The 72,089-nt window shown below is 43.8% G+C and overlaps 1 long non-coding RNA gene across 1 annotated transcript; it reads right to left on the bottom strand.

Moving 5' to 3' along the window:
• Window positions 1-22,163: 22,163 nt before the first annotated feature.
• LOC123380374 lies at window positions 22,164-32,277 on the bottom strand. The gene is made up of 2 exons (XR_006586058.1): window positions 31,337-32,277; window positions 22,164-22,985 (listed from the first exon to the last, which is right to left on the bottom strand). It is a non-coding gene; the product is annotated as an uncharacterized LOC123380374 (long non-coding RNA).
• Between the last annotated feature and the right edge of the window lie 39,812 nt (window positions 32,278-72,089).

A 72,089-nucleotide genomic window follows, 5' to 3' on the forward strand; every position in this document is an offset into this window, starting at 1 on the left:
AAGCAGGTGGCATAATGTGATGGCAATATGTCACACACAGAGCAGAGGCAGCTGGCCACCATTACCTTGAGGCAGGCACCCTGATATGCAGAAGAGTATCCTCACCTAGCCTCCACTTACCTAAGGGACAAGCCCAGGCAACACCAATCAATCAGCATCACTCAAAGACATTGCTCTCCTACTATGAGACAGAGACCATTGACATCTTTTACCTTTAAAGGACCCATTTCACTCTTCTCTCCAAAATCTCATCCCCCCGAGAGTCTAAACCCTGTATTAGATTGAGTACCCTGCTTGATAAAATCACTGTTCCTACTAAGCACTCAATCTTTGGTCTCCTGGCATTTTTTTCTTTAACATTACCCCATACGATACCACTCACATCCATGTGGACGTGAATCACAGTCTGGCTGAATAGAAGCAAACACTAAGAAGACACTCGGCGGATTCCATCAGAGTAGACAACTATCTCAAAATACCTACCTTTCCGTAGCATCAGGAACATCGCAATTTTCCTAAAGGAAAAAAAATAAATAAATTATTTTTAAAAAATGACCCCTAATTTTACTGTAAATTTCTCATGCAGATACATAGCTAATATAATCTTAGTCATAATAGGTGTTCAGGAATGCGAGCACAGAGTTCTTGACTGATGTTCTAAAGAGATTAAAACAAAAACAAAACAAACGAATCCATACCATCTGAACCTCGTCTTCTTCATTCTCCACTGGTTTGACTGATGTCTTTCTGCGGCCAGTTGGCCAGCACAGTAAGCCTCACCAGTGCAAACATTTGAGTAATTCTGGAGTTTTCAGCTACACTTCTCAGAACAAGCCAAACATCCACCCACCATACCCAGACATGACTTCAGAAAATATTTCTTCGTTTCCAGCCTTTGAATAGGGGGAGTGCTGGTTACAGGAACTTCTGCCCACCATTTAAATAACTGGGTAATGATATAAATTTATTGAATCAGCAGCTGATTTAGCAACGGAAGCCTTGAGTTGCTAAAGAAACGTAAAGGCTGATGTATTTGCGTGCAGATCATGTTTATGAACGGGAAATAGAAAAAGAAGTTGGTAGCCACAAGGAAGCTTGAACTCGGGTTTAACTGAACAGAATGAACCACAGCCTCTGACCTTACAATGTTACGATGCAGTATAACAACATATTTAAGCAGGTAGGCTCTGAAATTGGACCACTGGAGTTCAAGTTCCGGCTCCACCCCTTACCACTTATGGGACCTTGGACAAATTCAGCCTCTCTTGTACCTCATAGGGAAGAGAGGAGGATTAAAATGAGTTAATAATAGTGTCTGGCTCAGAGTCAATACAACTGTTAGCTATTCGTGATTTTCGTCAGAGGCTTGTTGTATCACAGAGTGGTTTTAAGAATTCAAATGGCATTATTGTGTAAACAATAGTACAGGATAGAAAGCGTACCCAGTAAATGTTACTTCTTATCATTCTTAAATCATGGACATTTAGAACTGAAAGGACTTGTAAAGATTAACCAGACCGAAAGTCTCACTTCAGGTATGAGGAAGCTCGAAGCCAGAGACAGAACACAAATTGTCCACAGTCACTCAACCAGTACATCACAGAACTAGGATTCCATTCATTCATTCATTCATTCATCCATTTACATGTTCCACAAGTACCAGTGATATATACTTTATTACAGTTTCAGGTATAGGTTTCCAGTTTCTGGTAAGGATACAGTGGGGAACAAAATGGACAAAGCCTGTAGGATTTGATTCTTTGCTCTCAGTCCAGTGCCCTTTCCACTATAGGGCTCGTAGTGTGGAGTTGAACTAGATCAAGAGTAGACCCGATAGGGGCACCCGGGTGGCTCAGTCGGTTAAGCGTCCGACTTCAACTCAGGTCACGATCTCGCGGTCTGTGAGTTCGAGCCCCGCGTCGGGCTCTGGGCTGATGGCTCAGAGCCTGGAGCCTGCTTCGGATTCTGTCTCCCTCTCTCTCTGACCCTCCCCCGTTCATGCTCTGTCTCTCTCTGTCTCAAAAATAAATAAACGTTAAAAAAAAAAAAAAAAGAGTAGACCCGATACCAATCTGAAAATATCCCCTTAAGAGCTAGTTAGGTAAATCTTCTCAGGTAAACAACTCAGCTCTCCGTGCCTCGATTTCTTCAAAGGCAAAATGGAAAGGTTGTTTTAAAGGCCATTCCAGATGTAGCCAATAATTGTTCCTTCTATGACTCAGTCTCTTAAATGTTTATCTAATTCTTGATCCATCGGAAAACACTTCGTACTCACCAAAGATTTCCATTTCCAAGAGAATGAATGAATACCTGTTGACAATCTACTAGATATGGTCAAACCAAATTTCTGGTTCTACAGTTAGACAAGTTCGGATGGAAAAAAAAAAAAAAAAAGCAACACTCCCTCCTGTTTCTGAAGCAAACACCACAATTACCCATGTTCCGAGATGCTTCACTAAGTGTAAAACCTTTGACTTATTCAGCGGCGCTGCTCGAAGGAGAGGCCTGCAAACCCAGGTAATTAACTGGAATAAGGCTGATGACAACACAGGCCTTGTAGTTTCCAAGAGAAACAGTAAACACTCACAAAGCACCATGACTTTGCAGACACTCCTCATTCAAAACCATCTGGCGCTTCATCTGGGAAAAGGGCAATAATATGTTCACAGGTCGGGAACCTTAAAAACCAACGTGTGCATTAAGTGTTTAGCCTCTTACAGAACTTCAAGATAAAATATCTTGAGAGTTCCCATTTACTTGTGATATTTCACACTTCACTTTACCCCAAAGAAAAACAACTTCACTCTAATGGTCGAGCTTCTGAGGTCAAGGGGATGTATTGTTTAATTTAGTTATGAGTATCACCTGTGGGAAGCAGTTTTCATAGGTAGCAGTCAAATGATCTCCACTGGTATTCATACCCTTGCGTAATCCCATCCCTTCGCATGTGGGACAGACCCAGTGACTTGATTCTAATCCACAGAGTACATCAACAGTGGTACACTGTAGCCTTCATGATCAGGTTACAAAAGACGAATTTCTGTCTTGCTAGATTCTACTGACTTCTCAGTCTGCATTCTTTGATGAATGTGGGAGTGACTCATGCGGCGAGGAACTGAGGGTTGCCTGCAAACAACATCCCATGGGAAACTGAGGCCTTCAGTCCAACACACACACACACACACACACACACGAAGAACTGAGTCCTATCAAGAGCTGCCTGAACTTGAAAGCAGAACTTCTCAAGTTGAGCCCAACCAACACCTTGATGGCAGCCTGTGACAGATCCTGTGAGATGAGCTAAGACGAGTCCAGGTCCTTCCCCCACAAACCTGTAACATAACAAATGTGTGTGGTTTCAAGCCAGTAGGTTTGGGGGTAATTTTTTTCATACAGCAATAGATACCTAATACATCATTCCAGATCACACACACACGCGCGTAATTTTATAAAAATCAATCCTAGTCATCTAAGGTATTGTATCTCTTAATGTATAGGCTTGGCACTATTCTTTTTAATGTTTATTTATTCATTCTGAGAGAGAGAGAGAGAGAGAGAGAGAGAGCGAGCAAGCAGAGAGAGGGGGGTAGAGAATCCCAAGCAGGCTCTGCACTGTCGGCACAGAGCCAGATACAGGGCTTGATCCCATGAACCTGTGAGATCATGACCTGAGCCAAAACCAAGAGAGGGACTCTTAACTGACTGAGCCCCCCAGGTGCCCCTTGGCACTATTTTTTGACTCAAACCAGATCAAGACCATAAGTAGATTAATAGTTTTATATCCTTCTTTCCCAACAGCATTGGTCTAAAACTGATTCCTGATTCCTCTATAAGCCTGGCCTCTTATATCCAGAGTGAGCTTCAGACATTAACTTTTCTGGGCTTTTGCCTTACCCCCTGACATGTCTGTGTAATTCCTGAGACAAGAAATCTTTATTCCTTATTTGGCCACCAAAATAGCTGAAGACATATTAAACATGGGGCCTTTGGCCACACCTGATCTTCTTCTGTCCCCTCTCCTGGAGAGCAGGAACTCAGCTCTCCACCTCTGGCCACCCTGTAAAGACCTGCTTCGATCACATATCTACCTGTAATTGGAAAGGTGCTACCTATCTAAATAAACATAGCTGTGCTAGATCCATTAATTTTGGGGGTGGTCTTTTGGGAGTGTCAGCATGATCAGTAAAATCCCTTCCAGGGATTTAAAAATGTACCTATTTTGGATGCAGCTTTCCAAAGTACCCCTTCCGGGGGCGCCTGGGTGGCGCAGTCGGTTAAGTGTCCGACTTCAGCCAGGTCACGATCTCGCGGTCCGGGAGTTCGAGCCCCGCGTCGGGCTCTGGGCTGACGGCTCAGAGCCTGGAGCCTGTTTCCGATTCTGTGTCTCCCTCTCTCTCTGCCCCTCCCCCGTTCATGCTCTGTCTCTCTCTGTCCCAAAAATAAATAAACGTTGAAAAAAAAAAATTCAAAGTACCCCTTCGGGTGCTAAAGCCTTTGAACGCTAAATGAGACCTCGTTTTTCTCCTTAAATTATCTGAAGATCTCTTTTTCTGAGAAAAAAAAAAAATCTATGGCCCAAGATAAATCCTGGATGGTATCAGAGACTGTCTTGAATTCAAGCAAAAGTTGATCAAAATGACAGATGTACGTCCCATCTGTGGGTAGCGGTCAACAGACTTTTATACGGCCAAGGTAGTAGCAGGGATTAGGGGCCATCCAATGATCTCTTTTCAGGAAAAAATACTCTAGTGGGGTTATCAAATAGTCTGAGACAGTGTTGGACCATTCAGCACCAGGAGTTGATATCTGCAGTTCAGAGATCATTAGGTATGATTCAATCAAAAGAACTTGGGGTTCAGTGTAGGAAACGAACTTTCCTTACAAGGTCCAGGAAAAAATGGAAGTGTCCAAAAACACACCACTGTTCCCTAAATCATTCCCAAGCGCTATTTCTAAGAAAGCATGACGACAGAGGCAAATTCATACGAAAACATCCTAATTTTCTATTGAAGGAGCTCATCTCTGGGCTGCTTAATGGCCATACCGGGAAATCCAAACATAGATTTTGTTTAAAAGGTACCTTAACAGCGTGACTCTTCTAATTTGGGAATTGTACCTTGGAAAGCTAAAAATCAAGAAGACGTATCAGAGGAAAAAGAATGGGAAGATAAACCATCATATCTAAAGGCAAAAAAACAGTTACAAGTAATATTTTTATTTTTTATTTTTTTAATGTTTTATTCATTTTTTGAGAGAGAAAGAGAGAAAGACAGAATGTGAGCAGAAGTGGGGCAGAGACAGTGGGAGACGCAGAATCCAAAGCAGGCTCCAGGCTCTGAGCTGTCAGCACAGAGTCCGACACGGGGCTCGAACTCACAAACCGCGAGATCATGACCTAAGCCGAAGTCGGACACTCAATCGACTGAGCCACCCAGGCACCCCTAAACTTTTTAACTTAATCTTAATATGCTTTTATTTGTATTTATTTAGACATATACAATTATATAAACATGACAATAGACTATTTTCATTAAACCTTTTAACTTCATCAGCATATAAAATAAAACTATGCATATGTATGTTTGTGTATGTATAATTGAATTTATCATCCTAATAAACTATAACTATCTCCTTAAAAGACAAACAAACCATATTTATTATTTTGCAATACATTTATGTGTCTCTAAAATTATTGTACCTCGTATTACCTCAACAATTTATATTAATTACTTCCTTACTAAAGTAAGCATCTTTTGTTTTTCAGACCTAAGAGAAAACTGGAAGGCAGGAACCAAAAACAGTCTCGCTAATTTTTTCACACACATTTTATATCACTGATGAATTTTAAGATCAAAAAATAAGTATAGAGGCACCTGGGTGGCTCAGTGGGTTGAGCGTCTGACTTCGCCTCAGGTCATGATCTTATGGATCCTGGGTTCGAGCCCCGTGTCAGGCTCTGTGCTGATGACTCAGGGCCTGGAGCCTGCCTCAGATTCTGTGTCTCCCTCTCCCTCTGCCCCTCCCCTGCTTATGTTCTGTCTCACTCTCTCTCGCTCTCTCTCAAAAATAAACATTAAAAAAAATGTAATACTTATCAAAATTGTCATAAAAAAAGAAAAAGAAGCGTATACATTACATCACTTAAAGACATTTGCATTTCCTGTTAAGGTACTGTCATTTACATATAAAGTGAAGAACAAAGGGAATTAAAACTATATTTAGTAACTAATATCTGCATCTTCTTCTTACTTAAAAATTGCCACATCTCCACAGTTTATGTATTAACTGAATTAATATTAGTCTAAGGCTGACTAAAGATCTAGAAATTACAATTTAAGCTAATACATTATGTCCATATGATTTGTAGCATTACAAGAATTCGCAAGATCAACTCTTCTCACCTGTACAAGTTCACATAATTAAATATGATCCTATATTCTTGCAATCTTATTTTATTTTTTTAAGATTTTAAGTAAAATCTCTACACCCAACATGGGGCTCGAACTTACAACCCGGAGATCAAGAGTCACACATTCTAGCAACTCAACCAGTCAGGCGCCCCAATATGTTCTTGTAATTTTTTTTTTCAACGTTTTTTATTTATTTTTGGGACAGAGAGAGACAGAGCATGAATGGGGGAGGGGCAGAGAGAGAGGGAGACACAGAATCGGAAACAGGCTCCAGGCTCTGAGCCATCAGCCCAGAGCCCGACACGGGGCTCGAACTCCCGGACCGCGAGATCGTGACCTGGCTGAAGTCGGACGCTCAACCGACTGCGCCACCCAGGCGCCCCTATGTTCTTGTAATTTTGATAACTTCCTGAACTCGTGGAATTTAGGCAGGAGTGTTTGAACCTTCAGAAAACCTTAAATCGTGAGAAATGGAATCCAAACTTCGTCTTAAGTAAAATACTGGGCTAAGGGGCGCCTGGGTGGCGCAGTCGGTTAAGCGTCCGGCTTCAGCCAGGTCACGATCTCGCGGTCCGGGAGTTCGAGCCCCGCGTCGGGCTCTGGGCAGATGGCTCAGAGCCTGGAGCCTGTTTCCGAATCTGTGTCTCCCTCTCTCTCTGCCCCTTGCCCGTTCATGCTCTGTCTCTCTCTGTCCCAAAAATAAATAAACGTTGAAAAAAAAAAAAAGTTTAATACTGGGCTAATATTACATTTACATGTTGCTAAAACCAGGGAGATGAAACAGAATGGTGCTGAAGCTGAAGGTCAATCTCCAAAATCTAAGAGGTATCAGTTTATCAGGAATATTACATACATTCCTTTTAGTAGGAATTAATCTCTAGAATCATATATGCGAAAAGTACACCTGTAAACTCTCTCGGGACAGAAGAGATCCCTGTCCCTCAGTTCAGAACCCCATGCTGAGTGGAGAGCTCTTTCCATACAACAAACAGTCTGCACGGGTTCCCCCCTCCTAGGCCACCTCTCTCGTGTTTTTCTCCACCAGCAAGGCTTACCCTCAGTGAGTACAAAGATAACCCCCAGCCCCTGTGTGTGTGCTTGTTTCACTCTCTCTCCGTGTCTCTCCGTCTCTCTCATTCCCTCTTTCTCTCACCCACGCATGCATGCACATACCCACATCCCTAATCAGTGACTTAGATCCTGACTGTGTAACCAGGCTCTCTCAAACAGCCTTGCTTCTCCTTTCAAAGAGCCTGATTCACGTGGGAACGAGGCAGAGATGGCTCCCCTGCCTGAAGACGCCGTTCCAGAAATGGCCCTGACGCCTTGACTGTTCTCTCAGAAACCAGTGGCATCTCGAGCTAAGTCCTACCCTGCTGATAACAGCCACGTCTGCAAGCTTGGGTTTCACTCATTTCAAATGATCTATTTTTGTTTTCTTTGCCAAGAATGTCCCAAATCTGCCTTCTCACCAGCCCCTGTATCGACACTTAAAAAAAAAAGTCAGAAGACCTCTTATTTATTTTTTTGAAAAAGAGAGAGAGAGAGAGAGAGAGAGAAAGCGGGTGAGGGGACATAGGATGGGGGAGGGGAGAGAGAGAGACAGAGAGAGAATCCTAAGCAGGCTCCATGCTCAGTGTGGAGCTTGATGGGAGGCTCGATCCCACACCCTGGGATCGTGACCTGGGCCAAAATCAAGAGTCAGGAGCTGAAATCGAGAGTCAGATGCGCGACTGACTGGGTCATCCAGGTGCCCCACAGAAGACCTCTTTTTAAATACCAGTATACCATGGGGCGCCTGGGTGGCGCAGTCGGTTAAGCGTCCGACTTCAGCCGGGTCACGATCTCGCGGTCCGTGAGTTCGAGCCCCGCGTCGGGCTCTGGGCTGATGGCTCGGAGCCTGGAGCCTGTTTCCGATTCTGTGTCTCCCTCTCTCTCTGCCCCTCCCCCATTCATGTTCTGTCTCTCTCTGTCTCAAAGATGAATAAACGTTAAAAAAAAAAATTAAAAAAAATAAATAAATACCAGTATACCATCGAGTACTACTCCTCTTAGATTTCACATCACAACAGCCAAGGTTGACTCCTTCTGCCCCCAGGATGACTGACAGAAGAAAACATGAACTGAGTGCCTGCTAATACGCTGTTCAAACATTTATGGAATATCGACCACGTTCCAGTCCGCATCGTCCTGTTATATACTTTCACAGGGAGCACCTAACTTAGTCTCATAAGAACTCTTTAGAATAGGCATCATCATTTCCACTTTTACGGAAGGTGGAAAGGAAAAATGAAGTTCAAAGACTAAAGAGATTCGCCCAAATCAGAATACTACTAAGGGTAGTTGAAGCCAAATTTGGTTGAAGCCAAATGTGACACGATGGCAAACGCCCTTTTACGGCCTCTTCCCGGATGCTTTGACATTTTCCTGTATATGAACACCTTGAGCTGGCCAAGCTGTGCCCCTCACCGTGCCCGCCATCTTTCCCATAGAGAACCAAGGGTGGTAAGCTGCCATTATGTGGGTACCCCATGCAAGTCATTGCCCCTCCAAGATGTGTTTTCTGTACATTATTCTAGAACTTGAAAAAAAAAGAAAGAAAGAAAATGCCAATATTCCTAACAGGACCACGGTGACGGAAACTCACGTTAGTTAAAGTATGAGTTGGGGACGGCAAACCATGGGCCCACTGCCTAGTTTTACGGGGCTCAGGAGTTATAGCTGGTTTTCACAGTTCTGAATGGTTGAAAAAAAGTAAAAGAATAATAATATTTCATGACACGTGAAATCCAAATTTCACTGTTCATCGATAAAGTTTTATCGGAACACCTGCACGCGTTCATTCACCTATTATCTGTGGCTGCTTTTCCACTACAACAATAGAGTTGAACAGCCACAACAGACATCATATAGCCTGCAAAGTCGAAAACACTTACTATCTGGCTCTTTCCAGGGGGGGAAAAAAATGCTGATCCCTGGTGTAAATGATTTATAAGAGAGCTATTTTAGAAGCAAGAGTTTTTGTTTTGTTCGAGAGGGCTAAGGATGGAAGAAGGGAGGAGTGCGGGGATAAATGGATGTTTAAAACCACGAGAAGTGGTGTCATGGTGAGGGGGGGAACAAAGAATTCAGAAAGAAAAAGATTTATCAGCCTCATAATGTGGCTTAAGTCCACCGTAGGCATGGGAAAAAAAAATGCCAACTATCCACTTGAATCAATCAATTCTAATACAAATAAAAGTGATGATGATAATTAACATAATAATAGCTAGTGTAATAAATAGCACTTCATGTGGGTCTGGCACTGTGCTAACTGCTTTGTATGCTCAATCTCAGGGTGACCCTCACCATGATCCTATGCGACAAATACTATTACTTCACTTTTTAGATGAAATTAAGCAACAGAGGGCTTGAGTAACTTGCCCAAGGTTACATAACCTGAGAACCTACTGCATGAAGAAGAAAGTTCATAGAAAAACACCTGCAAATCACCATTACCCCTTTAAAAGTGTTCCCTTTTGCCACACGTGCCTGTATCGATGACAAGTTATCTAGCTCTTTTTCCGGAATGGCCCTAGAGCTAGAGGGTTAGTCATTGATTTTGATGACAAAGTCTCCAGCCTTTGAGGGGTATTCAATTTGACAAGCCATGTGAGGTCAGGTCTCCTGAGTGATCAGGCTACGGGGTAATGGTCTGAGTTAAAAACAAGGTGTTCCTGTCGCTTTGAGTGGTGTCTTTCTGGGCGAGATCCTCGGCCTAAACTTGAAAGACAATTCCAAGAGAGATCTTGTTAGAGAAAGGCAAGACTCAATTTTGGTCTTTGTAGAGCTTCCAATCAAGCCAATGCTGTAAGTCAGTTACGACTTTAAGTCACTGAAAATTTTAACTTTAACATTCCATTCTTTTTTCTTGTTAATAGGCACGTGCTGGGTTGTAGCCAATTCTTTTTCATGGTGCAAACTACTCAAGCCATCTTGAAAGATGGTAAATTAGGGAGTCAAAAAGGAAAGATTCTCATCCCTAATTCCATCACTGTTGGCTGTGTGGTCTTGAGCAACTTCCCTGAGCCTCAGTCTCTTCGTCTATCCAATGAGGATACCTCGTAATTTTCACAAGGGAAGGTCTGGGAGAGAATTAAGCCTAATGTCTTCAAGCATCCATTGTATACAATGAATCAATTTCTCTCCATGCATCTAGAATGGTACTAGTTACGGAGCGCCTGGGTGGTTCAGTTGGTTGAGCGTCCAACTTCCGCTTGGGTCATGATCTTGCAGTTGTTGAGTTTGAGCCCCACGTCGGGCCCTGTGCTGACAGCTCAGAGCCTGGAGCCTGCTTTCGATTCTGTGTTTCCTTCTCTGTCTCTCTCTCTCTGCCCCTCCCCTGCTTGCACTCTGTCTCTCTCAAAAATAAATAAACATTAAACAATTAATAAAATTGGGGTGCCTGGGTGGCTCAGTCAGTTGAGCGTCTGACTTCGGCTCAGGTCATGATCTCACGGTCCGTGAGTTCGAGCCCCGTGTCGGGGTCTGTGCTGACGGCTCAGAGCCTGGAACCTGCTTCAGATTCTGTGTCTTCTGCTTCACTCTCTATGACCCTCCCCTGTTCATGCTCTGTCTCTCTCTGTCTCAAAAATTAATAAACGTTAAAAAATTTTTTTTAATTAATAAGATTATAGAATGTTACTAGTTACTTATCATCCATTGGGACCATTAAGAACACAGTCAAACTCAAATTATTTTCTATATTCTGTGGTTCAGATACAACCAGGTACCAGGTGAGAAAGACTGCACGAGGACTCCATAGAATGTTGATGCAATAAATAAATAATCAGCATAATGTACGGCCCATGGAAGGTGCTGGTTTCTTTGCCTCTCTCCAGCAGGTTAGAAAGAAAGTGAGCTGAGGTTCTCATCAGAGACAACGGCAGTGCTCGTCCACACTGTGATCCTTGAGGTCAGCTTCTAGGCACTCATGTGTTCCAGAATGGCAATTCTTTTCCTCTAAGAAGGCACTTTTGAAGAAGGATAGAAGAGGGATATTGATTGGCAGAGAGGAGAGGGGAAAGCATTCCATCAGGCATTTCACAGGCTGTATGTCCTTTAGTTAAAGAACTAATGGGAATCACACCGGCAGCTGTAATGGATCCGGCCGCATCACATAGTTACTCCTTCCCTGAAATGGCAGCACCCTACAAGCCCTTCATCGCCCCTGAATCTAACTATCCATTTACTTGTTTCTTTCCACTTCTCGATGGTAAGCTTCTGGAGGGCAAGGGCGAAGAACACTCTTTTATTTTTCCAACCTATGTCTATCGTGCCTACGAGCAAATATTCAAGATGTCCGTGATGAATAAATGAATGGTTGCCAAGGAAAACCAGAAGGGGTGAAACTAGAAAATGGAATGTGAAGCAAACCCCTTGCCTTGCATGTTACTTTCAGCCAATGGGGTCCTTCAGGAAGAGGAATCTTCCCAGACCCAAGAGGAGGAGTTTCACCTGCCTGAGCTCAGAGCACCTCCAGCCCCTCTCCTTTGGCAAGAGAGAGGAGGGGGTGTTGCGTGAGCTGCAGAATCACCCCAGTCGGCTTATGTATGAAAGCTGTCCACCACCTCAAGAGGGGCCAGGACACCTTTATGGTGTGTTCTAGGCATTTCACAAGCCTTTAGACAAGAAGTTGCCTGATCTCAGGTCCCCAGTGACTTCCGGAGCCCAATGTTTCTCGTCTGACATCTCATCTAGTCAAGCTTGGCTAAAAATATCCCGCGAACCACCAAGAAAACCCTTGCCTTTGTCTCTTCCAATGGTGTCGATGATATGTCAATGGACACACACACCCCCCCAAGCGAGAGAGTATCGCTAGCGTGTCTCTTTAAAGAGGAGGTCTTTTGGAAGGCGGACCAGGCTACAATAAGAGCCTTCGGCAGTGCAAGGTTCAGGGCTGTTGCTGTGGCAACTTCTGCACCCTCAGCTGAGTATCCAAATAAATAGTTTGTTCTTTTTCTTCCCTCCCTAAGTAAGAGACAGAGACAGGATCGATGAGACTTGCCATGGGCATCTATTTGGAGTTCTGGAGTTAGTGAAAAATTAGTTTCCTAAAACAACAAAGAAAGCAAGCCTCCGGAAAAAAACCCACGCCCCTCCGAGGCAGACGCTGTAAAATGGAAGGGAACCGAGTGCTGGAACCTCAGCGGGAGCCGTTGCTTTGGAGAGAGGCTCCCAGCAGCAAACACTCGGACAGAAAGAAAGAAAGCTGCAGGGCGGCCGACCCCACATTCCGGCAGAGGGCTTGGCCTGCCCGCTGGGGGCGGGGTGCCAGCCCACCCCCCACCCCCCCACCCCTGCTTCCCCTCTTCCCCTCCCCGACCTCCCCTCCTCCCCAGCAACACCTACCCCCCCCACCCCGTTCTCTGCGGCCAACACCAGCCCCCCTCCAGCCTCCCCTACCCCCCACCTCCTTGACCCTCCACTCCAGCCTCCCCTCCTTCCCCAGCCTCCCCGCCCGCCCCCCTTTCCCAGCCTCCGCCAAACCCGAGAGGATCTCCGTTTAAACAAAGAGAGTGGTATGCCTTCAAAAAAAAAAAAAAAAATCTTTTCCCTTCGTGTAATAGGTGATATGTGGAAAATTAATTACAGGAAATGGCACAGCAAAAAAGCGGCGGCATTTGTCTTTAAATTGATGCGGTTCCCCCCCCCCTCCTCCTCTGGGCGCCCCTCCCGGCTGCAGCCCTGCGCAGACAGCCGCAGAGCCTCCCACCCCCCTCCCCCAGCTCTTTTATTATCAGTTGAATCACGTCTCGTGCCAAGCAAAAGGTCACTTCAGGTCATCTTGGAGATGAAAGGACGGGGTAATGTATGTGAAGGTGCTGGAACTGGCAAGCCAAAAAGAGGGGGGAGAGCGAGCGAGCGAGGGAGCCGGGGAGAGGAAGCGGGAAGACGAGAAGCTCCCGCATCCTAACGCGAACGTCGCCCTGCCAGAAAGACACAGGAAATGTCTCAACGCATGACAAATGCTGCCCAATCTGTAGCTAATCCCTTAGAAAAATAAGAATGCGGCTTATATTGTGAGATGTCCGGAGAGTCATTACAGTTTCTAATTGTTTCCCCCACCCCCTGCCCCCCCAACCTCATTTTTGACCATTCATCGGTGGTGGGAGAAATGCTGCGCGCGTTATTGAGAAAGTCCGTGTTCTGGAAACAAGCCCGAGTGAACGGGGGGCTTCGGGACCAGGCAGAGGGACAGGACTCCGGGCCAGGAATGGAGGGGACGTGGTGTTGGGCGTGGGGTGACAGCCCTGTCGCCGTACTGAGAGAGTCTCAGAACCGCCAGGGTATGTGGGCAGTATGTTTGCCTCGTTTCGGTAGCAAGCACGGATCTCTTTGTTTGGAGATAACAAAAAAAAAAAAAAAGAAAGAAAGAAAGAAGAAGAACGAAGAAAGAAAAGAAACCTTGCATACATTTTTTTGTCTACAGTGTTTACTGAGTAGAGTTGGCCTGGTGGTTGTTTTTTTCTTTTAAATCTCTCTCCTAAAGAAGATGCCACTAACTCCTTTGAGTTTTTAATTCAATGCCATTTCAATAAAGACAATTGGCTGCCTCCGAATTCTTGCCAAGTGCATTTTTCCCTTCTTTTCCTTCCCACTGCTGCATTTGAATGTCCTGTATTTGCCTCGCTAATTTTTTCTAAGAAACAAGGACTTTTTTTTTTTTTTTTTTTTAACAACGCCAATGCCAAGAGCAATCTATCAAGGGGAATGGTAGGTTTGGGGTAATAAATTGTTTGCTTCCAGATTCCAAAAGTCTCCCACATGGAAATTCCCATCCCCGTGGCCTCTGCTCTGCTCCGTCTTCTTACTAGTCAAACTCCCTCTACCGGCTTCCCCTCCTGCCACACCCACAGAAATTCAAACCAAGAGGCTTTTAAGTTAGTTAAGTAGGCTGGTGGGTGACAGGATTTGTCCCAGTAAAGGCAGAGATTTGGTGACAGTCATCCATTTATCAACCCATCCTGGAAAACAGTTCTTTGTAATCTTTACGTCAGTGTGTGGCACCTGCTAGAAAAACCTTGCCTCCGTGTGCCCTCCGCAGACCCAACTCACACCATTACACAAACATACCCACTCAAGTGCTATCTGTTCCCTCATCACTACCGTTACATGTTTCTAGAGAAATACAAATAGTTGTTGTGCTGTTACTACTTTCGTTGGAGTTGTGAGCTGCAAGAAGAGAATTTTCTGGGTCTTTGAAGAGAATGGACCACCATCAGTTTATGTAGGGCGGAGAGTGAAGAGGGGTGCATTTTGCAGAACCGAGGAGGAAGAAATAGACAGTAGTCCAGATGGTTGGGAAATATACCTTGCTGTAGCTGAAGGCATTAACTGCCTAATTAATAACTGAACTGGATAAGGAGAAGGATTGGCTGATGCTTAGGCCAATCAGCCAATGTAGGTACCCACACGTAATCTGTGAGAGCTCTCAGGGCATTAGTCACTTTCTTTGCTTAAATGTACCAGGAGGAAAGACCCCGCCACGGCAAATCTGGTAAGGTAGGCTGGGGCATGCTGCTGTCACAGAGAAGACGGCAGTTTTCCTCTCATAACCCCTGCTGTTGAGCAGCGCCGAATCAAATAAATGAGCAAAGCAGTAATGCTCCTCCGTGTTGCTATCTTCCTGGGTCTCCTAGTATAACAAGAGCCTGAAGGTTGACTCGAGGTTCTGACAGACTCGAAATAACACTCAGCCATTTCCCACGTGTCTTACAAGGAGGGAAGAAAGGAAGGCATCGAATATTTCTTAAATAATCATGCACTCCACATGAACATAACTAATTTAGTCCTCACAACAATCCTGTTGGTAAGTATCGTTTTATTCACTGATGAGGAAACAGACACGCAATCAACATATGTAACTGAGAGAACACCACTCCTCTAACAGAAGAATGGAAGGAAGCCCAGGCCTATTGAGACTCCCCTGTTTTAGAGACTGTGCTTAGCTTGTTACACATAACTTTCAGATAACCCCACGCTGTGCCTAATAGTGTCTCCATTTTACAGATGATGAGACTGAGATTCGAGGAAATTAAGTAGCTTGTCCAAAGTCACAAAGCTATTAGTAAATGAAGGAGCCAGAATTCAAACTCCTATCAGTCTGACCCCCAAAGCCCCTCCTCTTCCATTTCATTCGATGCCTCTAATATTAACCGAAGAAGGAAGAGTGAAAACTTAGTGCTGAGCCCTGTTCCCAATGTGCTACTAACAGAAAATATCCCCAATCTCTAGGAGACGGAAAAACTTAACTTGGGACTTGTCTAGAGAAGTCCATGTCCAGCCATGAGAGGACATCAAGACAAAGTCCCACGGGCCTAGAGGAAAACATTCCAGACAGTTTCATGCAGGATGATGAGTAATTAACCTCCAGGTCTGATTTTAAACTAAGACCTCATGAGTGACATTGGCTTGTTTGATGTTCTAAGACACCAAAAGTGAAATGTGGAAAAGCCCGCTCCCATTCTAGCTTTTTACTGTTGAGTCTGAGACCATTTCTCAACGTAACCACCAGATTTATCATTTTTAATTGACTTGGCCATCTTAGTGAATGGCATTTATTTATTCAGCAAATACTGAGTGGCCACCAGGACCGAGCAATGTGCTACGCACTGGGGACACATCAGGTTTCTTTAGTTGACTACACAGTGTTGCCATTCACTGTTTAAAGCATCAGAGGAAGAGGAGGAAAAGAAGGAAGAGAAGGAAGGTGGGATGGAGTAGGTGGAGAAGTTAATGAATAAAGATTCAGCAGACTAAACTGAGTCTGAAGTGGCTTCAGAAACACCCACTGGAAGAGCCTACTAAGTTAGCTGAAATTATGAGTTGGGCTCTAAGGAAACAGATCGAGACTAAAAATACAGACTCTAGAGGGACTGACATATGGCAGGTGGCAACTGACATCCTGGAGGTAACCAAGATCATGCAGAGAAACAGGGTAAAGTGGGAAGAGAAAGGATGAACAGAGCCCTTCTGAAGAACACAATGGCCAAGGGATACGTGTGATCACCAGGCTGTTTCTCCAATCTCATACAGAGCAAACTAGATAGCCTTGCATTCATTCACTCATGCATTCAACACCTACCTGCTGATGACCACTATAGCTTAAGTGCTCATAATGCAAAGTACTGGTGAGGCAGATGAGTAAGATATGATCCCTTGCCTTGAGGGGATATAATAGATTCATATACAAAGAGCTACCTATATTCTTTCTGGAGCAGAAGGAAAGAAAATGGTGACACAGGGGCTCAGAGTAGAAATGAGATCAAAACTGGAGCTTGCAAAGTGAACAGGGTAGACAATATCAGAAGAAATCTGATTTCTTTACTTTCTATGCAATACAGACACTTAAAAAATGCTATAATTTGCGATAGACCAAAAATGTGGTGAGAAGAAACAGAATATACTGGAAGAATCACCCTTGGGAAAAATGTCAGTGTCAGGAACGGCAATGAAGCATGCAAAAGAAAGAAGGGGAAGAGAGCGAAAAGCAGAAAGGGAGTCTCCATATTACTTGAAGGAAGGATTTCATTAAGCAGCAACAGAATTGGAAAGAACAGTTTGGGAAGTTTCCTTAGGGAACCAAGGGGGATAAAGCATCTAATTTGGGAAACTGGAAAAAGCATATTAGCCAACGTTCTCCAACCACAAATAATGGAAACAAGTTGGAGGGAGCTTAAGAAAAAAGTAGGGTCAGGGTATTTGTTATATAAATGACATGGTGGTAATAGAATTCAGAAACCAGGATAGGGCTGGGTCTAAAAAAGGAACTGGAAACGTGAACCTGGAAAGATCTTAGACAGCCAAGCCTGCCTCTACCTCCCTGTCTCAGCGCTGCCTATCTACTTGAAACAGTTTTCTCTGCTGGGGCGCCTGGGTGGCTCAGTGGGTTAAGTAAGCATCTAGCTCTTGATTTTGGCTCAGGTCCTGATCTCACAGTTCATGAGATCAAGTCCTGCGTCAGGCTCTGCCCTGACAGTGTGGAGCCGGCTTGGGGTTCTCTCTCTCCCTCTCTCCCCCTCCCTCACTCACATGTGCACACAGATGCGCATACACGTGCAAAATTCATATACTGTATTCATACACCGAAAACTACAACACACTGCTAAAACGTCTTAAAGAGGATTGAAGTCAATGGAGAGACATTCTGGGTACATAAATCAGAAGGCCCAGTATTGTTAAAATGGCAATTCCCTATAAACTGATCTACAGATTTAACACAATCCCCTGCAAAACCCCCAGCAAGCTTTTAGAAATATACAGGCTGACTCTAAAAGTTACATGGAAATACAAAGGACCTAGGATAGACTAGACAATTTTGAAAAAGAAAAACACTTTGGAAGAATTACACTAATCTCAAAAGTTACTACAAATTTACAGTAATTGATTGGCATAGGATTGGCATAAAGATAGTCATATAGAACAGGAAATAGGCCTAATGCATATGTGATCGATTGAAATCGGTCCCTTTTCACTGAAGGGACCAAAAAATTTTAATGGAGATAAGCTTTATAAATAGGGATAGCCTTTTAAAGTCAAAGTGTGCTAAAACATGGCCACCTGGGTGGCTCAGTTGGCTAAGCGTCTGACTTTAGCTCAGGTCATGATCTCGTGATCTGTGAGTTCAAGCCCCACATCAGGCTCTGTGCCAACAGCTCAGAGCCTGAAGCCTGCTTCGGACTCTGTCTCTTTCTCTCTCTCTCTCTCTCTCTCTCTCTCTCTCTGCCCCTCCCCTGCCTCACACCTCTCTCTCTCTCTAAAGTAAATAAACATAAAAAAATTTTTTTTAAGAAACGAAGTATGCTAGAGCAAAATAAAACAAAGGACAAAATCTTTGCAATCTTGAGTCAGGCAAAGATTCTGTATATTAAGGACAAAAAAGCACGAACCATAAAAGAGAAAAATTGCTAACTTGAAATTCATCCAGATTTAAAACTTATGCTTTTATTTTTTTTAATTTAAATTCTAGTTAGTTAACATACAGTGCAATATTGGTTTCAGAAGTAGAATTCAGGGATTCATCACTTACGTACAACACCCAGTGCTCATCACAACAAGTACCCTTCTTAATAAACATCACCCACCCAGCCCATCCCCACCCACCACCCTCCATCAACCCTCAGATTGTTCTCTATCATTAAGAGTCTCTTATGGTTTGTATTCTTCACAGAGCGAAAATAAACAGTCCTAAAATTTGTATGGAACCAGAAAAGACGTCAAATAGCCAAAGCAATCCTGAAAAAGAAAACCAAAGCTGGAGGCATCACAATCCCAGACTTTAAGATGTATTACAAAGCCGTAATCATCAAGACAGTATGGTACCGGCACAAAAACAGACACTCAGATCCATGGAACAGAATAGAGAACCCAGAAATGGACCCACCAACGTATGGCCAACTAATCTTTGACAAAGCAGGAGAGGATATCCAATGGAATCAAGACAGTCTCTTCAGCAAGTGGTCCTGGGAAAACTGGACAGCGACATGCAGAAGAATGAACCCAGACCACTTTCTTACACCAGACACAAAAAGAAACTGAAAATGGAGGAAAGACCTAAATATAAGACGGGAAGCCATCAAAATACTTAATGGGAAAGCAGGCAAAAACCTCTTTGACCTTGGCCACAGTAACTTCTTACTCAACACATCTCTGGAGGCCAGGGAAACAAAAGCAAAAATGAACTCCTGGGACCTCATCAAGATAAAAAGCTTCTGCACAGCAAAGGAAACAATCGGCAAAACTAAAAGGCAACCGACAGAATGGGAGATGTTTGCAAACGACATATCAGATAAAGGGTCAGTATCCAAAATCTATAAAGAACTTACCAAACTCAACACCCAAAGAACAAATAATCTAGTGAAGAAATGGGCAAAAGACATGCATAGACACTTCTCCAAAGAAGACATCTACGTGGCCAACCGGCACATGAAAAAATGCTCCACATCACTCATCACCAGGGAAATACAAATCGAAACCACAATGAGATACCACCTCACACCTGTCAGAACGGCTAACATGAACAACCCAGGCAACAACAGATGTTGGCGAGGATGCGGAGAAATGAGTATCCCTTTCACACTGCTGGTGGGAATGCAAGCTGGTGCAGCCACTCTGGAAAACAGCATGGAGGTTCCTCAAAAAATTAAAAATAGAACTACCCTATGACCCAGCAGTTGCACTACTAGGTATTTATCCAAGGGATACAAGTGTGCTGTTTCAAGGGGGCACATGAACCCCAATGTTTATAGAAGCGCTATCAACAATAGCCAAAGTATGGAAAGAGCCCAAATGTCCATCAACAGATAAATGGATAAAGAAGATGTGGTATACGTACAATGGAATATTACTTGGCAATCCAAAAGAATAAAATCTGGCCTGATGCAACTATGTGGATGGAACTAGAGGGTATTATGCTAAGCAAAATTAGTCAAAGAAAGACAAATATCATATGACTTCACTCGTATGAGGAATTTAAGACACAGAACAGATGAACACAAGGGAAGGGAAGCAAAAATAATATAAAAACAGAGAGGGGGACAAAAATATAAGAGACTCTTAAATATGGAGAACAAAGAGAGGGTTACTGGAGGGACTATGGAAGGGGGGATGGGCTAAATGGGTAAGGGGCATTAAGGTATCTACTCCTGAAATCACTGTTGCACTATATGCTAACTAACTTGGATATAAATTTAAAAAATAAATTAAATTTAAAAAAGGAAGCAGATGGGGCGCCTGGGTGGCGCAGTCGGTTAAGCATCCGACTTCAGCCAGGTCACGATCTCGCGGTCCGTGAGTTCGAGCCCTGCGTCAGGCTCTGGGCTGATGGCTCAGAGCCTGGAGCCTGTTTCCGATTCTCTGTCTGCCTCTCTCTCTGCCCCTCGCCCGTTCATGCTCTGTCTCTCTCTGTCCCAAAAATAAACGTTGAAAAAAAAAATTTTTTTAAATAAAAAATAAATAAAAAATAAAAAAAAAAGGAAGCAGAAAAAAAAGACGAGAGGAATCGTAGGCTATATATCTGTGCAAACCCATACACATATATTATTTCCACTAAATAAAGCAAAAATGAGAGAAAAAAAGAGTCTCTTATGGTTTATAAAACTTCTACTTTTCAAAAAACAACCCTTAGAAATTAATGGATAAGATACATAGTGAGGAAATATTTGCAAAACTTCTATCTGATAAAGAACTTATATTTAGAATATATAAAGAAGTCTCAAAATCCAATAAGACAAACAAGCCATTAATAAAAAGGAAAAAATATCAGAAGTCATATTTCACCAAAGAAAATATATGCCAATAAGCATATGAAAAGAGGCTCGATATTTTTAATCACTAGGGAAATTCAAATAAAAACCATAGTACGATTCCACTAAACAACCACTAAATGGCTAAAACTTAAAAGTTGACAATATCAAGTAATGGCAAGGATACAGAGCAATTCGAATTTTTACACTTTGCTGATGGAAGTGCAAAATGGTATAACCACCTTGGAAAATAGTTTAGCACTTTGTTATAAAGCTAAACATACACTTCCCATATGATCCATCCAACCCATGCCTGGGTATTTACCCTAGAGAATAAAACTATGCATCTATATAAAGACCTGCATGCAAATGTTTACAGCAACTTTATTCTTAATTAGCAAAACTTGGAAACAACCCACATGTTCATCAACTAGTGAATTGATAAACACACACACACACACACACACACACACACAAAAACACAAAAAAACAAAAAACAAAAAAATAAAACTACAGCTGACCCTTGAACAACACAAGTTTGAACTGCACAGGTCCACTTACATGCAGATTTTTTTTACTGTAAATGTACTTTCTCTTCCTTATGATTTTCTCTTTTTTTAATATTTATTTTTTGAGAGAGCGAGCGCACGAGCAGGGGAGAGATGAAGAGAGAGAATCCTAACCAGGCTCAATGCTGTCAGCACTGAGCCCAACGCAGGGCTCCATCTCACCAACTGTGAGATCATGACCTGAGCCAAAATCAAGAGTCAGACGCTTAACCGGCTGAGCCACCCAAGTGCCTCTCGTTGTGATTTTTTTAACAGTACATTTTCCCGATCTTATTGTAAGAATACAATATATAATACATATAGCATACAAAATATGCGTCAATTAACTCTTTCTGTTCTCAGTAAGGCTTCCAGTCAATGGTAGGCTATTAGTAGTTAAGGTTTGGGGAGTCAAAACTTATACCCAGATTCTTGACTTTGCAGGAGTTGGTCCCCCTGACCCCTAGGTTGTTCAAGGGTCAACTGTATTGTATTTTCATACAATGAAAATACCACCCAGCAATAAAAAGAAGCAAATTACCAAGACATGAAACAATACGGATAAATCTCGAAAGCATAGGTTATGGGAAAGAAGCCAGATTTGATTTATATAACATTTTGGAAAATACAAAACTAAAGTGATAGCACTGAGGTCATGGACTGGGGACAGGAATGGAAGCAGGAGATTTACTGCAAAGGAGAATAAGGAAACTTTTAGGGGATTTGGAAATGTTCTATATCTTAGCTGTGATGATGGTTACATAACCGTAAACGTGTCAAAACTCATTTAACTGTATACTTAAAAAGAGCGAGTTTTATTTTATGTAAATTGTACTTCAATAAAATTGACTTAAAAACAGACGGCCTGAAATAACCAAGCAATAAGCTGGAAATGTATTTGAGCCAGATACAAACTTAAATACTGTTAAAGATCTATTCATTTCTCCTCTCTGGTCACAAAATAAAAGCAAGTTATCAGAGCAACCTCACACATTTTTCAGAAGTTAATTTGTTGCAAAACTTTCCATTTTACATAGCCCTGCATGCTGGGCATATCTGTGCATTAATTAAAATCCTTCCCTTCCCTCCTAAGCGAGCTGACCTCCTCCTGCTCCCGAAGCTAAGAGATCCAAGAACACAGATGCTTACTCACAGCTAACCTATTCGGAGCTATATTCATTCTCCTCTTTCCAGACGTGGGCATCATCCCAGAAAAGTACACAAAGAGGGAAATATAATGAGGGCTTGACTTCACTTCCACCCGATCCACTATCTGCTTTCTTCTACAGAGCCGCTGACTGACTCTTACTGGTACAGTTTCTCAATCCTGTCTACAAAACCTTGGCATATCTCACGGCAGTCGGTCATATAGTTCAGAGTAGGGAACCATTTTTCTTTAATGGATCATTGACCCAAATTAAAAATCAGTTATAGACCAGACACCAAATAGGTCTCCTGATGGAGGTGAACCTTGAGCCAAATTCTGAAGGAAGATTGGAACATGAGTTGGCAGGGAGAAAATGGAAAGCAATCATCTAAAGCAAGGGACCCAGAAGAGAACAGTGAACAGGTCTGTCTGACTGGCTGAATGGGAATCTTCTCTTGGAAAATGTAGCCGTGTCCCGCAGAGGCCATTCGTCCATGAAAAGCACAGATTTTCAATGCCTCCAATCTCCCCTCTTTTCAAGCTTTTCAACATGGCCAAGCTGCTTTATCCCCAAACACTTATGCATTTTCCTTCCCTATAAAAAAAAAAAAAAAAAAAAATCACTTCCCTGCACGATAAGGTTGAATGGTTCATCCTGACATGCAGTAATGTTTCAATCTGCTCCCAACCTGCCTCTCCACCCAAATCTTTCAATAACAACTACTTTTCATAAACACGCCGCTCTAGCCAAAATCGACAATGTTTCATTTAGGAAGGTGTCAAATGAATTGCCATTTCCACGCCTTTGCTAAAACATACACTCCTTAGGCAGAATGCTTCCTTTCTTGTCTATAGTTTTTGTGTGCTGACCTTCCTTAAAGAACTCAGCAAGTCCCCCAAGAAAAGTCACTATTTTGGGTGCTTGACCTGTGCTATCTCATCCAGTCTCCACACCTATAATATGTGTAAGAATCTCACTATTCTCTAGTTATGAAAATTAAGGCAAGGAGTTGAGTCACTTGCTTAAGGACAAGCAGTTAAAAAGATCCAGAAAAGGGTTCACAAGCAAATCATTTTTTTTAATAAATTTTTCCTTTCTGTTTATTTTTCAGAGAGAGAGAGAGAGAGAGAGAGAGAGTGGGGGAAGGGCAGAGAGAGACGGAGACGCAGAATCCGAAGCAGGCTCCAAGCTCTGAGCTGCCAGCACAGAGCCCGACACGGGGCTCAAACTCATGAACCCTGAGATCATGACCTGAGCCAAAGTCAGACGCTTAACCGACTGAGCCACCCAGGCACCCCAACAAATCTTAACTATATCAAAGTCCTGCTATTCTATATAGTAGTCTGTGCCTCTGAATGGATTCTGAACATGCGCACATTCCTTTGCGGTGATGAGCGTGTGTTCGTGTAATCTTCCAAATACGATGGGCAGATACACAGATATCCTAGTACAACATACAGAAATATATTTGATGAATGGTCTTCCTTCATTCCTACCAACCATTTAGAAAGTCATTATTTCTGCAGAAGGTTCTTCACTGGTAAAAACACATACGTATTAAGGACTGACGGAACACAGTCTTCCAAAGGATTCCAGAAATAATTACTTTTCAAAAACAGATCTTGTGTTTGTGTCCACCAAAGACATGTATAAGAATGTTTATAACAGGTTTGTTTGTAGTAGTCAAAACCTGGAAACAATGCCAACAACCATCAACAGTGGAAAAAATAAGGAAATTAAAAGTGTGGGGTATTTATACAATGAAATATCACGCAACAAAAGACACTCCTGATGTGTGCAACAATAAAAATGAATCTCACGGCCAACAGACACATGAAAAGACGCTCAACATCATTAATCGTCAGGGAAATACAAATCGAAACCACAATGAAGTATCACCATACACCAGTTAGAAGGGCGAAAATCAAAATGACAAGAAATTAACAAGTGTTGGCGAGGATGCTGGAGAAAAAGGAACCCTCACGCACTGTTGGTGAGGACGTAAATTGGTACCGCCACTGTGGGAAAGCAATATGGAGGTTCCTCACAAAGTTAAAAATATGAATACTGTATGATCTAATAATGCCACTATTGGGCATTTACCCAAAGAAAAGGAAAACGGTAATTCAAAAAAATGCATGCGCCCCTATGTTTATTACAACATTATTTACAATAGCCAAGATAGGGAAGCAACCTAAGTGTCCATCAATAGAAGTATGGAAAAAGAAAATGTGATACATACATACACAATCGAAGATTACCATTGCAACCATAAAAAAAAAGAAAAAAAAAAAAGCATGAGATCGTGCCATTTGTGACAACATGGATTGACCTGGAGTGTATCATGCTGAATGAAATCAGTCAGACTGAGAAAGACAAATACCATATAATTTCACTCATAAGTGGAATCTAAAACAAATAAACAAAAAGCAGAGTCTGAACTGTAAATGCAGGGAAAAACTAAGGGTTGCCAAGGGGAAGGGAGGTGGAGGGCTAAGAAAAATGGGTGAAGGGAAGACACAGGCTTCTAGTTCTGGAGTAAGTCACAGGAATAAAAGGCACAGCGTAAAGAATACAGTCAATGACACTGCAATATCAACACAACGGGACAGATGGCAGATATACTTGTGATGAACACAGCATAATGCAGAAACTTGTCAAATCACCAAACTACACATCTGAAACTAATACAATATTGTGTGTCAATCAGGTTCACAAAATAAAATAAAAATAATAGAAATAAAACATAAAAGTTCTCTAGACTCTCAAAAAAAGGAAGAATAGGGGCGCCTGGGTGGCGCAGTCGGTTAAGCGTCCGACTTCAGCCGGGTCACGATCTCGCGGTCCAGGAGTTCGAGCCCCGCATCAGGCTCTGGGCTGATGGCTCAGAGCCTGGAGCCTGTTTCCGATTCTGTGTCTCCCTCTCTCTCTGCCCCTCCCCCGTTCATGCTCTGTCTCTCTCTGTCCCCAAAATAAATAAACGTTGAAAAAAAAATTAAAAAAAGGAAGAATAAAGAAAGAGAAAAGAATCTCACAGACACAATATCGAGTGAAAGTATTCAAACCTGAAGGGGATACACTACAGGTAAAAGCCATAATGGAATGACAGAGATTAAATTTACCCTCCCCCCTTAAACAATTAGAAAAATGATTAGGGATCACTGAAGACCTATAGAGGGGCACACGCAAGTCTTTGAGTGCCGATCTGCAAACATGAGGGAGGAAACTGCCGGAGGCCAAATGAAGAACCAGAAATCAGTAGGCAGAACAATTCTTAAAGCTCATATGAGACTGGAAATAGTTTATTTTCCAACTAGCCCAAGGGAAAAGAACTCCTAATACCAGAGCAACAAGTAGAATCCTCAAAAGGATGTTGCCTCAGTAGTGGGGTCAGATTAGCCTAAACATGTGACTCCTTAGAACCTGCCCTAACAAAACTTAAAATCATTCCTACTTCATTCCAAGTAATTTATATGCATCTTAGAGCAAAGCCTCAATCTTTAAAGGAATACAACAAAATCCAGCTTATGAAAGCTTAAGAAAGAAATTGAAGAAGACACAAAAAATGGAAAAATATTCCATGCTCACAGAATGGAACAAATACTGTTAAAATGTTTATACTACCCAAAGCAATCTACATATTCAATGCAATCCCTATCAAAATAACACCAGCATTCTTCACAGAGCTAGAACAAACAATCCTAAAAGTTGTATGGAACTAGAAAAGACCCTGAGTAGCCAAAGCAATCTTGAAAAAGAAAACCAAAGCTGCAGACATCACAATCCCAGACTTTAAGATGTATTACAAAGCCGTAATCATCAAGACAGTATGGTACCGGCACAAAAACAGACACTCAGATCCATGGAACAGAATAGAGAACCCAGAAATGGACCCACCAATGTATGGCCAACTAATCTTTGACAAAGCAGGAGAGGATATCCAATGGAATAAAGACAGTCTCTTCAGCAAGTGGTCCTGGGAAAACCGGACAGCGACATGCAGAAAAATGAACCTGGACCACTTTCTTACACCATACACAAAAAGAAACTCAAAATGGAGGAAAGACCTTACATTTAGGCAAAAATGAACTCCTGGGACCTCATCAAGATAAAAAGCTTCTGCACAGCGAAGGAAACAATCGGCAAAACTAAAAGGCAACCGACAGAATGGGAGATGTTTGCAAACGACATATCAGATAAAGGGTCAGTATCCAAAATCTATAAAGAACTTACCAAACTCAACACCCAAAAAACAAATAATCTAGTGAAGAAATGGGCAAAAGTCACGCATAGACACTTCTCCAAAAAAGACATCCGGATGGCCAACTGACACAGGAAAAAATGCTCAACATCACTCATCACCAGGGAAATACAAATCGAAACCACAATGAGATACCACCTCACACCTGTCAGAACGGCTAACATGAACAACACAGGCAACAACAGATGCTGGCAAGGATGCGGAGAAAGAGGATCCCTTTTGCACTGCTGGTGAGAATGCAAACTGGTGCAGCCACTCTGGAAAACAGCATGGAGTTTCCTCAAAAAATTAAAAATAGAACTACCTTACGACCCAGCAATTGCACTACTAGGTATTTATCCAAGGGATACGGGTGTGCTGTTTCGAAGGGACACATGCACCCCAATGTTTATAGCATCACTATCAACAATAGCCAAAGTATGGAAAGAGCCCAAATGTCCATCAACAGATGAATGGATAAAGAAGATGTGGTACATATATACAATGGAGTATTACTTGGCAATCAAAAAGAATGAAATCTGACCATAAGCAACTACGTGGATGGAACTGGAGGGTATTATGCTAAGCAAAATTAGTCAAAGAAAGACAAATACCGTATGACTTCACTCATATGAGGAATTTAAGATACAAAACAGATGAACATAAGGGAAGGGAAGCAAAAATAATATGAAAACAAGGAGGGGGACAAACCATAAGAGACTCTTAAATACAGAGAACAAACTGAGGGTCGCTGGAGAGGTTGTGGGAGCGGGGATGGGCTAAATGGTAAGGTGCATTAAGGAAGACACTTGTTGGGATAAGCACTGGTTGTTATATATAGGGGATGAATCACTGGGATCTACTCTTGAAATCATTATTGCACTATATAGTAACTAACTTGGATATAAATTAAAAAATAAACAAATTTTAAAAATGGAAAAATAAAATAAAATAAAATAAAATAAAATAAAATAAAATACTGAATGAAAAGAACTATTCATCTAAAATTCTATTTTAGGGGGTGCCTGGGTGGCTCAGTCGGTTAAGCGTCCGACTTCGACTCAGGTCATGATCTCACAGTCTGTGAGTTCGAGTCCCATGTTGGGCTCTGTACTGACAGCTTAGAGCCTGGAGCCTACCTCAGATTCTGTGTCTCCCTCTCTCTCTCTCCCCCCCTCCCCCACTCACTTTCTGTCTCTCTTTCAAAAATTAATAAATGTTAAAAAAATAAAATAAAATTCTATTTTTGGCAAAACTACCATTCACAAATGAAGACAAAATAAAAACTTTTTCGAACAAACAAAACTGAGTTAATTCATTGCCAGCAGACCTGCATTACAAGAAATTTCGGTAGAAATTCTTTGGGCAGAAGGAAAACAATACCAGACAGAAACTGGGCTCTATACACAAAGGAACAGAAGACACCACAAATGGTTAAGTATGTCTGCAAATAAAAAAGACCCATTTAAAAATCATTTTCTAAACTTCTTTAAAAGATAACTGATTGTAAAGTAAAAGTAATAACAACATATTAAGGGGTTTATAACATTGTCAGAAGTAAAATGACACAGAATAGGAGGAGAAATTGAAGCATACTGGACTAAGGGTTTTATATTATACATGAACTAGTTTAATGTTATTTAAAAGTAGACTTAGTAAATTAAATATTAAAATACACTGTAGAGGGGCATCTGGGTGGCTCAGTTGGTTGAGCCTTTCGGGTCATGATCTCATGGTTCATGGGTTCAAGCCCCACACTGCGCTCTGTGCTGACAGCTCAGAGCCTGGAGCCTGCTTTGGATTCTGTGACTCCCTCTCTCTCTGCCCCTCCCCAGCTCACAAATAAATAAATGTTAAAAAAATAAATAAATGTTAAAAAAAATAAAAATAAAATAAAATACACTGGAGAAAAACTAATAGAAAGGGAAGTATAGGTGATAAGTCAATAATAGAGATAAAATGTAAAACAAAATCATAAAGAATAATCACAAACACTAGCATAGAAGAGAAAAAGTATGAAAGAGGAGATGATATGAATAAAGAACAAGAAGCAAGATGATAAATTTAAACCTCGAAGAGTACACACTATAATAAAATGTTAATGGTAGAATTTGGGTGTAAATATATGGATGTACACTGGAAAATTATTTCCACTTTGGTGTATATTTAAAATTTCTGTTAATAAAATGTTGGGGAAATGTATTTGGACCAAAAGAATAAGAATACACACATACACACACACACATATAAATATAAAATATTAAACAAAAGTATGTAAATATTAAATGTAAATTAAATATTAAAAGTATGTAAATATATATATATATATATATATATATATAATATATATATATATATATATATATATATATATATATATATGCCTGGCTCAGTCACTGGAACGTGTGGCTGTTGACCTTGGGGTTGTAAGTTAAAGCCCCACAATGGGAGTAGAGATTATTTAAAAATAAAATCTTTAGGGGTTCCTGGGTGACTCAGTCAGTTAAGCGTCCGACTTTGGCTCAGGTCATGACCTCATAGTTTGTGGGTTCGAGCCCCAAGTCAGGCCCTGTGCTGACAGCTCAGAGCCTGGAGCCTGTTTCGGATTCTTTGTCTCCCTCTCTCTCTGCCCCTCTCCTGCTCACACTCTGTCTCTCTCTGTCAAAAATAAACATTTAAAAAAATTATAAATAAATAATACAATATTTAAATGTGTGTGTGTGTGTGTGTGTGTGTGTGTGTGTGTGTGTGTGTGTAGATTATGATCCAATTATCATGAAGTTCAAAACAGGCAAAAATAATCCATGTGGATCGGGTCAAAACAGTGGTCATCCTTGGTTATGGTCTGGAAAAGAGCTTTCTAGAGCAGTTTTGCAATGCTGGAAATGTTCTGTGAGCTTGATCTTGGCGTTGGTGGTGGCGTGGGTGTGGATGTGGGGGGGGGGGTGTGCGCACAAAAATTCACCATTAGATTTTTACAGGATGTGAATTATTCCTCAGTTTTATAAAATCGTACCAGGTAAGTTCAGAGATCATTACTGATTTTTAAAAACCGTTATTTTTCCTTACATGAGACAATAAATTCCTTCTCCCATTCATTAAGATAATAAAATCAAATCTGAAGAATTTAGTGACAGGTTAGCTTTTATATTTTAGAGGGTTTGGGGTCTAAATTATTCAGAATCTTGTAGCTTCACAGTTTCAAGCTGGCACACAAGGGTCTTAAACACCATCGTAATTCAGATTTCTGTACTTGACACCTTTATGTTTTGAATGTTTATTTTGAGAACGAGTGTGTGTGAGCTGGGGAGCGGCAGAGAGAGGGGGAAACAGAGAATCCCACGCAGCCTCTGAGCTGCCACCACAGAACCCAATGGGGGGACTCTATCTCAAGGTCCATGAGATCATGACCTGAGTGAAAACCAAGAGTCAGAGGCTCAACTGACCGAGCCACCCACGTGCCCCACCATTACATGAAAAATCTTAAGTCTAGAAGCAAGTTCACGATCTCAAAGTACCCTACTAGTTCCCTCCCCCAATTCCATTTCATTATTGTTCCATTTTTGTCATAGTATCACTAATCTAATTGTTACCCACTTGAAAAATCATCTTTGAGTTTTCCTGTCTCTAACTCACCAAAACGTTCTATCCTACCTCTTTCGTATCTCTGATTTATGTCCTTTTGGCCATCATCCTATCAGCTTATTGAAATAAACTTTTAACTAGTATCCTAGCTCCAGTCTTTCTCCTTGTTATCACACCACAGATAAATCTCGCCTCTGTGTTCATGGCACTCCCTGCTACCAATGCTTCAGATGGTCACCGTCCTCTGTAGGATAAAATTCAAACTCTTAATATGACATTCAAGACCTTCTGTGCCATGCCAATCTTTCTTTCCAACCTAATCTCCCAGAGGTCTTCAACTGGCCCCTAGCACTCGGCTAGACTAATTACTAATTAAATGCGCCCTGCAGATTCCTCCCCCCAGACCTTTGCTCACATTGTGATCTCTGCCTAGGATGTCCTTCCTTTTCATTATACTCAAATGGACATTCACAATCTCCCCCGAGGCATTTCTAGAACCAAAAAACAGCCTTCTCTTTGAAATGCTTTTGTCATTCTCTGTATCACTCACCGCGGAGTAATTCTAGGTTACGTTTGTACGTGTCCACCTTTGGTGTCCACAAGCCAAAGAGGACAAGAGCCAGGTTGAGATCTTGCACGCTCCTACGATAAACACGAGGACATTTTGCAAGGGGAATGGTTCACGTGTGACACCTCAATTACAAAATGGGAAAATGGCTGTGAAGTCATCTGTCCAGATTCAGCAAAGCCCGATTCACAACTGCATCTCCAAACCGCGTTTCTAAAACTGTTATGTGTCCGTTCGTCTAAAGCTTGGACAGGAAGACCACACACTGTCATTATTCAGAGGCACTCAGGTGCCAGGGTATTTTTACTCAATTGAAAGTTAGGAGTTAGAAGGCGTGGACTCCGGTCCTATTTCTGTCACTCGCCGGCTAGGTAATCTTGAATCAGACCCTCTTCCCCTCATCTTCTACACTGGCAAAAAGAGAAATCTGGACTAGATGAGTTCTAATTCTCCTCTAGTTCTGAAATCATACTGGGCTTGGTCGTTTATTTACTTTGTAAATTTCATATTACCCTCATTTAGCAAGAGTTAGGGGCAGGCAAAGAAACCTACATGTATTGAGCACCCAGATCGTCTTGATGAATCCTGGCCACAGCCCTCTGAAGTCGCTGTTGTCATTCAGGCTCTGAGAGTTTGAGTGATTTGTCTGACAAGTTCTGACAGCAACCAAGAGACAGTTAAGAGTTGATTCCCACAATCTCCAAATTGATCGACCCCAAAGCCAAGTCTTTTTCTCTTACTTAGTGGCCCAATCGACACCTGTTCAAAAAAAACGAACAGATGAATAAATCAGAAACACTGGCCCAGGATACACGCTGACAGTTATCTACACTGCACTTAAATGATAGTCATGCTATCTAATGTTCTCTTTAGGATTCGTGCCCAAGCCCCACATCCACATCAAAGTAATATGTTCTTTCTACCCCACCTCATGAACTTTCGATTCTTCCAACAATCTCCTTTGGATGAGATTTAAGACTTAGCTTTCCGCTCAATTCAGTGACACAGCTGGGTGTATGATGGCAAACGGAAGGGTGTGTACGTTAATGACCTACTCTCAGTAAAAGATGTACTTTTGAATTATTTTCTAGGAGTGGTGGTGGTTGATCTGCCTTGACCCATTCACAAACTCTTGCCCCGTCCCCAGTGTCCAATTATTGCACCTGCAAGATGGCTCTGCCGATTGGAATGCCTTCCTAATTGTGGAAGTAAAGGTAAAGGTAACCAGTCTACAGGGGGACAGAACCCAGGAGTCTAGCCTCATTAGCACCAAACGCTAAACAATTGTTTTAGCCATTCCAAGTTCGTATCAGTTATTCTTCCATACCAAGTTAATTTTTTGATTGTTAATGAAAGAGCTTCAGTCTCGATTAAGAATTAAATTAGGCTCTGTTTGTGGCGCCTGGGTGGCTCAGTCAGTTGAGTGCCCGACTTTGGCTCAGGTCACGATCTCACAGTCTGAGTTCGAGCCCCACATCGGGCTCTGTGCTGACGGCTTGGGGCCTGGAGCCTGCTTCAGATTCTGTGTCTCCCTCTCTCTCCGCCCCTCCCCTGCTCACACTCTTTCTCTCTCTCAAAAATAAGTAAACATTAAAAAAATAAATTAAAAAAAAAAGAACTAGGCTCTATTTTTGTTATGTTCCATAATAGAAGCTGGAGAGAAATTTTAGAACAAGGGCACCATTTTTTCTTTTTTTCACATTCGTTCACTATTAAAATACCTGGGGTTTCAAAACGCGAGCATTAATATAGTAAGTCTTATTGGTTGCGGGCATGCTGGCAGCGAATCAAAACCCCAGCCAAGTTTTGCAGTTGTAATTTTATTTTGATTTTAATGAGTATCAATTAGGACCAAAAAATAGACAGCCTGGATAAACAATGTGAGGTTGGCTTTAACAAGTAAATTAGATATTTTGCAGGAAAGGAAAGGGAGGGAAATTAAGGGAGACTCCACTTTCTTTCATCCAGCCCCCCTGCTTCTCTCCTGTGGCTATGACTGCAGGCAGCCCTGGCTTTCAGAGTGATATCTATGCTAATGTCTCCAAGAGACCCCCCCCATCCGTTGAGGGATATCAAAGTTGGGAAATTTACACATCTCAGATTGCCTTCCTACATACTAATAGGATCTTCTATTGCCCGTGTTGGGCCTCGGCCTCACTTGCGAAGATCATTTGCCTCTGAATTCTTCAGGGTTTGTAATCCAGAAACCCTTGAGCAATTCCCTCCTTCCCATGTTGTTCCTGAACCCTTACCTCTAAGCCCAGGTTATGTTAAGAAGAAACTCTATAATGGAAGGCATCCAGTGGTATGCTAGTAACTGCTGACAGCTCTCTAAAGAAATGTGTGTGTGTGTGTGTGTGTGTGTGTGTGTGTGTGTGTTTATTAAGAGTTCATTGGATGAAAAGATGCGTAGTGTAGAATTTACAAATGACAAAATATATAATACTCTGAGAGTCCGTTTTCACTCTCAGTACGTTTTCACTGATTTTTGCTGAGCTCTTGTATCCATGGCTGTTAGGAGAGGCGGTCCATTCTGGGCTCCAGACACTCCTAGGTGTCCGTGTTGAGTAAGCCAAATCGTATGACCTAATCATCTTCTGACACGGAGCCATTCTTGTAGTCAGTTATAGGCAATTAAGTAGGTGAAGAGGGTCCATAGTATGAATTTGGGGAGGGAGGGACTGGCTTGCATAGCCTCCAGGTGGCCTTCCTGTTGCCTTATGGCTCCGAGTAGCCAGTTTCAAGCTACCGACACGATGTCACTGAATACAGTTCGGAAAAGGTGAGTGTTACGCCATTATATAGTATTTCTATAATGCAGACACAATAGACCTGAATGACCTCGCAGGCACAGCTAATAGGCAAACACAGTAAAATCATTAAGTGACAAGGAATAGTGCTTATTGTTTTTGTTTTTAACCTAATTCAATATGATTTAATTAATATAATCAGTTGCAAGTTTACATAATTGGTAAGAATGTCCACATCTGACAATCAACAAGCAAAATACCGAGGCGCTTGGGTGGCTCAGTCGGTTAAGCGTCTGACTTCAGCTCAGGTCATGATCTCACAGTTCACAAGTTCGAGCTCCGCGTCAGGCTCTGTGCTCACAGCTCAGAGCCTGGAACCGCTTCAGATTCTATGTCTCCCTGCTCTGTCTCTCCCTCTCTCTCAAAAATAAACACTAAACATTTTTTTAATTTGAAAACAAAATATTAAAAAAAACAAGCCAAACACTTGAAAATGTTAACCGTCATCTCTTATGAGCCAGCCCAGCACATCACTGAATACATCTCAGCTTTGTTGCCAAGTGCCCATCCACTTCTTAGTAACACTGCAGACCTGAGGGCTCTGAAAATCAGATAGTGAGGGAGTGTCCCAGAAACTGAAGGGACTAGCCTGCCCCTTTCCCATACAGAACATTTACCCTCTGCAAATACTTGCTATCACTCAAATCATTGTGTAGTAGATCTTGTGCAGGTGCGGGCTTCCAACCTCAATGTTTCATACGCCGTTGAATCACCAAATCAGAAACTTAACTAAACAGAATCCAGATCAAAGCAGAGAAGTAATAAGCGAAGTTTCCAAACTTGGAATGGGGGAAGGAATACGCCATCGGTTCCTTAGCCTGAACTGTTCTCTAGGTTTGAGCAAACTTAGGTCCTGACCCACGGTTTCCAGGGTTTCTAGGACAAGACCAGGGACTTCCTGGCTCACTTACCTAAGTTCATCAGTTAACCTGCCCCTTATGAAACCTAATTCAAGTTCGTCTATTCACAGTCCCATGTCCATTTTGGGTTGTTTGGCTTTGAGAAACAACAAGTAAACTAGATATTCCGCAGGAAAGGGAAAGGGAACCTGGAATCCTAATTAGTGATGATCAGATAACATCCACCCATATCCCTTTTATCAAAGCCCATAAATACTGTTTTTGCATCAGATCCCTCTGGTGTCAAATACCAGGACTGCACCGGGAAACCTTCTCCTGTGCTGTTGATGTCTTATGAAAAAAAAAAAGAAACAGAATACAAACAAAAACACTTAAATGTCTGGTTTCCAAAATAATAATGTAGTCTCTTCATAGGAATCCATAATCAAATGTCATATATATATATATATACACATATATATATACACATATATATATATACATACACATATGTGTATATGTGTGTAGCAATGTAACATAGGAAGTATAAACGTGAAATTTTTATTCACTCACTTTTATAGATCATGTCTGGTATATTTTTAAGCCAAGCTGTCTTTTCTCTCATGTGACTAAGCCAGGTCAAAGCGCATTTTTGATTATGGAGGTCTTTTTTTTTTTAATTTTTTTAATGTTTATTTATTTTTGAAAGAGAGAGAAAGAGAGAGCATGAGCGGCGGAGGGAGAGGGAGGGAGACACAGAATTGGAAGCAGGCTCCAGGCTCTGAGCTGTCAGCACAGAGCCTGATGCAGGTTTCGAACTCACAGACTGCGAGATCATGACCTGAGCCGAAGTCCGACGCTCAACCGACTGAGCCACCCAGGCGCCCCAATTATGGAAGTCTTGACTGAGTGCTGAATATATGTACTCATATGTGTAGAAACATATTTTTTTAAATATACGAAATTCATTGTCAAATTGGTTTCCATACAACACCCAGTGCCCATCCCAAAAGATGCCCTCTTCAATACCCATCTCCCACCCCCCATCAGCCCTCACTTTGTTCTCATTTTTTAAGAGTCTCTTATGCTTTGGCTCTCTCCCACTCTAACCTCTCTTTTTTTTTTCCTTCCCCTCCCCCATGGGTTCCTATTAAGTTTCTCAGGATCCACATAAGAGTGAAACCATATGGTATCTGTCTTTCTCTGTATGGCTTATTTCACTTAACATCACAGTCTCCAGTTCCATCCACGTTGCTACAAAAGGCCATATTTCATTCTTTCTCATTGCCACATAGTACTCCATTGTGTATATAAACCACAATTTCTTTATCCATTCATCAGTTGATGGACATTTAGGCCTTTTCCACAATTTGGCTATTGTTGAGAGTGCTGCTATAAACATTGGGGTACAAGTGCCCCTCTGCATCAGCACTTCTGTATCCCTTGGGTAAATTCCTAGCAGTGCTACTGCTGGGTCATAGGGTAGGTCTATTTTTACTTTTTTGAGGAACCTCCACACTGTTTTCCAGAGTGGCTGCACCAGTTTGCATTCCCACCAACAGCGCAAGAGGGTTCCTGTAGAAACATATTTTAAATCACTCCAGCCAAGCTGATCCTCTAGACCAATGGTTCTCAACATATTAGGTTCACATAAAGAAGTTTTAAAAATTTTGATGCCCACCTGAAACTAACGTAACACTGTATGTTCATTATACTTGAATTCTAAAAAACAGTGAATTAAAAAAATTCTGATGCCCATACCAGACCTTAGTCTAATTAAATCTCTGTAGTTTTTAAAGTTTCACTATGAAGTCACATTTAAAAATGACCGCCCTGGATAATCAATGAATTTGTGTTAACAGTTTGGTGTTTGACCTCTCCCACCCTTTCTTCTATGCTCATACAATCATATACAAACACATTCTAATATATAGTTTGGGTCAATCAACAAATAGCATATTACTATGCACAGTATATCCAATACTTGCCATTTGGATCTAACAATTTACCGTGGACATCCCTCTAGGTCAATGCACATAGTTCTAACTCACAGAAAAATTGTGTTAGAGGCGTGGCATACTAAAAATTGTATTTTGAGACTAATAATATGGTGGTGTTATGTAGGAGGAGTTGAAGAACAAAAAGGTCAAAGATCTCTTAATAGAAGTCTAACAAAATAATTCAGAAACGAGAATCAAGGTCTCCAACTAGAGAGGTGGCAATATGGATAGGAAGAGACGGACCAACGTAAGTAAGAATTATCAGGAAGAGGGGCACCTGAGTGGCTCAGATGGTTAAGCGTCTGACTTCAGCTCAGGTCATGGTCTCCTGGTCCATGAGTTCGAGCCCCAGGTCGAGCTCTGTGCTGATAGCTCAGAGCCTGGAGCCTGCTTCAGATTCTGTCTCCCTCTCTCTCTGCCCCTCCCTGCTCGCACTCTGCCTCTCTCTCTCTCTCTCTCTCTCAAAAATAAAATAAAACATAAAAAAAAAAAAAAAACAAGAAAGGGAGGTGTCCAGGTGGCTCAGTTGGGTTAAGTGTCCAAATTCAGCTCAGGTCATGATCTCACTGTCTGTGGGTTCAAGCCCCACGTCAGGCTCTGTGCTGATAGGTCAGAGCCTGGAGCCTGCTTCGGGTTCTGGGTCTCCCTCTCTCTCTACCCCTCCTCCACTCTCATTCTCTCTCTATTAAAAATAAATAAACATAAAAAAATAAAAAAAACAAAACAAAACAGAATTACCAGGAAGAAAGAACCGCTGTCTTTTTTTTTTTTTCAAAGTTTTTTTTTTGTTTTTTGTTTTTTTTTTGGGACAGAGAGAGACAGAGCATGAATGGGGGAGGGGCAGAGAGAGAGGGAGACACAGAATCAGAAGCAGACTCCAGGCTCCGAGCCATCAGCCCAGAGCCTGATGCGGGGCTCGAACTCACGGACCGTGAGATCGTGACCTGGCTGAAGTCGGACGCTTAACCGACTGCGCCACCCAGGCACCCCTGAACCGCTGTCTTTAATAAATGGTACAGGATATAGGGAAGTGGGAAAAATCAAGAGCAGTTCCAGGGCTTAAGCTTGGAAGCCTAAAAGAATAATTCAGAAGAAAAATGATTAGGAGGGCAAAGTAAATGAGGAAAAACTGACTCAATTCAATTGTATACGATCCTCACAGCCTGCCCTATGGATTTCAGACTTGCCTGGCTAGCCCCCACAATCAAGTACACCAATTCTTTGCAATAAACTTCTTTTTCTTGAAGTTTATTTATCTATTTTTTGGAGAGAGAGGTGGGGGGAGAGAGAACAAGTTGGGGAGGGGCAGAGAGAGAAAGAGAGAGGATCCCTAGCAGGCTCCGCGCTGTCAGCACAGAGCCCAACGTGGGGCTCCAAACTCACGAACTGTGAGATCACGACCTGAGCCAAAATCCAGAGTCGGACACTTAATCAACTGAGTCACCCAGGCACCCCTGCAATAAATGTCTTACCGTATACCTCCTACCAATCTGTTTCTCTGCTCAGCCCTGACGAATGCGGTGGTCTTCATTTATGCCGTAAAATAGGCAGGAAAGGAGAGGGAGAAAGGAGAGAGGGAAAGAGAAAGAATGAGGAAGAGGTACTGAGAACCTGGGAAGGACGGGATTACTTTGGGACAGCCGCTGAGAGAGTCCCCAATAAATAAAACATAAGCTGTGTGTTCATCCTGTCTCCCCGTTTGTACAATTACATCACTAGGGGCCAAGCCTGAATATTGCGGATTTCTTTTGACATCTTCCATGACACCTGGCACACTGCCCCTAAATTGGAATATATTGGTTACTTCACTGATTCCTTCCTTGGAAACCTATCAATACGTTTCCTCACTTCCGTTCTTTTGACCCATCTTTTAAGAAAGGTAGTAGATGAGGGGCGCCTGGGTGGCGCAGTCGGTTAAAGCGTCCGACTTCAGCCAGGTCACGATCTCGCGGTCCGTGAGTTCGAGCCCCGTGTCGGGCTCTGGGCTGATGGCTCAGAGCCTGGAGCCTGCTTCCGATTCTGTGTCTCCCTCTCTCTCTGCCCCTCCCCCGTTCATGCTCTGTCTCTCTCTGTCCCAAAAATAAATAAACGTTGAAAAAAAAATTTAAAAAAAAAAAAAAAAAAAGAAAGGTAGTAGATGAAAGGCTTACTGAGACCAATTACATGTCTTTATGGTCACAGATCAAGGGGATCCTATGACTTTCTCCAATTGTTTCAGAACTCGGACTTAAAAAAAATAAGAGGGGGCTGTTATTTATTGAGTGTCCCATTATCCAACAATATGGTTCCTAGCAACCCTGTAAGAATCCCATCTAGACTCTTGACTACCTAGTGTAAGTAGATATAACGATATAACCAAGGTGCTGCCCAGATCTATCAGGGCACGATCTCCATCTGTCATTGTCTTATACATGGATGATGAAGAGCTTCTTGTCTATAATTAAATAAAAATTATCGTGGACACCTGCTGATCTTGCTTTCCCCACACTCTCCTGCATTTCTTCTAGTCACACTAATCCACGGGGGTGGGCATAAGACTTCAGCTAAGCAACCAACTTAATACCTCCTCCCCCGGTCCAAGAGGAGGACCTAAGACCAAAGGCAGCCAATCAGAACTCCTGGAATTGTTCACCCTTTGAGGCGGGAGAGTGAAAACTCTTTTCTTTCTATACAGTGATGAGTCTTGAGCCCAGAGCTAAGGCGACCATGCACCATCCATTGAGAAAGTCTGCCTCCAAGGGGAGAGAACCAGCCAACATGTCGAGAAAATCAGACCAGGGATGGAGGAGGCCCACCCGCAGTGCTGTGTCCTTGTCTGAATTGTCCCCAAGCGGCACCTAGTCCTTCCTGGTGATGTCATCCAATAGAGGCGCCAAACAAAAGTATTTAAGCTAGGTCAAGTTGCCCTTCTGCGTCTTGTACCCAAAAGACTCTTAACTAATACAAATCCTAATCAAGGAGAGAATCCCAACGATTGGAGCTGCATAAATGGGATGAAATATCAAGTTCTAGCATGGAGGCAAGCTTGTAAACAGGAAGCGAATCTGGGAGCCAGGAGCCAAGGAGATCAGGAAAAGGCCAGGGATCAGCGAACAAAGCAAGTTGCGCTGGGTTTTTCGGCTATTGTTTCTTAGCTCTGAACCCACGCCTCTGGACTCTGCTTCCTGACGCCGGGCAGTGACTCGGAAACCGTCGCTGCTCCTTTGCCAGCCAGATCCCTGTTGGGCTCGGTCAATACACTGCAAGGCTAGAGGAGGGACAGAGGGCTTTTTCTCCCCGTTTACTTGCTGTGTCTGTAAGCGGTGCCCAGTAAGCGTTTCATCTCAGCGGTGGCACTCCGTTCCAGGAGCAACTGGTTCGGTGTCTGGGTTTTTCACCCTCCCTTATCACAGGATCCCCCCAGAGATACCAGCACCAGTGTGCGGTACCCCTTCTTCAGATGCCTGACCCCCAGCTCCCCAGGATCCCTAAACGGAGCTCCCGGGGCACCAGCAAGGTTAGAATGCCCTCCTCCTAGTCCAGTATCATGAGCGATGCCTCGAAGCCTGGGGACCTAACACCCCTCACTTGCCTCTTTGCAGCCCCAGGGGAACAGTGCAAGGAAGGGGGTTCTTCCCGCACGTCCTATCTCCGTGTCACCTCGGTGCTCCTTCTTTGCCTTTTCGTTCTTCCAAAAGCTGTTTAACAGATTCCTAACATTAACCCCTCTGCGTTTAATAACACGGATGGCTTCTGTTTTCCAGATTAAACCCCGTTTAGCGTTGTGTCCGTGAACAAAAGTGGTTCTCAGAGCGACATTAGCACAGGCTCCGGGCTCCTGGCTGTCCAGGAACCTGGGAGGAGATCAAGTGGAATGAACATCTGACAGGAAAAGTTAGATTTCTGTGGCTAGACCCTTACTATTTGGGGGAAAATGTTCTTATTTTTCTCAATTCTTGCTATGTCTGTGTTTGAGGTGTGTGACACATATTATCTTATTTAATCTCGGCGAGTACCCGTTTTCATCACTTCCCAGACCAGGAGCCGAAAGAGGTCAAGTGGCATGCCCGCTGTGACCCAGCTAGGAAATCGCAAAGCTGAGCTGAGCATCCAAATCAAACTTTTACCAAGATTCGCATTCTGCGCATCTGTGCAGGAGTTCCCTGCACTACAGTGCAGGTCGCTACACAGGTCGCTACACAGACCTACACAGGTCGCTGGGGGGGCAGTAGACAGCTGCAACAGGTAGAGGTGGTCTAACTGAAGCACCCCAGGAACGTGGGGGGAGGAAGAAAACGGGAAGTAGGGACAATTAGAACCGTACTGGTTGAATCAGCAAGTAGAAGACTACAGCGTAATCCGATGCTCAGAAAGGAAGAAACCTCCTCGCGCTAAACGTTAGCGTCCGCCTCCCCACTGGGCAGAGTGTGCAACCCCATGGCAGCACGTGGCAAACCCATGTCTCAGGCTGAGCTTCCATTCAGACCCGATCCCAGTTCGGAACCTTTCATTTCCCACATGACCGTCTGCACAAAGGTGGCCCTTTCTTGGACTTTTTGACTCTTTGGTCTCTGTGGTTCATCCATCCCTTTGGGAGTTAGACATGGTCAGCGCGGACATAAAACAGGCGCTTTGGAGCCCTAGTTCCTGGGAGGGAGAGCCATTCAACTGCTAATTACAGGATATTTAACAAGTGACTTCGTGTCGCTGCCCCTCTCCCCCCAAAACGTAAGATGCGAATAATAACCACGTCATGTGTTTATTCTCCATTAGTATCGTCTAGGCACTTTGTTAACTCTTGATACGCGCTGCCTCCATCTAACCCTCACAAATGTCCTATTATTATCCCTGTTCTACAAATAGGAATCAGATGCTTACAGATGGGAAGTGCAGGGTCAGAACTAGAGAGTAAGTCTGCCCCAGTCAAATGCCCATGCTCTTGGCTTCTACCCCTGAAAGAGTAACTAACACAAGACTTGCCCTCCCTCTGTAAACTAGAAGCTAAACGAATTACCCAGAGCAACTCTTTTCAGAGATTGGACTACAGGCAGCACGGGAGTGCAATCCATGAGCGAAGGGCAATGGCCAAGCGAGTTCGATGATGCCCCATCTTTCTCTCTGGATGCAACGTGTAGGCTACTGTGCCGGGTGGCAACCCACGCGTAGCCCCAGGGTTTAACTGAGCTGAAGACTCGGAAGTAACAGTTCAGGTACAATAAGGAAGATGGGACTTGTAGGGAAGAGTGCGGGAAAGGAAAAAACTATGCAAAGAAAGAGATCCAGAAATCTATGTAACAGTTCCTTCAAGTCTTTGGCCAAATGCTAATCTATGAAAGTCCAGGAAGGAACTCTAGAAGGACAAAAACTGACTCACTTCCAGGGAGCTAGAAGATGAGTGACGCCCTGAGCTCACACATGCCCAGGTGTTTTCTAGTAACCATCAACCAGAATGAAGAGACCTTGTTGAATAGGCAGAGCATTAAGAAAAGACACCAGGGGACACCTGGGTCTCTCAGTCGGTTGAGCATCCGACTTGACCTCAGGTCATGATCTCACAGCTCATGGGTTTGAGCCCCACATGAGGCTCTGTGCTGACAACTTGGAGCCTGGATCCTGCTTCAGATTCCGGGCCTCCCTCTCTCTCTTCCCCTCCACAACTGCTGTCTTGCTGTCTGTCTCTCTCCCTCCCTTCCTCAAAAATAAACAAACATAGGAAGGAAGGAAGGAAGGAAGGAAGGAAGGAAGGAAGGAAGGAAGGAAGGAAGGAAGGAAGGAAGGAAGGAAGGAAGGGAGGGAGGGAGGGAGGGAGGGAGGGAGGGAGGGAGGGAGGGAGGGAGGGAGGGAGGGAGGGAGGGAGGGAGGGAGGGAGGGAGGGAGGGAAGACACCAGAAAAGTCTCACCTTGGTAGTATGGCTAAACTAGTCCCAAAATAAAGCCCCAAAGGTATCAAGTTGATCTACAAGGAATTTGACGGCCTGCCAAACTAACCTCAACATTTTTCTTTCTTTATTTTTAACCACAACATTTTGAAAGAAAGACACCAAAATTCAAGTAGTCAACACATAACTTTCATAATGCCCAACTTCCAATAAAAAATTACTAGACTTGTCAAGAAGCAGCACCCGAGGAGAAACATATGAGTCAATAGAAACGGACCCAGAAATGACAGAGGCAACAAAATTGGCACATGGACTTTAATACAGCTGCTCTATGATTTAAATCAGGGACTTAAAGATGAAGCAGTAAGCTTTTTCAGTAAAGGGGCCACATAACAAATACGCTAAGCTCTGTGGACCGCATAGGCTCTCTACGGAAAATTTTTATTTTTTTAAATAATCCTTTATAATGTAAAACCCATTCTCAGCTCATAGGTCATCAGTTGGATTTGGCCCCCAGGCCACAGCTGACTAACCCTTAATTTAGAAGAAAATATAAACAAAACGTGGAAAGAAATGGAAGATATAATACACACATTAAAAATACGGATTTTCTGGAAACGAAAACTACAATATCCAAACTGGAACGTTTACGGGATTACAGCATATTAAAAGAAATATCAGTAAACTTGAAAGCATGGTAATAAAAACTATCTAGACTAGAGCATAACAGGGAAAAAGGAACCGGGAATTAAATGGACAGTCCTGGTGACCTATAGAACAACCTCAAGTATCTACTACGTGTGTAGTTAGAGAAAAAGCAGAGAAGTCATGGCCAAATTTTCCAAATTTGATTTTTAAGTTTTTTTTTTTTCAACGTTTTTTATTTATTTTTGGGACAGAGAGAGACAGAGCATGAACGGGGCAGGGGCAGAGAGAGAGGGAGACACAGAATCGGAAACAGGCTCCAGGCTCCGAGCCATCAGCCCAGAGCCTGACGCGGGGCTCGAACTCCCGGACCACGAGATTGTGACCTGGCTGAAGTCAGACGCTTAACCGACTGCGCCACCCAGGCGCCCCCCAAATTTGATTTTTAAAATACAACAACTCACATCACTATCAAATTGCCAAAAAAAAAAAAAACAACAGTAATAAAGAAAAAAGCTCAGAAGCATACAGAGAAAAAAAATGCACCTTACATTACCAGAGCCACATAATCCCATAGACTTCTTGCCAGGAATAATGCAAGCCAGAAGACAATGGAACTATACCTTCAAAGTGCTGAGAAAAAAAAGATTTTCTTCACCTCTTCACAAATCTGCCCCTCAACGAATATAGGAATAGCCCCTGTGATGCACAGTTTCTGTAAAAACTTAATGAAATAACAGCTCTTATTAAAAAAAAAAAAAAAACCCTGAATGGAAATTTACATGCTATAACTTTAATTTGAATAATATAATATTGTTGTTAGTGTTACTATTCCTTTGAGAAGTATTGCTGTGTAAGCATGAGGCGATTGCATTTTTTTTATCTGTACTACAAAAGCCCAAACTTCTAGTATGGGATTCATCCCTAAAGGATGTATTAGTTTCACCTTTCATCTCCTATCTTCCCTATGTTTGCCTACTCGATGATCCCTGTTCTCTAAGCCACTGTTTTCTCACTTCCAAGGCTTTGCGCATGCTTCCAGGTATCCATTTTTCAAGTCTTCCACTATCATCCTTCCAGAAGTAATTTCTTCATCTTGTATGTTCTCACGATATAGATTTTTTTTTAATGTTTATTTATTTCTGAGAGAGAGTGACAGAGCATGAGTGGGGGAGGGGCGGAGAGCGAGGGAGACCCAGAATCTGAAACAGGCTTCAGGCTCCGAGCTGTCCACACAGAGCCCGATGCGGGGCTCGAACTCACAGACCGCGAGATCATGACCTGAGCCGAAGTCGGACGCTCAAACGACGGAGCCACCCAGGCGCCCCCGGCACGATATATGACTTACACCAGTGTTTCTCAGGTTGACTGTGTGCGTGAGTCCCCTGGAGCGGAATCTGACCTCTGCACTTTGACAAGCCCCCAGGGGCTGTCGGTGCTGCTGGTCTGAGAGGAATCCACTTTTGAGTAGCAAGGGCTTGTGTGTCTATCATCTCAACAGCTAGAAAAATAACTGCGTAAAGAAGAGAAGTGAGGGACTTTCCCTTTTGTCAGCACACAGCACCTAAATAAAACAGAGCTATGCAACAAGTCGATACCAGCTACAGAGAGAGGCTGAAACGAACATACACAGGTATTACCTTAGTCAATCTTCTGCTTCCTACGCAAGCCCTGACTTCTCCCTGCCGCTTATGGATACGTATTTAATCTTCAAGTGTTGGGGGGTGGGGGGGCAGGGTAAAACCTAAAGTGTACTTTAAGTCCTCATGCCAGTGGGTCACCCGCTATTCTATAAGAGCTACAAGAGTTACGTAATATCATGAAAATTTCAGCACGAACGATACCGCTGAGGGGTGCCAGGGTGGCTCAACGGGTTAAGCATCCGACTTCATCTGAGGTCATGATCTCACAGCTCACGAGTTCAAGCCCCATGTCGGGCTCTCTGCTGACAGCTCAGAGCCTGGAGTCTGCTTTGGATTCCGGGTCTCCCTCTGTCTCTGTCCCTCCCCTGCTCTCTCTCTCTCTCTCTCTCTCGCCCTCAAAATAAATAAATAAAATTTTTAAAAAGAATGATAATGCTGATAAAATGGTCACTTATTTTGCTGAATTTTAAAATATAGATTTAGCAGGCTGCGCTTGGGTGGCGCAGTCAGTTCGGCATCCCACTCTTGACCTCGGCTCAGGTCATGATCTCACAGCTCATGAGCCCCACGTCGGGTTCTGCACGGATGGCCTGGAGCCTGCTTGGGATTCTGTCTCTCCCTCTCTCTGTACCTCCCCTGCTTGTGCGCTCTCTCTCTCTCTCTCTCTCAAAATAAATCAACTTAAGAAATGTTTTTGCAATAGAAATAAACAAAATGTGGATCTACTGACACTTTTTCTTTGTGCAAACACTGTAAGTACCTGTGCATCAGGAGGGAAAAAAGCAGCACACGTGTGAGATGCTCTGTGCCAAAGACAAAGATCATTGTAACTAAAAACAGAAAAGTATTCCTCTCTGACTCTCATAAACTTAATGGAGTCCCTGTACTTAAAAAGTCTCGGAGCCTTTTCTTTTGCCTTGCCCATCCCCCAGCCCCCTGCTCCAAAGGCTCCTGGGTAGCAGTACCCAACCCACCCTGTATCCTGTCACGTGACTGACAGAAGGGCTATCAGCACCTCGGTATTGTTCTGTACTGCAGGACCCAACATGTGTTTCCCCTTTGCAAAAATTACATCATGTCTCAGGAAGTCTCTTTCCTCCAACAGAACCAGTGGATATTCGCCGTCAAGGCTTTTGCAAATCAGAAAAGAAGATAAATTGATCCTGGGGCGGTTGATGCCTGCCGCGGAGTGTCGTTCCACAGCCCAGCCCCAAGCCATCCATCTGGGCACTGTGTCCCCAGTGTCTTGCTCCCCAGGAAAACAAACAAGACCGGGACGAGGAGCAGAGTTTGTACTTGTCTGCTATGCAATTCTTTACATAAAGTGCAACTGCTTTCTAGACTGGCCTCTACCCAGAAGCGTACCAGATGACAGTCTGACTTCCGCTCTGACAAATGCTTTACCCTGTTGCCAAAAGAATTGGGAATTGCAAGATGCTGCAAATGCCACTTCTTCCATGATGCCTTCTCCAGTCTCTCAGAGGAAGGCTAACAAAATCTCTTGCGCGGCCTAGTGCGAAAGTAAAATTATCTGTGACTACTTTCCACCCGAAATCTATTTGCCCTTGTTCCTCAGTGTGCAACGCGTTTCCATTATCTGCGTATTATGTAAAATCGTCTTACTCATCCCTTTTTATTTTTTTTTAATTTTTTTTTTCAACGTTTTTTTATTTATTTTGGGGGCAGAGAGAGACAGAGCATGAACGGGGGAGGGGCAGAGAGAGAGGGAGACACAGAATCGGAAACAGGCTCCAGGCTCCGAGCCATCAGCCCAGAGCCCGACGCGGGGCTCGAACTCCCGGACCGCGAGATCGTGACCTGGCTGAAGTCGGACGCTTAACCGACTGCGCCACCCAGGCGCCCCAACTCATCCCTTTTTAAAGGACCGGGGCTCCCTCCAACTCTCGCTGAGCCCCTTATATCCCAATCCTTGTTGTTTGTCAGAGGTTGTGAGTCACCAGATGCCGGAGACAGAGAGAATGTGGCTCCCTTTTGTCAACGCCCAGCAGAGCACCTCAGACAGTTTCGAGCTTCTTTGATAATGATGATAAGCCTAATGGTCCCTTAAATTTATATCTAACACTTACAAGTTATAAGATAGTTTCCCGCCTATGACATCACCATTCTTCATTTGTTTAGCAAATATTTATAGAGTGTCTGCTGATGACAGGCCAAGGCATTCAGAGGGGTTACGACGGTAGATAAGACAAGTACAGTTGTTGCCCTCATCCCATTTGTATTCACTGCATGTTTCTTTAGTCCTTCTAAGATTTTGGATACTCTGTGCTGGTGATATATGTAGAGAAGTTCACAGTAGGTTTTGGGGTTTTTTTTCCATTCTATAGACCAGAAATGGGGGCTCCAAAAGGCTACGCGACTTCCCCCGGCCCACACAGTTGGCTAAGGGTGATGTAGCAAGCACCAAGTATTGTGTCAGAGACTGACCAGAGCTCAGATAGTCCAAGACGACCCATATCGATGATAATTAGCTTCTAAGCCAAGGTAATAAGTTATGCTGCCCTTGCATATTAGAAAGAACATCAGACTAGCGATCAGGATTTGGATATGGGTTCCATTTTATTATTTCCTAATGCATTCAATAAATAAGGTCAGTCGTTTCCAAACAGTGCTACTCAGAGTCCTAGGGTTCTACAGACTAGGAGTCTTTGAGGAGAGTCATAGGAGGAGGGGTTGGCTCCAAGCTTCGGTTCCAGATTTAATCGAAACACCAAAGCTTTGAGCCATTTCATACGTTGAGATTCCGCATGTAACTTTGATTTGCAAAAGGAAATTTAAAAAAGAAACAATAAAAAAATTGGAAACCAATGAACTGGATCATCTTCCGGATTTTGTTTTTAATTTTGATCACCTATAATTCAGTAATCTTTTCATCCTTATTTGCTTGGAGTCTATTTCTTCTCTATTTGAGGTGGTTCACATGGGGCTCAGTATCCAACAGACTGATCCGGATGGTAGACTCTAGAATCTTGCTACTCAAAATGTGGCTCATGTATCAGCAGCACTGGCACCACCTGGAACCTTGTTAGAAATACAGAATCTCAGACCCTACCGCAGAACTCCTGAATCTGAATTTGAATTTTATCGAGTCTTCCGAGTGAGCTGGTGAACAGGTCAGAAACGCTAATCTAGAAGACACCGGAATCTCTCTTGGTTGACTTACATCACTGATCCCCCTCATGTTCTCCTCTCTAGAGTTTATAGCAGAAAGGTTAGGATGGCTGGCCACTCCCTGTCCCACCTCTTCATAGCTCCCTTGGCTGCAGGGAAAAAGTAGAATCAGCATTTGCCATTTTGCCCGTATCCTAACTTACAATGTAACAGTCACCATCTGTTAACTTAGTCTTACAAATGGTCCCCCAATACCCATGGCCATTTAGAATGTCAGGGTTATTGAAAGCAGTTCTTCTCCAGTAGAGAGCTATGGGTCCTTTGATGAGATCATCTTTCCAATCGAGTCCAATCCCGAGACCCGCTAATTCTATAATATAGACTTTCATAACAAAAAAACTCTCAGATCCTTTACAAATTGCCCCAGGCTTGTCCATGTGTTATTAAAGTTGGACTGAGTAATGAACGCTATAAATGTCCTAGGAGACAGCACTCATGCCCAGTGAGCATGACATCCCATAATAGACCTATTTGGCTTGTTACCCTGGCGCCTCTCTCCACCCTGAGCTCTGGAAACCAGAGAAAGGCAAACATCAGAATGTCAATCCAAAGGCACAGACATGAGTATAAGATGCTTTGCTTGGAGAATTTTCATAAGATCATATTTCTGGCCAGATTCCTATTACTTCTGCGTTGTAGTCGGGAGGCGATTTTTTCATTAGCATTTCTCTTCCCAGAAGGAAAACATTATCCCCCAAATAAAATTCAAGTGAACTAAATCGCTTCCAACCTCAGCATCATTTCAGGCTTGGTGTCATTTGTGGATTCGAGATTGAGTCCTATTTAATCTGCTCAAGTTCTACTCCTAATAGGAAAAATGCCAAGAAACAAAGAAAAGATGCATCCTATTTTCAGAGGCAATCACCTTCTACGTTTTAGACTGATCATAAAGCAGCTCAATTTATCAACTTCTGACAAAGCTCTTTCTGGCAAAGTCAAATCTGACTGCACTCATTCTTTCAACAAACATTTATTGAACATCTACCATGTGCCAGGCACTGGGGCTCCCCACTGGGGAGAAAACACAGGTGGCGTTGCTCTTGCAATAGAAAAAATCGCAGCTTACCTACGAAGACAGAAATGTAAATAGCCACTAAGTCATATAATCAATACCTTACTGGTGATTTGAATGAGATAATATGGGAATACAGACTAGTAAGCACAGATTATCCAAATACGGGTTAAGACTCTACTCTTGCTTTCAAGGAGATTTTAATCCAGTGAGAAAACAAGAAACACGCACCTTAGCACTGGTAGGCAGTTCCTGCTAAAATGCAAAACGTATAATTATCCAAAATACGTTGAGGGCTAAACGTTGATGGTGACCCTACATAGTAACTGAGCACGATCATGGCGGGCTTTGGGGATCAGCGACAAGAGAGTGGAATGGATTTGAACGGACTGTAAAAAAAAAAAAAAAAAAAGGGAAGTATTTCTATTTAAATTTTATATCGAATCTTAATTGAAATATTTAAATTACATTTCTAAAGAAATTTCCATTGATTTCTAAACAGTAAGAGTGGGGATGTCTGAGCAGGGAGACTGCCTTCCGTAACAAAGGCATGCAGGTAGGAAGGCCTCCCATCTCCCCACCCTGAAACGACAATAAAGTTTTCAGTTCTGCTCAGAACAGAGGTTTAAAGCATAGAGTATGTTCAGTGATAAATCTGGAAAGACAGACTGGGGCCATAGTATGGAGCCTTGAACTACATACTTAGGAGTATGGCGGGTTTTTTTCCCATAAACAATCAAGAGCTCACATGCATTTTTGAGCAGGTAAATGAAAGGAAATTAGTAGGAAAATTAAATTTGTAGTAGTTTGTAGGATAAACTGGAGTGGGAAGCTACCAGTGAAAGAGAGGCGAATTTGGAAGTAATTGTTATAAACAGAATCCCATGCCTACCTTTAATAATCACTGATAAACCATCCTAGTAATGCAGGCAGGGGGTGTCCATGAAAGGGAATCCACGGTCAATGGCGTCATTCTTTCTGGAGGAGTGTACTCTGTGAAAAATGTAATTGAGGACCTTGGGTGTGAACACCGGCCTTAGGTCATTTTCTTCACTTAAGTTGGTCAGACCCAATGAGTAAGCATCAGGGAGGTGCCATGGGAAATCTCAGAACACAGAATGTTAGAGTAGCTGGGAGCTTAAAGGCTGTTTGGTCCAATGACGTCATTTTGTGAGTGGGAGCAGAGCTCCCAGATAACAGCCAGCCGGAGTTAAAACAGGGGTCCTAACTCCAGACCCAGGGCTCTTCCCACCACACCCAGCTCTTTCTTAAATAATGGCAATATGCCTCCCCTCAAAGAGCTTACATGCGTTCAAAACAAAAACCCGAAACAAAAAAACCAAACATTGTTTTCACGCAAGGAAAGTATAAAAGTGCATGCTCCTCCATACTGTGAGAAAAATGGGTTCATCTTCCTTAAAGACTGATAGAAAAATTAACGTCCTGGACATTAGGAAAATAAAATTTACTGGCAGGCTTAAAGGCTAGATAATGAAAAGCTACATTTCTCCTCGAGTTTCAGCTTCTGAAGGCATAGGTGGCCCAGGAGATAAAAGAAAGCTCTTTCCTGGAAAAAGAAAATCTTTACTTTATTTGCCTAATGCTGTTTCCTTTCTAAATGTTGCCATCCAGAAAGGCTAGACCAAATGACTTGCAATTCGAGGTCACAGTATTAAGGGTCCGATTATTCTAAATCGAATCAGTGCGATAGTTCAGAGCCCTGAACGTACTCGTGGACTCTTGAGCAATTAGTCATTTTCTCTGGTGAATCCTCTATGAGAAACTAAATATATAGATATTTGGGGTACAGAAGGTAACATAACAAAATAAACATTGCTCATTAAAGCATATCAATTATAGGTCTTAGCCCCCTTTTTGGCCCAGCTCTTATAATATGCACGAACATAAGAAAAGTGAGCTGGAGGAGTCTGACTCAAAAAAAAAATTCTATTTTTCCAAAGCTTATTAAAATATATATTATTTAGACCAGGTCTCCTACAGATCTACGGGTTTTCTACAGGTTTCTACAGATCTCTGCGTTGGTTTCTTCTTTAAAGCATTTTCCCAAACCATGGATTACATTCCATAACACACTTCAGATAATTAAAATACATTTGTTTCATAGAGAAAATCAAACGTGAATCAAAATTATAAAATGTTACAGTGTACCGGCATGTTACCAACCTCCATTGGCTGCTTCAATCCCTACCATGATTCCTTATCAAGTGAGCCTTCCAGCCTCTACTCGAACACCACAAGAAGAAATATACTATTTTCCAAAGCCACCTACCAATTTTATGCTTTACCACCTAATAGAAGCCAAAATCTGCTATCATGTAGCTTTGCGGTTTTGAATTTTGAGATAGCAGAGACCAAATAAATCTGTTCTCTCTTCCGCATGACAATTCAAGTCAACAGACATTTTTGAATGTGTGCCAGGCATTGTGATGGGTACTAGATAATGAATCAATGAATGAGTGAATGAATGAATGAATGAATGAGGCAGGGTCCTTGCTCTAGAGATAATTACATTGTAATGGGGAGGCAGATGTGTACTAGTATACTCCGTGTTCGGACGCATAGAAAAGGGCGCTTAATCCCAATTTGGGAAGTCAAAGAAAGTCTTAAGGGAATTTGTAAAGACAAATAAGAGTTAGCCAAGGAAGTAATTTTCTAAAGGGAAAATTTTCACGAAAAGTGAAACAGAAATGGGAAATAGTATGGTATGTTCAAGGAACTACAAGTAGAATGCTATAAGGAAGGAGTGGCATACAATGGGGTTAGGCACAGGCAAGAACCTGATAGAGACTTACCTGTATGTCATACCTAGAGGCTCTGATATGGTTTAAAAAAGAGAATAATAACATCAGATTTACCTCTTTGTTAGATCATTCTTGTGGCGGTATAGAGAAACAAGGGTAGAAGAGGCAAAACCATTTAAGAAGTTATTTCAGTTATCCAGGTGAAAAATGATAAAAACCTGAATTGAATCTGTACTAATGTGGATACAGTTCAGAAATATTTATGAAATCAAATTGACATGCCCAGAAAACTACTTTTTTTTTCTTTTTTACGGAGGGAGCGTAAGTGGGGGAGGGGCAGAAAGAGAGGGAGAATCTTAAGAAGGCTCTATGCCCAGCATGGAGCCCGATACCGGGCTTGATCTCACGATCATGACCATGAGATCATGCCTTGACCCAAAATCAAGAGTCAAACACTTAACTGACTGAGCTACCCAGATGCCCCTGGAAAATTAATTTGATGAAGATGGTAAAAGAGAGATGGCACTTCCACGATGATTCCTTGGCTTCTAACTTGAGTAACTGAATGACTGTTGGTCAGCCAATTGCTGGTACACCAAGTTGGAGGTGTCAGGGTGAGGTGAAGATGTGGATTTGTTGATATCACTTTAAAACGCCAGTTAAGACGAATGGTTAGTAATTGGATACAAGTCAACTCAGAGGAAAGACCGAGTTGGAGAAATAAGCCCAGCATCTCAACGAATAATATGAGCTTAAGACTGTATCGATCATCCAGTTACAGAACAGAACCAGGTACAAAAAGGAGAAGCATAAACACAGAACGTAGGGGAACAGTAACATTTCAGAAAATTTCCAATAGCTGGAGATAGCCATGGAGTTCCTCCTGGGTCTTCTCTTTCCTACAAGAAACATTCACAGATCTTTGTGTCTTCTATTCAGTTGCCTCCAAATACTTCATTTTGCCAATCTCCTTCCTAAAATAGGACATTCTCAATGGACACTAATCCAAGAATTGGAAACTGGCCAAAGCTAAAAATATCTCCATTCTGGATGGCACGAAAGCCATAGATGGCAAGCAATGCAGCAGAAGTGTCTTCCTACTTCCATACCATAGATTTGTCACTCGAAACAGCTGCCCATCCAGGAACTGTATTTGCTAGTCTCCGCTGCTAATGAAATATGAGGGGAAATGACCTATGATGCCTCTGGGCCAAGGTTTTTATGAATCAGAGGTCCCCTCTCTACTCTCTTCCCTCTTCTTCAAGCTAGATGCAAATGACATTGAGGCCAAAGCTTAGAGAGTTGCTGAGTTCACCAGATGGAAGGACCCCAGGATGTGGGTCTCCATGTGGAGGGAAGTAACACAAGACACAGAATATCTGACTTGGACAGTTAGTTAACTGAGCAAGAATCGAATTTCCATGATATTATACCACTGAGATTTAGGGACCTATTTTTTTTTTACAGTAGCTTCTACCATAACACCATACACCTTTTGCAATAGCATAAGAAACCATTAATTTTGAAAGGAGGGACATCATATCAATGAGTTGTCATTTAAAATTCCACATCTTTACTGGGGAGCCTGGGTGGCTCAGTTGGTTGAGCAGCTGATTTCGGCTCAGGTCATGATCTCACGGTTTGTGCGTTCGAGCCCCGCGTCGGGCTCTGTGCTGACAGCTCAGAGCCTGGAGCCTGCTTCAGATTGTGTGTCTCCCTCTCTCTCTGCCCCCCTCCCCCAACTCACACTCTGTCTCTCTCTCTCCTCCAAAAATAAATAAACATTTAAAAAAATTGTTTTAATTCCACATCTTCATAAACGAAGATTTTCGGGGTGCCTGGGTGGCTCAGTCGGTTAAGCGCCTGACTTCAGCTCAGGTCATGATCTCACAGTTCGTGGGTTCAAGCCCTGCGTCAGCTTTGTGCTGACAGCTCAGAGCCTGGAGCCTGCTTCAGATTCTGTGTCTCCCCCTCTCTCTCTCTGCCCCTCCCCTGCTCATTCTCTGTCTCTCTCTCTCTCTCTCTCTCAAAAATAAACACTAAAAAAATATTTATAAATGAAGATTTTCTCCATTCTGTAATTATGCATTAATTTCTTTGACCCAACTGCAGCACCTCACATTTACCCCTATTACATTTCATCTTTTTAGATTTTAGCTGATCTCTGGATATTTTAGTTATCTGTTTGGAATTCAATTCTTTTCATTCAGTGTATAAACTATCAACTTTCAACTCTCTAGCATCTACAACCTTGACCAAGGTTTCCATCTTCAAGCCATTAATACAAAAATAATTGAAAAGCTGGGCCTGGACCAGCATTTCCAGAAATATCCTCATAATAACGTTCCTTGTGAGCTCTCTATGGACCCTTCCCAAGTCTGGCAACACTTCCTCTAATTGGAGCATACTTAGCATCATCCACTTCAACTACTGCTTTGAGTTTTGCAGGACTTGAAGATAAGAAGAGTCAAAAAAAAGGATTACAATCAAAGAGAGTCTATTCTCCTCCTTTCCAGGTCTTCTAGCCCAAGCTCTTCACCAGTTCCAAATCACCCCTTTGGATGCAGTGACATCCTAACTGGCCTCTCTGTTGATCTCTCCCCACTCCCATTTATCCTAGACTTGTCTCTCACGGGTCTTTTCCTTTAAAACCAAGCTGCTGTCACTCTCCCACTAAAGATGTCCAATGCCTTCCCATGAAATCCAAACCCCTTCGTTTCCTGAACAAAGATCTTTCTGACATGGACCCCCACTATCTACTCAGCCTTCTTTTCCTCCCCGCCATTGTAAGCTTCTTGTCACTCACTGAACATGTTAGGTCCTTCAAAACGCCCTTGCCTTGTAAATGTTCTTCTCTGACGTTTCTGCTCCTGTCCTACCCACCCCCCCCACCCCCCACCACCAAGGGAAGAATTAACTGCCCTCTCCTCTTTGTTTTCACATTTACTCTGCTCAACTTCATTGTGTACAGGCCTTCTTCCTCTGATAGCCGGTGAGCACGTTGAGAACAGGGTTGTGGCTTTCACCCACGTCTCCCCAGCTCCTACCACAGCATACGCGTCACAGTTGGTGCGCACAAAATATTCATTGAAATAATGAGTGATGAGAAGGAAATACAAATGGCGGATGAATGGGAAAGGTGGTGAGAGGTCAAAGACACCGCTCTGATATGGAAGCAAAAAGTTCAAATTGCCAACGTTTACACAGTGTTAGGGTGCACAACAACACATGGATGTTTCCCCTATCACCATGTAACCTTAGAACCAGCAAATCTGGGGTGCCTATGTGGCTCAGTTGCTTAAGCATCTGACACTTGGTTTCGGCTCAGATCACGATCTCACTGTACCTGGGATCGAGCCCCCCATTGGGTTCCATGCTGATAGCTCAGAGCCTGCTTGGGATTTTCTCTCTCCGTCTCTCTCTGCCCCTCCCCTACTTGCGCATGCACTCTTTCGCTCTCTCTCAGTACAACTAAACAAACTTTAAAACAAAACCAAAAAAAGAACCAATATTTTTTTCTGTCCAGAAAAGGGGAAGATCACCATATAGACACAGAGCTTTAGCATTACAAGCCCTATGCTGATACACACAGTCTCTTTACAGTTAAACATAAAAATATTTTTTTTTAATTTTTTTTTCAACGTTTATTTATTTTTGGGACAGCGAGAGACAGAGCATGAGCGGGGGAGGGGCAGAGAGAGAGGGAGACACAGAATCGGAAACAGGCTCCAGGCTCTGAGCCATCAGCCCAGAGCCTGACGCGGGGCTCGAACTCACGGACCGCGAGATCGTGACCTGGCTGAAGTCGGACGCTTAACCGACTGCGCCACCCAGGCGCCCCATAAACATAAAAATATTTAAGAAGCATGACGCTCCCTTAATATTTATATCCTTACTATCAGTTCTAAAATCGGCACCCACACCTGGTCAGGTCAAATCATTATGACGATTTATTGTTGTGTGTTTTGGTAAAATAACAAAGAGCATCAACGAGAAATATCCAAATACCTAGAAATAAATTGAGTAAGAAGAATGAATCCAGTAATTAGCCTGGAAGTACCAAGAAGGGTTGATTTCATTACAGAATAGTTTCCAAAGGGAACTAGCAGTCTTCCTTTTGAATCTTGATTACAGGTATGCCTAGGAAGGGTATGCCACTCAATGCCCCTTGGGGATTTCTTTCCATGATTTGGTTTCCCTTGAGTAGTTGGTATGATTAACGGGGCTGGTTTCTTTTATAATTGTCCTGAAGCCCTTTATATTTTCAAACTGATTTGTAATTGTTTTTCTTTTTTCCTTTCCATAGATATCCTTAAAAATGAACCCATCAGATGATGTGATACGGGCAAGCTCAGCTCACAGTGGCTGTGGTTGGCAAGGCCAGAACACAGCCAGAGAGAGTCTTTCTACTTTCTTAGGGTGCTCGGGTGCTCTTTGCGGAATATTTTCGTTTCCAAAATTCAAAGCAAGCTTAGCTTTCCCTCTTTGGACTCAGGATAAGGTTGCCAGATAAAATAGAGGACGTCCAGTTAAATCCGAGTTTCACATAAGTCATGAGTAATTTTTAAGGACTAGTATACCCATCTCATCGACACTAGAAATCCTGTAGTTTTAGTGACTAAAACTGGGAACCCAAACTTAGGAAGATAACATTTTTCACCCCAGAGCTATATGAACTGGGGCAAGGCCCTGGATCTTTCCAGGTTGAAATTCCGTCATCTCTAAAAACAAAGGGTTGTGCCCCATGACCTGTAAGTGACATCTGTGGCTAACTAGGCTATGGTATAATATTTTCCCATCATCAAAGTGTACCCAGGAGTACAATAACAGTGTGGTAGAAAGAGTGCTCCATTCGGCATAAAAAGATCTGAGTTTGAATCCCATAGCTATCACTATGTGATCTTAGGCAAATCAAAGCCTTCAGATCTCAGGTTGCGGATTCTTCATCCACAAAAACGGGGATATTATAAGGATCAAATTAGTTAATACGTGTAGAAGTGCCTGCGTAAAGTTATAAACAAACGATGACTTATCAGGAAGATACTCAACTCCTAGCAAAGTTACTCTCAACCAATGTGGAAGGGAGTTATTGTCAAAACTTACTGCCAGAGACCCTGTTCCCCTACATGACCCAAAGTTTTCAAGCTTGGATTAATCCTCACAAGGTGCCCACAAGTAATCGCTTTACCATCTCTGCCTTTTATAGACCAAGAAACATGGGGTTGGGGTGCTGGGTGGCTCAGTCGGTTAAGTGTCAGACTCTTGGTCTTGGCTCAGGTCATGATCTCATGGTTCATGAGTTTGAGCCCTGCTTCTGGCTCTGCACTGGCAGCATGGAGCCTGCTTGGGATTCTGTCTCTCCCTCTTTCTGCCCTGACCCCTCTCATGCATGTGCACGCATGCTTTCTCTCTCTCTCTCTCTCTCTCTCTCTCTCAAAATAAATTTTTAAAAACTTAGAAAAAAAAAAAGAAATATGGGTTCACATGTTTGCCCTAAACCTCAATCCCGTCAAGTAATCAATGGGCAAAATAATACCCACTAAACGCATTGATTATGAGAATTAAGTGAGAAAATATATACAAAGACCTGGCCCAGCGTTTCTCACCAGAAATACCCATTCTTTCCTTTCTCTGCTGTTCTCCTGGACAACACAACTGAGGTTCATTGGTGGAGCGTGTCTAAGTAGTAGGCCTCAGTTTCCATTCCCCTCCTCTACCTGGCGGCTCTGGTGTTACAGCCCAGAAGGCTAAGGAAGGTCTCCTCCAATCCCCAGACACCCCTAGGGTGGAGTCGGAGACCCCCCTCCCAACTCATTTAGCGTCCCCTAGCCTCTACCGACCCGTAGCACAAGAATAACCTTCCCTAACCTCAACCAGATTCAAACCAGAAAAGCAGCAGGAGAAAAGTCGCCTTGACCCAAAGGGGCATCCAGCCCCTCCCACGCCAGACGGAGGATAATGCACTCCAGACCACGCGAAATTCCCCGTATCTGATTACTGCAGAAGCCCCCCCCCCTGCACCAGCCTCTGTCCCTCTTGCCTCAGACACAGCTCTTCCCCGGCCCCATTTTTCAGGTCAGCAGGCCAGGCCTCGATCAGGACAGCAAGATGCCTTCACCAGGGAGTTTCCGACCTGCCCCGGGGATGTCGGATTCACCCTTTCCCAGACGCCGACTTGGAAAGGGCCTCGCCGCGCCTTGCGCGCACATCTGTGGTACAACAGTGACCTCCAGCGGCCGGCTGGGCCGGAAGGACAATGCCCGCCTCCCTTCTGAGGGCAACCCTATCTTGCCGGGAGGCTGGCATGCAGGACAACAACTTCTTTCTGGAACCACCTTCTGGAAAAGCTACGCGCAGCATCTTAAAAAGCAACCCAGGGGCGCCTGGGTGGCGCAGTCGGTTAAAGCGTCTGACTTCAGCCAGGTCACGATCTCGCGGTCCGTGAGTTCGAGCCCCGCGTCGGGCTCTGGGCTGATGGCTCAGAGCCTGGATCCTGTTTCCGATTCTGTGTCTCCCTCTCTCTCTGCCCCTCCCCCGTTCATGCTCTGTCTCTCTCTGTCCCAAAAATAAATAAAACGTTGAAAAAAAAAATTTTAAAAAGCAACCCAACAACCTCCGAGTTATGCACCAAATGAGTCTAATCCCATGTCACTCTACCATTTTCTCTCTCTCCCTCTTTCTCTGCCGCTCCCCAACTTGCGCTGTCCCTGTTTGTCTCAAAATAAATAAATAAACTTAAAATACATATTTAAAAAAAAAAAAGAACAGAGGTCATTACTTCAGCCTGTGAAAAGGCAATTAATGACCGCACCCCCGTAGTGAGAGGCTTTGACTGAGTCTGAAGAGTTAGCCAGGCAGATGTGGGAATTTTCAGAAGGAAAACAATGAATGAAGCATATTTGGGGCATGAAGTAACTGACACAGAAGCTGGAATGGGCCGAGGCCAGGAAGGGGTCCGCATCGGCTGGAGTACTGTGCAGTAGAGGGATATAGGGCCAAAATACAGGCTGGCTTCAGAAGGCAGGATCAAGGATTTAAAATATTTGCTGCGGTACGGGCGCCAGGGTGGCTCAGTCGGTTAAGCGTCCAACTTCGGCTCAGGTCGTGATCTCTCAGTTTGTGAGTTCGAGCCCCACGTCAGGCTCTGTGCTGACAGCTCGGAGCCTGGAGCCTGTTCCAGATTCTGTCTCCCTTTTTCTCTGCTCCTCCCCTGCTCACGCCCTGTCTCTGTCTCTCTCAAAAATAAACATTAAAAAAAATTTTTTTTAATAAATAAAATAAAATATTTGCTGTGGCGATGAGTAATCTTTGAAGGTTCTTGAATTAAAGCGATATTTGGGAAGAAGAATTTGCCAAAAGTAGCCAGAGCCTGTGGGACAAGCAAAAAAGAGATCAAAATCAGGTTTTTGCTAATTATTGACACTCACACTGCGGGTGTCAGTCAAATCCAGTCTGAGAGACTTAAGGCAAAGTCAGTGAGTGGATAAAAGGACAGGTGGGGCACAGGACATCAAAGAAGAAGACTTTAAAACACAAGGGAAATCAAGCAAAGTGTAGCTGTGAATAGGAACCAAGGCCAAGGTTTCAGAGAATGGGATATCCAGGTGGAAACAGACAGAAGTCCCACTTTTTTCTCATGAACAGCATCTTGAAAGGGCTGGGGCCTTGAATGGCAAGGCAAGGGGTCTGATAAATCTACCCTAAAAGGTCCAGTTCAGAGACTCTGGAGGACCTGTTCCCAAGGGGCCAACGGAGATCAACTCTTGGCTCAAATCCGTGTCTGGGAGATGACAGGGTTGTGGGCCCGTCCCTTGGCCTCCAGGTAATAGATACTGACTGTTACAGGGTTTGGTATTGTCCCTCTGTTCCTTCTGTCCTGAATGGGGGAAGACAGCTGTCCTTTGACATGCAGGGCAGGAAACTAAGTGGTTGATGAGGTGGGACACAGTGAAACCAGAAACTGTATCTGCCTTTCCATATGTGTGTCTCCCAAAGACCTCTCGCACACAGAGGAAGAACCACAATCAATCTAGAACAAGGCCTCCCCAGGGAAAGGCAAATACCATGATGAAGATGAAGAGGACATTATGGTTCTCCATCCACGTCCCCATAGTGAGCTGCCTCCTTCCGTTATGACACTTACCACAGGAAAGAGTACGTATTTGTTTACTTATCTATTTGTCCCATTAGAAAAGAAGCTCTTGGGGGTGCCTGGGGGGCTCAGTCAGTTGAACGTCCGTCCAACTCTTGACTTCCTGATCTCAGGGTTGTAAGACAGGGCCCTTGGGCTGGGCGTAGAGCCTGCTTAAGAATCTCCCTCCCTCCCTCACTACCCCCCTCCTCACCTCATGTGTGCAGCTCTCTCTCTCTTCCTCCCCCCCAAAAAAGAAAACAAGCTCTTTGAGGGGCAACAAACACATCTTCCTCAACTAGCACAGGGCCTAGCACAGACGGCACTCCATAAATACTGTCTAGAATTTAAGAAGAAATAAATAAGCAAACCTGGGATGGGGAACATTGGTTATGAAGTTACAAAGACAGTCATCATGAATACCCTTCTTGCTAAACCGTGGTCAGAATAAGAAACCGTCCGTGTAAGATGCCCCCCGGCGCAGGACGAAGCAAAGTGTAGACTTCTGGCCAACGGTATCTGCTAGGAGTACAATACGGCGTCTCCTCTTGCGACAGACCTTGAACGGACACAACCCCCGAAGCCTTAGTGAAGAGCCTCATCCGACCGACACTTTTGCTGCAGGACGTGGGAAGTGGAGACACTTCCATGGCACAACTGGAGGGCTCATGCCCATGACGGCATGGTTGGGACATACAGGTGCCTGCTTGTACACAGAACAGCCTGACAATAACAGGGACTTCTCTATTTTTTTTTTATTTTTTTAACGTTTATTTATTTGCAGAGGGAGAGACAGAGCATGAGCGAGGGAAGGGCCGAAAGAGAGGGAAACCCAGAATTCAAAGCAGGCTCCAGGCCCTGAGCCATCAGCACAGAGCCCGACGTGGGGCTCAAACTCACAAACCCGGAGATCGTGACCTGAGCGGAAGTCGGACACTCCACCGACGGAGCCACCCAGGCGCCCCATTTTTTTTTTGAGCGGTGGGGAGGGGCAGAGGGAGAGGGAGACAGAAAATCTTAAGCAGGACCCACACCCAGCCTGGAGCCCCACGCGGGGCTTGATCCCAGGACCCCGAGATCATGACCTGAGCCACAATCAAGAGTCAGACGCTCAACCGACTGAACCACCCAGGCCCCCCAAGGGGCTTTTCTGTTCTGAGTTGTGAAATCATGTCAGTATGGAAGCGTCACTGTCTCATAGGTCAGTCTGTTGTTGCTAGACTTAGAGACGGTATGCCAGGAAATCCTTATGACAGTGAATCACTTGCGAGGGTTACGCAAGTATTCTGACACCCAAGACAAAGCAACAGTACCACAGAACTAGCTCTCAGGACTACAGGTGATAAGAGAAAGCAGTAGGGAAAATAATGACACCACAGAGATGTTCAAATACCTTAAAAATCGGTCAGAGCAACCACCGGCTATCAGGCACCTTCAGTTAGGGGCACCACAATCCAGGGCCTGGCGCTGCTTTTCACGTATGAACTAACTCCTCGGTTGGCTTTCGTTCCTTCAGGGAGAGTAACATCCAATTTCAGAATCTTCCTGGGTCAAATGGCTACATTTATGACATTGGTTTCGATCAAAAATGGCTGACCAAGATATAGGCATGCCCCCTATGGACTTAGGCGATCCGGAATGGAAGGCACTAGAAATCAATCTGAGGAATCAGAGGGCAGGAGAGGGATAAATTTCCCCCCGACTATCCACTGGGCATGAAGTGAAGCTGTCTCATTCATTTTGCAATGCTAATTCTAAAATGTGAATCCACAGCCCAGACTTCTCTTCTAATGTCCAGACCCCATATCCAGCCACCTAGTGAACATGTCCACTCAGAGATCACTCATATTGCTAAAACAGCTTTTCCCACGTTAAACCATGGCAACAGCATGGATTCCCAAGCACCTTTCTTGTTCCTCCATTCTTCCCCAATGTCTAAGCAGTTACCATGTCCGACTAATTGACTATTTTCCGTGCCTGCTATAGGCAGCACTGGGCTGAGCTCTCTGCATAGGCATTATTTTTCTATCGCTGCTGTAACAAATTACTGCAAATTTAAAGGTTGAATAAGACACACGCAACTTACCTTACAGTTCTACAGGTCAAAAATCCAACACCAATCTCACCAGAGTACAATCAAAGTCCTGGCATTCCTTTCTGGAAGCTTTAGCGGAGAATCCATTTCTTTGCCCTTTCCAGCTTCTAGAAACCACTCACATTCCTTGGCTCATGGCCCCTTCTTCCTCCATCTTCAAAGCCACCAACAAGACATCCCTCTGGCCTATCTCCATTTCACACCCTTTTCTGACCACAGCCAGGAAAGGCTCTCCACTCTTAAGGACATATGTGATTAGACTGAGGTCACTGGGATAATCCAGGATAATCTCCCCACCCAAGGGCTCTTACTTTTTCATCACACCTACAAAGTCTCTTTTGCCATAGAAGGTAACAAAATCACAAGTTCTGGGGATTGGGACTGGAGGGCCAGTGTTCTCGCTACCAAAACATGCATTATCTCATAATCTTCTCAAGAACCCTGAGATGGCTACTATTACTCCATTTTACAGACGAGAAAATAGATTTGGCAAAGGTGCCTAAAATGTGTCAGGTCACTTTAATACGTGGCAGAGAGATTCGCATCGAGGGCTGTTTGGCTTCTTATACTACATTCCTACTTCCTTACTGTCTGTTCCCTCAATAATCCCACCACACCTGTTCAGGCCACCGTCATGATTTACAGTTGACTGTTGAACAACATGAGGATTCGGGGCACCAACCGCCTGACCAGTTGAAAATCTGTGTACAACTTTTGCCTCCCCCAAAACTCGACCAATAGCCTGCCGTTGACCAGAAGCCTCAGCGATAACATAAACGGTCAATCAACACACATTTTGTAGGTGAATACGTATTATACGTTGCGTTCTTGCAATAAAGGAAGCTAGAGGAAAGAAAACGTTATTGAGAAAAACACAAGGTAGAGAGAATACAGTACTGTACTGTATTTATTTATTTTTTTTTAATCCACACATAAGTGGACCCATGCAGTTCAAACTTGTGTGTTGTGTAAGGGTCAACTGTACTTAGAACACTGGGTTATCATAACTGGTCTCTCTCCCTTCAGTCTTATGGTCCTCCAGTCCACTGTCTACTCTGGAGCCACAGCTAGCTTTGTAAAGCACGGATCTGGTAAGGTCGCCACCAGTCATACTCCATTACTCTGGGGATCAAGCCCAGTCCCCCGGACATGGTGGTACAAGGACCATAAGATGTAGCCTCTGCCTCCCTAGAACTTCACCACCTTTCCCCACACCCCTCCTCCACCCTCACCATCTCTGCGCTAAAAGCAACACAGAACTGCTATCGGTTCCCCAAATTTATCGTGTTTTCTCTCAGCCTCCAGATGTTTCCACGTGCTAAGCCTCCCTAAGTTTGTTTGGGCCGATTCAATAAGATAATAGATGTAAGGTGCTTATTTCTGCACTTTGAACACAGAAAATGCTTAAATAAAGGGCTGACTGTGGAGACAGGCAATGCTTTGTATGAGAGGGAACAATGTGCGAGAGGCTTTGCCAACATAGATCCAAAGTAAATGAAAATAGGAAGTTGAGCAGAAATTTATCAAATCTGCTTTTTTTTTTTCAATTTGTTTTTCACGGGCCGCCTCCGAGGATTGGTTTGCATAGAGATAGGGAGAACAAAAGCGTGTTTCAAAAACAACATAGCTAAGAATTACTGAATAACCCATCCTCTCCGTCCTGTTGTCTAAGACGATAAGCACATAAATGGAACAAAAATAACAGGAATTCAAAGATTGAACCACAGCGCCCTCTGTTATAAACTAGGGTAACTGCAGGGAATGGGCCGGTCAACGTAAAGATATCTTTGTTCTTGAAGCACCGTCATCGGAAGCAAAGGTCCAGGTGGTTTAAGGAAGAGGGCGAGGGATCTTTTTTTTTTTTTTTTAACAATTTGCATCTCTGTATGAAACAGAATTTTTCACAGTATGATTTAGGGGAGAGATTCAAGCCCATATGTTGTCCTGGACCTATACATGGAGTAAGTTCTATCTGACAAAGGTTAACTGCACATCTGCACATAGTGGGCACTGATACAGACACAAATAAGCCATTACCTGCTTTGAAGGAGCCTGGAGGTAAGGCAAAGAGCCAACCATGAAAATGCTCTATGGAGATATAGATAATCCCATACAGAGGGAGCGAAGGGAGCTCAGAGGGAGCTCTTCAGGATGGTCAAGACATCTTTACTAAAAGGCATGATGCTTTTGCTGAATCCTGCAGGATGCTCTAGAATAAACCAGGCACCGAAGCGTGGGAGAGGCAACATATGCAATAACACAGAGGCACCAAACAGCGTGAGGGGAAAAGCCACAAAGATGATGCTGGAAAGGGAGATGAGACCAAGACCTTGTAGCATCTTGATCATTAACATGAAGGAGGATGAACTTTATCTGAAGTAGATGGGAGCCCATGATGACTCTTAAGCATAGCAGTGACATCGACAAATTTGAATTTTAGAACTGTTACTGGGGCTACCGTCTTGGGGGGGGGGCAGGGGGGAGCAGAGGTTTGTTCAGAGGTATCATAGTAATCCAGGAAGTGGTCTGAATGATGTCTGAACAGTGATCAGTAATGCAACTGGAGATGTAGGGACAAAAGTCAACAAAGAGAAAGGACTGCTGTCTAATTGCACCTGGGTGATGCCATTCCCCAACACAACTCTTTAAGGAATTTCAGACGAAGTCCAGTCTGGGGAGAGAAGAGATTACGTGGAGTTTGGACGTTTTCAGTTTAGGATGTCTGTGAAACATCTAGGAAGAGATACGCAATAAACATCGGACATCTGGACTTGGAATTCAGGAAAGACGTCTACAATAGATATAAATTTGAGAATCGTCCCCACGAGGTGTTGGCTGAAGCCATCAAAGGGAGAGTAAAAGAGGAACAGGAAAGGCCTCCGGAAAAATCTGACATGTAGGATTTTAGACGGATGGAGAGAAGGTCATCGAGGGACTTGGGTTGTAATCACCAGAAAGGCTGGAAGAAAAACCGTAGGAGACGCGTATCATTGGAGCCCACAGAACACAGCGAGGCCAGGAGGAAAGAAATGGCACAGCACGGCCACGCAAAAAGCAGCAGTAAGTGGAAAACCGCTGAGAGCCTCACCCACCCTGTCTGCCCCGACCTCTCCATCTATGCTGCCCGCCCTCCCCACATCTGCCTCCCTGATATGCCGGTCACTTTCTACTACCCCATTTTACTTGATGCGCCCCATAAAGTCTAGCTGAAAATACTGTGTCTCTGTCTGCCTTGTCCGCAACCCTTTACAGAACGTACGTGCTGCGAAGGCAGGAATCTGGTACAGCGCCTTCACCACTGTCTTCATTTGGGTTTCACAAAAGCAGACCCTGAGACTGGGACGGGAATGCAAGGAGAGGAGATGGGAGGGAATCCAAAAAATAATGCGGGGAAGGGAGTGGAGAAGGAAGACAGTAAAGAGTGAGGATTGAAGTCAGTTACTGCCGTGGGCAACTGCTGTGTAATTGTACCAGGAACCTTTGTCGGTCTGCGGGAAATAGACGCACCAGAGATTTCCCACCCAGGGGCCAAGGGGACGGGGTGTCCATCCGCCTACTTGAGGAAATCTGGGGGCTGGGGGAAGAGAGCTTTAATTTCCCAGCATGCGTGGGCCACCCGAGATGTAAGCAGAATAACTCCAGCAGCCAGAGAGAGCCCCCGGCGAAGAAACCAAGTGGCAGGAAATGGAAGCGAAGGTGGGACAGAGCCCACAGAAACAGGAGGTTCAACGGAACAGGCCCCTCACAGCACCCACCGTAGATCTCAAATCGCTCGCACAGAAAATCGTGCCGGGTACATGGCTCTCCAAAGATATCTGAATGAAGAGTGTAACCGGTGAATGAATGAGAAGATGGCCCTCCGAGTTTTATTCATGCCGTGTTCCGCTCGAGCTCAAGGTCCAAACCATACTGGACTTCGCCAATTTCTCACCTCAGGGCCTCCCAACACACGCTGCTCCCATTGGCTGAATGTTCCCTTTGCCACCAAGGGTCCCTGCTGGAGGAAAGCCGCCTCTGACCTCCCTCCCAACAGTCCACATTTCCAGGTTCCGTATCCCCCCCCCCCACAGCACCCTGCCTGCCACCTGCTTCCCCTTCCAAACGCCTTTGAAATCACCGTCCACCCCATTCATCAGTGTGATTCCAATATAACAGCCTACTATGTAGCAAGCCCTCAACATGTATTTATTCAATAACGTACGGGTTAAGATTAGAGTCAGAGGATCCTGTGGAGGTTTTGGGTACGCAAGTGAGAGGCTGAAATAGCAGCTGGAAGGAATAGAGAAACCTGGTGACTAGCAAACAAAGATCCCAGGCAATGCTGAAGACTGGAGTAGGAGGGTCTGGAGTGCATTAATGTACAGTGGCACTGATCTCCATGATTCTGTGTCTCCCACCCCACCCCCGAGTCACGCTCTGCGAAGCAGATGTGGATCCATAGGTGGTGGGTGGTCAGGTTGACACCGCCCTGTGGTTTTGAGGGCAGGGCAGGGAGAGACGAACATGGCAAGGGGGTTGAGGCAACTGGAGGAGCGACTGGAACGGTCTGCTCAGCACCTAGGTCGGTCTCGTGGGGAAATGTAGAGCCCGGATGGGTGACAGGTGTGTGATGAAGAGGTTAAAAAGGAGGTGAAAGATCAGACATCTTGGGGCGCCTGGGTAGCTCAGTCGGTTAAGCGTCCAACTTCAGCTCGGGTCACGGTCTCACGGTTCGTGAGTTTGAGCCCCGCATCAGGCTCTCAGCTGTCAGCACAGAGCCCACATGAGATCTTCTGTCTCCCTCGCTCTCGGCCCCTGCCCTGCTCACTTCTCTGTCTCTGTCTGTCTGTCTCTCTCTCTCTCTCAAAAATAAAAAGCATCTTAAAAAAAGGAAAACAAGATCAGACATCTTGATAGGGAGGAGGAAGGAGGTGCCAAGGAGAGGCAAGAGTGGTTAGCGAATAGCATGTGAAGTCTCTGATTCCAGAGATGGAGGGATACTGCGATTAAGGAACATGGAAGTTCCGGTTCAGCAGGGTCAAGACTGAATTTAGCAGCTTCAGCTGGAGAGGGAAGGATAAGGCAGATTATGGAAATTGTGGCATTCTTTTGTGAGGTATCAGTGAGGTCTCTTGCGACACCCCCTTGCCTGCCTTGTTCACTGCTGTACCCCTAACGTCAACAAAAGCACTCACAACAAGGCAAGAACTCAATGAATATTTGTGTAAGGAACATCTGGCTTAAACAAGTGAGGAAAATGTATTGGCTTATGCAAGCTAAAACCATAGGGAAAGGCCATCCTCAGTTACCACTGGGCTCAAGGATGAAATAATCAGGCTCAGGTTGTCTCTATAGCTAGCCTATCGTCTCCATGGTTTTGGCCTGGGTTCCACATGACAGGAAGACCTGGGAAGACTCATTTTCCCACAATTCCTAGCAGCACTCTCATTGTCCCTAACCGACTAATATGCCCATCCCCAAACCAGTCACTGCGCACAAGAGAATGATTCATCACGATTGCTTTCGGCCCGGGTCACATGCTCTACCCTGAAGGCTAGGATAAAGTCAACCTCACTGCAGTTCTAGAATCTGAGATCGAGGGGAAATTACTGTAATTCTACCAAAAGTGCTGCTAATACGTCGTGGGTAGCAAAGACAACGGGAGCCCACGACAAAAAAGCATAACTCGTATTCTGCCCAGTAACAGTAAGGAGCTGCTGAAGGATTCTGGGAAAGCAGCATGGACAGATTTGCATTTCAGAAAGAGCATCCTGGAGCAGTGTGGAAAACACCCTAGAAAGGTTGAGGCCAAGAGGAGAACATACAGGACATCACTCAAATTCAAAATCTTCAACTAGCAATGGATCACCTGTCTTCTCTGTCTGCAGACAGAGAGCAAACCTATGCCCAGAGGCAAAACAATGAACAAGGCATAGTCCCAGTCTTCAAGAAGGTTCTAGTTTCGGGGCGCCTGGGTGGCGCAGTCGGTTAAGCGTCCGACTTCAGCTCAGGTCACGATCTCGCGGTCCGTGAGTTCGAGCCCCGCATCGGGCTCTGGGCTGATGGCTCGGAGCCTGGAGCCTGCTTCCGATTCTGTGTCTCCCTCTCTCTCTGCCCCTCCCCCGTTCATGCTCTGTCTCTCTCTGTCCCAAAAATAAATAAACGTTGAAAAAAAAAATTAAAAAAAAAAAAAAAAAGAAGGTTCTAGTTTCATGAGAAAGACAGACAAAGCCAGCATTCACGTTACACGTAATCACGGGAAGGCTTCCTGGTGTACAGGAAGGACCATCTAAGCTAAGGTCTGAAAGATAAATAGGCATTGACAGTTCTTATAACCAGAGTCAAGTGGAAACACAGCACATTTGGAAAAGTACTAAGTGTAATATAGCCAGAGAGCATGAAGTTCCAATAGGGAAGCAGAAGGGCATGAGGCCAGATTCTATCAGAAGGCCAGATCGTGAAAGGCCTAGCAAAGACAAAGTAAGGCACTGGGCATCATCCTGAAGGCTGCAGAACCATGAGCATTTTAAAGTTTCGGAGTGGTGTTACCCACTCGGCACGTAAAAATGATCGATCCTGGGGTGCCTGGGTGGCTCAGTCAGTTAAGCTTCCGAACCTCGGCTCAGGTCATGATCTTGCAGTTCCTGAGTTCAAGCCCCGCATCGGGCTCTGTGCTGCCAGCTCGGAGCCTGGAGCCTGCTTCGAATTATGGCTCGCTCTCTCTGTTCCTTCCCCACTTGCACTCTGTGTCTCTGTCTCTGTCTGTCTCTCTCTCTCAAAAATAGGTAAAGATTAAAAAAAAAAAGATCAATCTGGCTATGCAGGATGTGGAGTAGGAAATCACAGAATAATATGCAAGATCATGATAAAAGGGGCTTTGCAGTAATTCAGAGAAGAGACGGTGGTACTGTTCCTGAAATGGCGGCAACGGGAATGATAAGAAGTGGACACGTTTGAGAGTCTTAACATTTGGAGCTTGGGGCACCTGATGGCTCAGTCGGTTAAGCCTCTGACTCTTGGTTCTGGCTCTGGTCAAATGGTTCGTTTTCATGGTGTTGTGAGTTTAAACTTCGCATCCAGCTCTGTGCTGACAGCGTGGAGACTGCTTGGGATTCTCTCTCTCTCCCTCTCTGCCCCTCCCCCACTCGTGCTCTCCCTGTCTCTTTCAAAAAATAAATAAAATAAAATAAAATAAAATAAAATAAAATAAATAAAATAAAATAAATAAAATAAATTAAAATAAAATAAAATAAAATAAAATAAAATAAAATAAAATAAAATAAAATAAAATAAAAATAAAATAAAATTTGGAGCCAACTATCCTTGGAAACAAGGCTAAGGTTTTAACGGAAGTGAGGGAGACAGCTGGGAGTCCCTGATGGCATTTAGATTGCCAGTTTGTGTGACTGAATGGATAGGGACACTATTTAAAGGAGGGGAACAGGTTTAGGGGAGCAGATCATGAACTTGCTCGTGGACACACTGAGGGTGACCTGCCGGTGGAATCCCATGCGGTGGTGCCTGCCCTAGACGTTGCGGACTTGGAGCTCAGGAGATGCTTTGTAGCCAGAAACATATTCAGGTGGCTTCAGCATGAAAATGAAACGAGTAAAAAGTCACCCGCACGTAGGTCTGTGTTCAAAGAGAAGGATCCTGGCAGCAAACGCCTAGGAAAAACTAACATTTAAGGGATGGCTTAGGACTGGGAGCCCTTAAGGGTGTTCAGAAAAATAAGTCAGGGGGCAGAGAAGCAGGGGCTTGGGCCAAATGAGGGTTGGAAAGGAGTGCACAAAACAGAATCGAGAATTATACGTAAGGTGTAAAATGAACAGAGCTCCCCAATATCCTGGATGGGGGAACTAAGGGAGAAGAAGGAAGGAGTCAGGAATGACTCCTGGGTTTGTAGCTTGGGTGACCAGTTGGCTGCTCTGCAAAAGTAAGAGGAGGCTAGATTCGAGAACTAATTGTTTAAGGTGCTAGTGGGATATCCAGCAGAAGAAGTATGGCATCCGGAGGGCATGCCCAAGAAGGCATCGGGATAGCAGCTAGCCTTGGAAGCAGTCAGTGCAGACGCGGTGGTTACCATCAGAGGAGAAGACGAGATGGCCGCACATTAGCTGAAATCAGAGCCCCAGGGTTACTCTCATTTAAGGAATAAGCAGTGGAAGAAGTTTCAGCAAAGGAGACTCTAAAGAAACTGAGAGCAGGAAGAACAGAGCTGGTCTTTCAGAAGAAAGCCTTCTTGCCTGTAGCACAGAGTGCTTTGGGATATTGATCCTCGTACATTTCTCTGCCGTCAATTTCCTCATCGGCTTTGGGTCTTAGGAAGTCTAATTATGTAATCACTCCGCATATCTTCTAAATTCATCCCAAAGCTCATCAAAGGTCCTAGGACCCATAGGAGTTCTTTAGTTTCCTAATTTGCCTTTGAATAAAGGACTTTCATGGGTTAAAAGAAGTGGACCACTTAATGGAGAAATGGCTGGATATTTCCATATTTGGAAATACTTCAATCATTAGGGTTGAGCAGAAACACACCGCATCCTTCAAACACTGTTCCTCTTTCTTCACATGGTATTGTGAATGGCTCAGCAAGTGGGCCCATCATTTTCTTGCTAATTAATTTAGGTCTAATTGGTTTCAGCCCACACAACCGTGCAGGTTGTAAGAGAGGGCAACAAAAGTCATATTCCACTAAAAGTACCTGCCAGCATCAAAGCCTCCACCATTAAGCAATTCACTATAGAGGGAAGAGCTCTTCAGAGCTAAACAAAGTGAATTAAATCCCCCACCTCCCAATTAGCTTCAGAAAAATCTCAAAGTGCTCAGAACTCTGTCAAAGCACCAGGAAGCATTTAATCTCCCGATCACCCTTCCAGCCTAACACAGTCTTGCAAGGAGTTACCAAACATTCACCAGCCTGCATGCTGGATATTGTTTAGGAGGACTTCAAGTTCCCCAAATGACTGTTCCCTCCGGAGGGGCCACAGCCAAGACTAGTTTTGCTTATTATTTTATCCCCAGAGACTAACACTGTGCGTGGAGACGATGCAATTAGTATTTGTTACACAACTAATGACCAAACGAAGGGAAAGAGGGAAGACAATAGAAAGGAAAGGAGCGAGGGGGAGGGGGATTGATTCATGGAGTTACTCCAATTCAAGAAGTCCTAGTACAAGAGGCAGCCCCATCACCTACATGCTGTGTGACCACAAACAAGTCACCTAACCTCTCTGAGTCATAGTTTCCTCTTCTGCTGAATGGAAATCATGCCTGCACTGTTTATCCTAAAGAGTGATAACAAAGTGGAGCTCGTGAACTTGAAAGCATCTTGTCCACGGTAAAAGACAGCCGTTGCTATTAACATTAGGGACCCCGCTTTAAATTGTTCTCTATTGTGCCCACAGTTAACATCAAGCTCCTGTGTCACGTAATGGTCTTTTAGTCTCACTAACCTTCCAAGTTTATAGCCCGAGTGTACAAAGAAGAAAGCAACTGAGTCACCGTCCTTCGGGGGCTCACAGTGAATGCAGGAGACCCATGTGCAAAGGGAAACAATAATTCAGGGAGTCTGAACACGCAGTGGAGACCTGGATGAATGACTGGCGGGAAGTCACGGAGGAGCAACAATGATTCTACACGGCAACCAAGTCAGGGACTTGAGAAGCAGGGTGATCTGTCAGCTGTGTCATAAAGGACAGTAGACGCTTGTCAGGTGAAGACAGCACGGGCTTCGAGTGCTCGAAAAGCTTTCATGAATAATATTTTCCTGTTATGTATTTTTCAACTTTCTACACTCAACATGCTTAAGGAATAAGCTCAAACATGTTTTTACATGTACCCACATATGAGAGACACACAAGTTCGACGGGTTTTCTGGCTTTTTCCTACGCTTGGAACATTCCGGGATTAAAATTAATTTTTCAGGGAACGAAGAAAGGTACATGGCTGGGGCAAAGGATAGGAAATGGGTCAGAAGTAGATTGTGGTTGGTCTGGGCCAGACTGAGGAAGACACTGCATGATGGAATGAGGATTTTGCGTTTTGTTGTCCTAGCAAAAATGGGAATCCACAGTAGATCACACAACCGGATTGAAACAATTGTTGTCGTTGCTGCTATCAGGCAGCTAAGTCGAGGCATGGCGAAGAACGCGCGAGCTGAGGGCAACCGGTTGAGACCCGGCCGCCACTTTTCACCTTTCGCTTCCTGTTTCCACGAACAGTGCCCTCCAGATGCTGGGAGTGAACCCGACAAGAAAGGATCATTCGGATCTGGGGAGACTAAGGATGCGTGAGACGTGACTGAGCTGGCTGTGGTGTTCCCAGGGCCGGTACCCAGGGA

This window comes from Felis catus, chromosome D1 (assembly GCF_018350175.1).
Source record: "Felis catus isolate Fca126 chromosome D1, F.catus_Fca126_mat1.0, whole genome shotgun sequence".
Taxonomy (NCBI): domain Eukaryota; kingdom Metazoa; phylum Chordata; class Mammalia; order Carnivora; family Felidae; genus Felis; species Felis catus.